Here is a 72,089-nt window from a genome sequence, read left to right as displayed (position 1 = left end):
ACCGCCTTATGGGTGGCCCATGAGATAGGGGGGTGCGCCCACCTGGAGTGGTGGCGTGGGCCACTCTCTTGGCCACCTCGAGCACCGTTTCATGTTGATTCTTCCTCCCAAAAATCACAAATATTCCAAAATAATTCGCCGTCCATTTTTATCCCGTTTGGACTTCGTTTGATATGGGTTTTCTGCGAAACATAAGACATGCAACAGACATGAACTCGCACTGGGCACTGGATCAATATGTTAGTCCCAAAAATAGTATAAAAAGTTGCCAAAATTATATGAAAGTTGAAGAATATTGGCATGGAACAATAAAAAATAATAGATACGACGAAGAGGTATCAAACATATGTTCTTGCTACTAACATGGATGCTTCTCTGGGACAACATTCAATACAGAGTAAAAGACAAATTTGTTTGTGAAGTCTACATTTCCTCTTGCAAACCTAAGTGGTTTCATGAAAGGATCGAGAAGAGGTGTCTAGAGGGGGGTGATTAGACACTCAACACACAAAGTTGGCTGTTTTTAAGTTTTTCAAGTTTGGGTGGAGTTTAAGCATAAGTTTAACCATTCACAATACAAATCAAGCAAGCATGCAAAGAGTATATGAGCAGCGGAAAGTAAAGCATGCAACTTGCAAGAAAGTAAAGGGATGGGATTGGAGTATGCAAACGCAATTGGAGACATGGATTTTTTTGTCATGGTTCCAATAGGTGGTGCTATCGTACATCCACGTTGATGGAGACTTCAACCCATGAAGGGTAACGGCTGCGCGAGTCTATGGAGGGCTTCACCCATGAAGGGTCCACGAAGAAGCAACCTTGTCTATCCGACCATGTCCATCGCCCATGAAGGACTTGCCTCACTAGTGTCGGGGATATACCCCGCGGTATGAACCGGCGGGAAATATGACCCTACCGGGCCTGGCGGTTTACTTGAGACCCGGTTGACATTTGGTGATTCACTGGCGACCCGCTCTAACCAGACGGTTTACAAGCAACATACCTGAACATTATGACTCACTGGTAACCCGGCGGGTGGGACAGACGGATGACAAGGCCCAAGTCCCAGAAGGCCGGTTTATATTAATGGCGGGCCGATTTATGAGGAAAGCACAAGGAATATTCTCCTACAAAGGAAGCAAGAATAGGACTCCACTTGTAATAGAGTAATCCTAATCCTACTAGGACTAGTCATGTAACCCGCCCCTTCAACATATATAAGGAGGGCAGGGCTCCCCAAAGAGGGACAATCAAGAAGAAACAATCTCTAGGGCTAGACATAACTAGGAGAGCGGGTTTACGGCGACTTCATGAGGATCATAATGAGACCTAGCCACAAACAACATGTAGGGTTATTACCAGATGATGTTTTTCGGGGCCCGAAGATGTCTAAACCCTTGTCTTGTGTTGCGTCTCTCGATTCCACCCAACCCCTCTCAAGCTACCACATAGATGCGTTGGCCTCGCGACTAAGTCCTCACACTAGGACATCTGCCGTGACAATTCCACGACAGTTGGCGCCCACTGTGGGGCTTGCGCACGGTGGTGTTGAGTTCTTGGAGGGCGCTACCCCAGGGATCGAGAAGCTCCGTCCAGCTTATTGAAGAAGTTTCGTCCGGCTCGTCGGAGAGTTCCAGCCGGCTCGTCGGAAAGTTCCGGCAGGCTCATTGAAAGGTTCTGGTTCAACGGAAAGTGTTGGTCGGATCACCAAAAGGTTCCAACCACCTCGACGAAAGGTTCCGTCTGAGTCGCCAAAAAGTTCCGACCGCCTCGACGAAAGGTTCCATCCGAATCGCCCAAGAGTTCCAGAAGAATCACCAAAAGGTTATGTCTGAGTCACCAAAGGGTTTCGACTTAGGTTTGAAAAAAAATCCGGTCAGGTTATCAAGAGTTTCCGGTTCAATAGTTCCGGATTATCAAAAGTTCCGTTTGGATTATCAAAAAGTTCCGGTTCTAGAAGTTCCGGCTCAAAAAGTTCCGACCGGGTTATCAACAGGTTCCGGTTCAAAAGTTCTGGATTATCAAAATGTTCCGGCCGGACTATCAAAAGGCTTCGGTTCAAAATCTCAGGGTCATCTATTGTTACTGGCAGTAGTGATATGCCCATCCACGCCATTATGGGGCCACCATATATAAGTTGATTTATGGACCACACAAAGATCATCTAGCATTCAGGTGATATCCATCCAAGTTTGTGTTATTAGCATTTATTGTTTTTTGTCAAAAAAAAAGTTTATCTTTGCCTTGGTCTGCAATATTGTTTATGCAGGACAATTGTTCATTGCATGTGCGATTATCGTGTCATGGATGTATAGCCCGTGCCACCATTATCATGCGCTAGCATCTGACTGTGCCATGATGCTTGAGGAATATATATTCAAACCTCTGTTTTTACGGCACGATTTAAATCAACATGATGTGGTTAACGCGCCCATCCGCACCGGCTTACAATGTCGCGGCCCACTCATCTGTCCGAGCCACCTCTGATGCTGTGATCATCTTTGTAATCCGTCTCTCGCGGCCTGGTCTACATCAACACACCAGCCGCACATGTCTCCATAATTTATTTATTGAGTATGAGCAAATCATAGTTTGGGTAGCCCGGTTTTCTTTCAATAAAATGGAGGCAAATTATCATATACTATCAACCGCCGTCTGCACTGGGTGGCTCAATGGGCAGGTGCACAAGTCACCACCCCTATAGTTTGGTTAATTTCAAATCGCCAGTTGGAAGGAACCATTGGCCGAGTTGCTAGAATGGCTCATACCAGATCATTTATAACCCATCGTAGTCACCTCAACCTTCTGTGGATTTACATTGTGCTATCAACACCAATGATATACAACTTGTACCGGTTATATCACGGTCAAATATGAAGAATATCGAGGCAACTCCTCGAGTCACCTTGAGACTCGGGGGCTACATGACATGACTCAGCAAATCTTGCCAGTTTCAGCAAAATTAAAAACCCCAGGACGATGTAGGGAAAGATTGTCAGGACCCCAACTCAATGCCACATCGATCTAGCATGTAACACCTCATATCACTTTGCGGCCTCACGCACGGTATCACCACGGGTGTCGCCTTACCTTTGCCTGGGACTGTTTGCGCCATTTGGTACACGTATATGATAGTGTCACTAGCATCCATATGATAAGGAGCCCGAGCTGACATGGCTAGTCGTAAACCCAAAGTGGCACAAACTTACAGGGACAAGCATCCATGACCCAGCATCGAATGTGTCGGTCATCAGCGAGTGAATCCAGGTTGTAGCACTGGGCTAGCAGGACTCCGGTAAACCGGGCTATAGCAGGCTAGCAAGACTCCGGTAGACACCGCGTGACATTTCCCCGAAGGGATAGACACAGGAACGAAGAAGGACACATGCCGGCCAGCCTAAGTGTTCCGGAGCAGTAGCAAGCTACCAAGGCTCGGTGGAAGCACTAGGAGACATTTCCTGGTAAGAGAGGCTACCAAGGATAAACAACTAGATAGTCAGATGCCACACATACCAAGCATTTCAATAACATTCACACAATATGCTCGATATGTGTAAATACAACATGGCATCACAACATGACTCTACAACTCAAGTATTTTATTCAATAGGCTCCGAGGAGCGAGATATTACAAACATGGGTCTCATGACCCAACATTCAGAGCACACAAGTCAAGCACAAGCGGAAGCTTAGCATGTCTGAGTAGAGACATCTAAAAATGAAAAAGGCTGAGAAGCCTGACTATCTACCAGATCCTGCCGAGGGCACAAGATCATAGCTGAGGTAAAAAGCTAAACGTCGAAGTCCACGCAGAACTACTAGTGAGACTGAAGTCTCTCTACAAAAACACAAATTAAGCAACGTGAGTACAAATGTACCCAACAAGACTTACATCAGATCTAACTACATATGCATCATTATCAACAAGGGGATGGTGGGGTTTAACTGCAGCAAGCCAGCTTTGACTCAGTGGCTAACCTGAACTACGACTGCAAGTAACTCTTTTGAGGTGGCGCACACGAGTCCACATATTCACCATATCAATACACCACTATGTATCCGCTCCAGTCTCCCTACGAGAACGCCATCCATAGCACTCACGCTTATCTTGCTCATTTTAGAGTATCCACTTTCACTTGTCTATGAACTGTACAGGCAACCCAGAAGTCCTTTACCGCGAACACGACTATTCGAATAGATAATGTTAACCCTGCAGGGGTGTACTTCATCACACACGCACTCACCACTTACCGACGTTTACACGACATGTACTCGGCAACCTTCAAGCGGAAGCCCAGTGTGGGTGTCAGCCACGACCTGACTAACCACACAAGTCTCTCGTCCAGGTTTATCGCCTATTTGAGTTCCATCCGTAAGGAGATCCGGCCAGGGTGTCACTCACGGCCCCAAATGATGTGTGCAGGGTTCCCAAGCCCACCATCCGGGTGCCACTTGGTACACCGGGCCACTGTGCCTAGTCTGTCCCAAGCCCACCTGTACCGGGTGCCACTTGGTAGACTACTAACACTACCTACAAACACCAGAAACTAGTTGCAACTCCTGGACAGAGATCATGTTGATTAATAAGTCGAGAGAGTCAATTAAGGATCCCAATGTGTGGTAGTAGCTGTTCATGGATCACAAACACAGAACTCAGTTCCTGAGGACAACTGCAATGAGACAACCCACCATGTACTCCTACATGGCCTCTCACCGCTACCTTTACCAAATCGTGTTCACACACTTAGCTCTCAACAGTAGGACATGTTCAACACATTGCAATTCATCCCCGATGAATCAGACCTGACTCAACTCTGAGCAATAGCAGGCATGACAAACAAACATGAATGAGCAGGCACATCAGGGCTCAAACAACTCCTACTCATGCTAGTGGGTTTCATCTATTTACTGTGGCAATGACAAGTCATGCAGAGGATAAAGGGGTTCAGCTACCGCAACAAGTAACAAATGAATCGTTGTTGTCCTAATGCAGTAAAAGAGAGCAGGAGCGAGAGAGTGGGATTGTATCGGAATGAACAAGGGGGTTTTGCTTGCCTGGCACTTCTGAAGATAGTATAGCTCTTCATCGGTGTCATCGATCTCATCGTCGGAACACGTCTACTCAGAGGGGACAATTACTGGCAACAGAGAAGGAAACACAATCAATGCAATGCACAATATGATGCATGATCATGACATGTCAATATGCTGTGTGTTGGGCTAATGCAACTAAAAACAGATTTAAATGAAGTTGGTTTGAACCAAGGGTTCAAATTCGAACTCCATATGTGCTTATTTAAATGCTAATATATGATTTGTGCTAAAACAGCAGCTGTAAGTTGTTCTAACATGCATGAAAATGGTACAGATGGATATATTGGATTTTTCAGATCATTTTTCATATATAAATTATTTCATTTGGAGTTACGGTTGAATTCCTATGATTTTTAGAAGTTTATACTATTTTGTGGAATTTCCTGAATTAAATGAATCCAGAAAATGAGTTATAGCGTCAGCACTACGTCACTGTGACGTCAGCAGGTCAACCGACCCGGTCCAGGTCAAACCTGACCAGTGGGGTCCACACGTCAGTGTCTCAGGCTGGTATGTGTCGCTGACATGCGGGCCCAGTCAACGGCCACGTCAGCTTGGTCAAAGCTGACGCGTGGGCCCATTGAGGTTAATTAAAACTAAACAGAAATTAAGCTATGTTTAGTTAGACAGTGGGGCCTAGCTGTCAGTGACTCTAGGGGTTAACTAATAGGTGGTTAGAGCTAATTAAGCCTGGGCCACGTCATCTAATCTAGCGACTAATCGCCGGCGGTAGGCAGACGCGGCGGCGCTCCTTGTCTGGCCATCTCTGGCGTCGGCTGGACGAGCAGCTGGGCACGCTAGAAAGCCCGCGATGCGGCGCATCCAGTGGTGGCCGCGGTGTGTGCTGGGGCAGCATGTAGCGGCGGTGGTGACAAGCCGGGCGGCTGCCGGAGCTACGCTGCACGGGCACGAGGGCTGCAGCGCATTAGCCAGAAAGCAGAGGGGCGCATCGGGATCCTGGGGACTGGGCGAGCACGCGGGAGCTACTGAAGTGAGCGGAAGAGCTCCGAGGTGCGAGGTTCGCCGGCAATGGCGATGGCCGGAGCTCGGTGCTTGCGGGGACGACGGCTACGGCACGGGAACAAGCAGGAGAGGAGGGGGAAAACGAAGGAGTCCTCACAGCGGAGTCATTGAGCAGCTCGGACGGCTCGGGGAGGCCCTCTTTGGCACGAATCGACGGCGGGGATCCACGGTTGCCGCCAAGGAAGACGATGATGCTGACGGTGATGCAGTGCACCCCGGGCTTCTGATCTTGAGTGCGCAGATGAGGACGAGCTTCTCTCAGCAGCTGGACATGGGGCGAGGCCTAGGGTGCACGGTGGCTAGTTCGGCGAGTAGCGGCGCTCTCAGGTGCGCTCGGTGGCGTGAGGAAAAAAGGGCAGAGGAGGGGGAAGGGTCCAGGGAGAGTGAGAGAGATCCAGGGGTCGGGGCGTTGTACGTGGCGTCGTCGGCCGTGTCGGGGAGGAGCCAGGTAGGCAGGGATGGAGGAGGTGGCCGCACGGCGGTGTGCACGCGTTGGGCACGCGCCCATCCTCCTGGCAAGGAGGAAGACGACAGGGTGCCAGGCGGTGATGGGCTGGGCCGAAACAGGAGTTGGGCCGGTGCGGCTGCAGGTAGGTGGCCCAGGTAGTTTCCTTTCTCTCTCGCACCCTTTTATCTCTTTCTGTTTTCTATTTTTCTGTAGTTGTTTGGGCTTTATTAAAAATACAAGAGCACTTCTAAAAATCCTGAAAATAATTGTGGGCACCTTCTGAAATATATGCAACAGCCAACATTTAGTTTCAGAATTATTTGAGCATTTAAATTATTTATAGCATTCAAATGCCCAAATTCAAATACTTTATGAGTTAATTCAAAAATCCATAAATGGCCAAGAAATATGCTCATCATTTTTGGTAGAGGTTTTCACCTTTATCAAAAATCATGAACATTTCCAAAGGCATTTTGGGTTCATTGAAGATTATTTTAGGTTGAACCTATTTGATTTGATCTGGTGCTAGGGTTTGAACAATCCCCATTTCAGGTTTAAATGAAATTTAAACATGATGCAGCAACCAAGCTAGTCCAAGTGCATCGCAAGGCTAGGGACGTGACAAAGATAACCCGGTCCCGGAAGCTACTGTTATATTGATGAAAAATTTAGAGGACGTCAGAAAATTTCCGGCTTAGAAAGTATATGACAGTTACATAATATTGGCTCAGTAAAGAAGTTCTGGGTCATCAGAAAGGATTCCGGTTTAAAATCCGGTTCAAGGGAAATCTGTCTCCCACAAAGCTCTAAAGCTCTCAAATCCGGTTTAAGAATTTTTGGTTCAAAAAGAATTAAAATCTCGCAAGTTCGAGTTTAAAGGCTGTCAGAAATATTCCGGCTCACAATGATACTTCCGGTTTATAGTCCGGTTTAAGGAAAATCATGTCTCCCACACAGCACTAAAGCCCTTAGTATCTGGTTCAAATCCGATTTAAGAGGAAACTATCTCTTGCAAAGCTTTGACGCTCTCAATATCTGGTTCAAAATCCTAGTTCAAGAAGAATTTATCTCTTGCAAAAAGTTAAAGGTTGCCGAAGAGGACCTGCTGCCATGATGCGCGGTTCAAACATGGGTATCCTGCCTTATTGGCTTATCATATTATTGATCATGTGGGGGCTTCTGTCATAAAGCGGAGTTCTTCTTACCCATTGATCCGGCTTATAAAGCCATATATATATATATATATATATATATATATATATATATATATATATATATATATATTATCACTTGGGGGCTTGGTCGTATTCAAACCATAGCTACAACTCTTGATCAGCGTAAGGCCACCATGGAAATCACTTGGGGGCTTGGTCGTATTTGAACCATAGCGACACCTCTTAATCGACGTAAGGCCAAAAGAAAATTACTTAGGGGCCAAAGAGAGTGTTGCAAAAGCACAACTCAAACATAGGCACCCCTTGAGCACAACTCAAAATGTTGCTTGGGGATTCTTCGCTATCACAATGAACAAAGAATCTACACTTGCAATAGGCTATCAAGCCACGGTTGGAATCCTGGTGTATACACCTAAAATCCTGGGTTAACCTGCCTTCATTAAGTAAGTCACTCTGTCTAGGTTAACCTGGTATGACCCGCCAACTTGACAAGTCAATCTGATAAGACCCTGAACTTGTCAATGATAAACCGGCGATTGGTTAAGGATTGAGGACCATCTTAAAAGGCTTTGTAAAATGGTTTAACTCAGTGGCCTGGCAGCCCATGAAAAGCCTCGAATTTGGGCCTCGTAGCCCTTGAAAAGCCTCGACTACAAGTTTTTTCGTTTTTCTTTATTCGTCAAAGTTTTTTCTCCCTTTATAAAGGTTTTGAGTTAAACTGGCGTCCAAATGACCCGGCCTGACCATGAGTCATTAATATAAACCGGTGTTAATCAAACCGGCCTGGTGTTAACTATATGTCGCCAGGGTGATCATTCGGTGTTTATCATAACCCGGCATGACTTACTATATACCAGTATAGCATGGTGTGAGATATTAACACTCAAGATTTGGGTTATCACCCTTACTACAAAAGTTGGTAAACCAACGATGTGATTCAATGCCACAGGTATGATATATTTCATATTTGATTATTCTTAAGTGCAGCCTTGGTTATAAACCCGGGTTATATGTTGGGCATTATGTGTAACGCCCACGATGCGGCTATATCTCTCACGTGTCAAGGCACGACTTAGAGGCATAACCGCATTGTAGGTTTTGTCGCAAGAAGGGTCATCTTCACACAATCCCAGGTAATGAACAATAATGGGATAAAGAGAGTAGGCTTACAATCGCCACTTCACACAAAACATAAATAAATTCATACATCATTCAAAATACACACATAGACTGGCTATGGTCAAATCCAAATGAAAAGAAGATAACCCCAAATGATAGATCCCCGATCATCCCAACTGGGCTCCACTACTGATCATCAGGAAAACATAGTAACGACCAAGGTCCTCATCGAACTCCCACTTGAGCTCGGTTGCGTCACTTGCACTGGTATCCTCGGCACCTGCAACTGTTTTGGTAGAATTTGTGAGTCACGAGGACTCATCAATCTCACACCCGTGAGATCAAGACTATTTAAGCTCGTGGGTAGGAAAGGGGTAAGGTGGTGGAGCTGCAGCAAGCACTAAGCATATATGGTGGCTAACATACGCAAGTCAGAGCGACAAGAGAAGCAACGCATCGGTCGAGAAGCTAGAAGTGATCAAGAAGTGATCCTGAAACTGCTTACGTTCATATCTAACCCAAAACCGTGTTCACTTCCCGGACTTCGCCGATAAGAGACCATCACGGTTACACACGCGGTTGATGCATTTTAATTAAGTCAAGTGTCAAGTTCTCTATAACCGGACATTAACAAATTCCCATCTTCCACATAACCGCGGGCACGGCTCTCGAAAGTTTAAACCCTGCAGGGGTGTCCCAACTTATCCCATCACAAGCTCTCACGGTCAACGAAGGATATTCCTTCTCCCGGGAAGACCCGATCAGTCTTGGAATCCCGCTTTACATGACAATTCGACAATGGTAAAACAAGACCAGAAAAGCCGCCCGATGTGCTGACAAATCCTGATAGGAGCTGCACATATCTCGTTCTCAGGGCACAAAGGATGAGACAAGCTACGAGTAAAACTAGCCCTCAAGTTTCCCCGAGGTGGCCCCGCAGGCTGCTCGGTTCAGACCAACACTCAAAGGAGCACTGGCCTGGGGGGTTAAATAAAGATGACCCTCGGGCTCCGAAAACCCAAGGGAAAAAGGATTAGGTAGGAAAATGGTAAAACCAAGGTTGGGCCTTGCTGGAGGAGTTTTATTCAAAGCGAACTATCAAGGGGGTCCCATAAATCACCTAACCGTGTAAGGAACGCAAAATCAAGGAACATAACACCAGTATGATGGAAACTAAGGTGGCAAGAGTGGACCAAAACACCAGGCATAAGGACGAGCCTTCAACCCTTTACAAAGTATATAGGTGCATTAATTAAATAAGGGATATTGTGATATCCCAACATAATCCTGTCCATCATGGAGCAATCTTCAACTTCACCTGCAACTAACAACGCTATAAGAGGGGCTGAGCAAAGCGGTGACATAGCCAAACAATGGTTTGCTGGGAAAGGATGGTTAGAGGGTTGATATGGCAATATGGGAGGCATGATAAACAAGTGGTAGGTAGCGCAAACATAGCAATAGAGCGAACAACTACCAAAGCAAAGATAGAAGTGATATCAAGGGTATGGTCATCTTGCCTGAGATCCCGCAAGGAAGAAGAACGAGTCCATGAAGAAGACAAACGAACGTAATCGAATGAATCCTCACAACTCCGGAATGAAACCGGAGCTAACGAGAGAAGCAAACCGGAAAGAAGAAAACAACATGGTAAACACACAAGCATAATCATGGCATGATGCACAATCAAGTATGATGCATGTCCGGTTTAATGAGGCATGGCAAGCTGAAGCAAACAACACTACAATTTAAGTGGAGCTCAATATGCAATGAGTTGCATATTGACGAAACACCACATTCGAGTTATTTAGTACGCTCTCGTTTAGGCTACCAAACAATATTAAATTGTTGTTAAAAATGGCAAGAGGTGAAGCATAAGAAAACTACCTATCTAGGCAAGTTTAAATGAGGCCAGAAACAACAAACAACAATTCCAGAAAATCCTCATGTCCATATTTCGAATTTGGTACTGTTCTGCACTAAACCATATTTTAATGTTGTTAACTAGTAAAACAAAGTGCACCAAGTTAATCTATACATTTTTTCCACCCCATTTACATATAAAGTTTATTAAAATTGGAGCTACGGTTATTTAGTTATGAAATAAAGCATTTTAGCATGTTATTTAAGCAAAATAAAGCAAACAACAATTTAAACATTTTAAACAGGGATGAAAGTTGCATATTATGAAACTAGATGAAATTCTAAGCATTTTACATATATGAAGTTTTAACATATGGTGCATGGTTATCTAGTTATTAAATGCATGAACAACAAGGGTTTTTCTACAAATCTACAAATCGTGGGATAATGACTAAAATCGCAGAGACTGGAAAAAAAAGTCCATGGACCGAAACAAAACTGAACTGGGCTGGGGAAGCTACTCACATCGGGCCTTGGCTGAAGCAGGCCAGCTGGGCTGGTTGGATCGTACGAGGGGAGGGGCGCGATCAACGCTCGAACGACTCGAGGCAGAGTCAGGGGCATCCTCCTCCTACTCGATGCAGAAGCAGAGGAAGAAGGCACGGCGGCTCCAGGGACTTGGCGGAGCTCCATGAAGAAGATGGTGGCGGAGGCCGATCTGGATGAGGGGAGGTGGATCCCGAGGAGGGATTGGCCAGCGGTTCGATACAGGGATGTGGTGAACGCGGTCGTTCCCTCCCTCGATGGAAGTAGAGGATGCAGCGCTAGGGGCTTGAACGCGAGGCAGTGGAACTTGGTGCGGCGCAAGGTTAGGCGGCGAGGTGCAGACGAGGAAGGCCAGGCGGCGCAGGGCAGCCTCGGATCTGGTCGGCGACGGGGTCAAGGAAGCTTCGGGCGGCGGCGGTTCCCTACTGTGGAAAGTCAGAGAGAGAGACACAAGAGAAAGAGCAGGGGAAGACGAACATCAGGAGATAGAAGGGAAGCAGGGCGCGAGGAGCTGGCCTGATCCGGCGGCGCTGCTCCGGCGAGGCCGTCGACGGGTGGTGGCGCTCGGGGCCGAGGTGAGGAGGCATTTGCCTCTGCGGGAGGATGCGGGGGGCAAGGCTGGGGCGCTGGGAGCCTCCTGGGCCGTTGGATCAGAGATCTGGTGGTCTAGATCGAGTGGAAGGTGGCCGTGGTGGTTGGTGGAGTGGATCCGAGCGAGGCAGGGGATCGGGCAGGCGCGGATTTCGAGGGGAGAGCAGTCGGGTGGCGGCGCAGCTCGGGATTGGGTGGCTGGATGGGACAGGATCCTAGTTTCTAGGGTTGTTGGCTATATATAGCAAACCAGCTAGGTTTGGGGTTATCGGTCCCTCCAATCATAATTGGAAGGCCCAAAATAAATAGGTTAGGGAGTCTAATTAATAAAACGAAGATATCTTAGGGATACTTGGAGATGATCCGGTCCCATCGGTCATGACCGTGCGGTTCGGGTTGGGGGAAGTTTTCGGACACAAGCGAGGGGTCGATGCACTGTGCAAAGAGACGCCGGTTTAGGCAAGAGGGAAAACGAAGAACAAGGTTGGTCTCGGAACGGTCAACAAAAGCAAGGGGGGGACGCGGCAACTACGAACGACTACGAGTTTTATGAAAATATGCAGATGCAATGCCCATGATGCTAAGAGATGAGATGCTACAAACAAATAAATACATACGATGATAACGAAAAACAAGGAAGGCGTCTGAAGCGTTAGTCTCGGGGTGTCACAACACTCCTCCACATAGAAGAGATCTCGTCCCGAGATCTAGGATGGCACCAGAGAGAAACGGAAGAGGAAGAGAAGAGGTAAAACTAAGTTGATTCTTCGACAAATTAGTGAAATCAAAGAACCTAGAGAGGTTGAAACGTTGAAAGAAAGAACACAACGGAGTTGAACACAATTGAGAGCACTGCGGTAGAAAATAGAAACAAGGAACACCATGTGAACCTTGTAGGTTGCAAAGCTATGAATGACGAGTACAAAGGACAAGAAGGAATTGTAACCACTCTGATTGAAACGAGATAAACAAGGAACAAGGAAGATCAAATTCGGATAGCACTCCGGTTGAAAAGAGATGCAAGACTTGATAATATGAAAAGAACACGATCCCCAATTCGAGATGATGAGTGAAGAGAGAAACATCACAATGCCTTCGGAAGAAATAATACAAGATAGATCATTGGAATAACAGAATGGAGAATAAAATGCCAACTTCTGCCACAAATGAGCTTGGAAAGCACCCTTCCAAGAAGGTTATGACGGAGTTGTTGGAAAACCAACAACGAAACGAATAAGCTTGTAGTGGGCTTATGGAAAACTTCTCAAAATTAAGGTGAAATTCTGCCACTACGGAAACAAAAAATATAATTCATAACACCAAGGAGATGAAAAACTTCTTCCACCAAGATCATAGAGAGATAACTTGGACCATTGATAATCACCACAATAGCAACATTCCTTATGGAAGGCTTTTGGTGAAATATGACAGAAGATAACTCCAACGAAGAGATTAATGGATTTAAAATACTTCATTCTTGACAACATGTGAAACGCGAAACATGAATGGAGATTGTCAAGAATGGTATAACACCACCTCAAAAGATAAGGTAGGAGAATTGCACTTTGGAATGCAAGATGAAGAATGCTAGAACGCCTCAAAACAAAACATGTGTTGAGCACCATGTTTAATTTTGAGTATAGCCTGGCGGATCATAACCTCGAGAGAAATCTTGAAGTACAGATGAAGAATGAAAGGAATCATTGACGAACCATCATGTAGAGCCTCCATGAAGAACTCCGGTAATAAAAGGATGATAAAAAGAAAGAGAAGTTGACAACACAGGGTGAAGCCTTGCTATGATTTAGATGGAGCTTCGCGACGAGATAATGCGAAAAACTTGGAACTCCGAAAAAGAAAAGATGAAGCATCTCGAACCGAGAAAAATGACATGATGAACAACTCTGGAAAGAAGAAACTAGATTACTTGGATGAAACAATAATAAGAATTATGTTATGCGTATCCTTCACCAATTTAAATTGATGACAAGCAACAGATTTGGCATACTACTTATTCCTATAGAAAGGATTAAGAGAGATATAGCGCAAACTTGAGAAGGTATTGATGGAACCACCGGTGGGATTAAAACAACGAATAATTTGATATGATAATGAAGGAAGTGAAATCTTGAACGAACCACCGTAAGAATTGAAAATGAATGTAGCAAAGGCACAATTCACCGGGAAGAATTGGAAAACAAATGAAGATACTTGCGGGGATTTAGATACCTGAGAATGAAGAGATCATGAACTGATTAGAGAATATTTGAACGATTCACCGATAAGATTTGGAGAACGATAGCTACACGCTGAGAATGGAGAATTATGGCATGAAGCTATAACCATGAATCTTGAAGAGAATGGAGCAAGATGTAAGAGAAATCCTTCTTCAGTCTTCTGTGTTGAGAATGACGATGAGAAACACCACCATGAATTGTTGAGATACTCCGGGAGAATGAAAAACAAAGAGATTGAGACAACAATGAAAAATAATTTGAAATCGATCTTGGAAAACATCTGACTGATGAAATTTATTCTTACATCAAACTTCAAAAAGAATTTGGGAATGGCTCCAGAAACAATTCGAGGAGTCAGATAAGATCCTGGAAAAAAGACCTGCGGGTTAGGAGCCACTCAAGAGAAACACCGTTGAAATGATTTCACACAGAGATTGCAAGGGTTGAATAAAATGACTTGAATGAGATAATAATCTCGAAATAGCTTGAACGGATGATAATGGAGATACAAATCTTCTGAGATATCCTCGGCACTTCGGATATGAAGAGAGAGAGGTGAACGATTATGAGATGCACCGGCATGGGATATCATTTGAACGAGGAAAATGATATGATCAACACCGAAAGCTTGAGTTAAATCCACCGGAAAAGAATACAAGAATGAAGAATGATGAACTTGAAGCTCCGTTAGTATCTTCCTGAGAATCACAGGATAAGAGCATTGACGGAAAAAGAATGGAGAGACTTCCCATCACTAAAAAGTATACTTGATTAAGAAATCTGAGTCCTTGAAGAAAAGGGTGGGAGGGCGGGAAAACAAAGGCGACTTGGGGCAGATGGAATGGATACCGTTGAGAGCACATAGAATTGATCTTGCGGATGTTGAAATGGTCGTATCCACTTGAAGAGAAGCACGCCGGTTGGAAAAGAATTAACATGAAAACCCAATGATCAAGAAGGATTAGCACTCCCATAGAAATATGATAACACCATTTAGGGAAGGTATGGATCAACACTTGACTTCGAAGCAACTCGAATACCACAAATAAAAAAGGATTTGGCTTCGAGAATAAGCCGGAAACAAACATATGATAGATCCCATATCATATCATGTGTTTGTTGGAAAGATATCCTACGATATACTTGAATTCCCACTAATAAACTCCCGAAACTTTCTGGTTATGCAATCTGGTGTTGGGGATATAGGGGAAGCAATAAATATATCACCCAATCTAACAATACCTACATCCAAGCTGCATCCATCCGTCAACACATAACGAAGAAAACTCTGGAAATCGTGTACCTCAACCTTCGAAAAGCATCCGTTATGTGAGCTATGGCAATACTCCCGAACTCCCCAGTACTGGGTGGCATCGAGGTTATTTCACCAACAACTGCATAAAAGAGATTTTCGATGTCGGCGAAACTCAGGTATTCCAGCTGCAACGATAAAATTGTGACGACAACACCTCGGAGCTCAATTCCCCGGGACACTACCACAACCCCTAAATGTCAGGAGGCACCAAGAACAATGTTCTCGTCACAAGAATATCGGAACGATCCCAAGATACCCGCGTGATCCTAAATTTTTTTAGTGAAATTTGAGGAGAAGAAAGTCAAAACATCTACATCAGGAGACCTCACCAGAGCGGCGAAGGAACTGAGGAGTAAAAAGAATCCTACTCTCCGATATATATAATCCTAAGACTCAAAACATTTTTGTTATAGACTCAACAACGCCAGCGATTCGATCAAGCAGGGGGCTCCTAAGTCGGGGATGGCTCTGATTACCAACTTGTAACACCCACGATGCGGCTATATCTCTCATGTGTCGAGGCACGACTTAGAGGCATAACCGCATTGTAGGTTTTGTCGCAAGAAGGGTCATCTTCACACAATCCCATGTAATGAACAAGAACAGGATAAAGAGAGTTGGCTTACAATCGCCACTTCACATAAAACATAAATAAATTCATACATCATTCAAAATAGACACATAGACCGACTATGGTTAAATCCAAATGAAAAGAAGATAACCCCAAATGCCAGATCCTCGATCGTCCCAACTGGGCTCCACTACTGATCATCAGGAAACGAAACATAGTAACAACCAAGGTCCTCGTCAAACTCCCACTTGAGCTTGGTTGCGTCACTTGCACTAGTATCCTCCGCACCTACAACTGTTTTGGTAGAATCTGTGAGTCACGAGGACTCAGCAATCTCACACCCGCGAGATCAAGACTATTTAAGCTCGTGGGTAGGAAAGGGGTAAGGTGGTGGAGCTGGAGCAAGCACTAAGCATATATGGTGGCTAACATACACAAGTAAGAGCGAGAAGAGAAGCAACGCATCGGTTGAGAAGCTAGAAGTGATCAAGAAGTGATCCTGAAACTGCTTACGTTCATACATAAACCAAAACCGTGTCCACTTCTCGGACTCCGCCGAAAAGAGACCATCACGGTTACACACGCGGTTGATGCATTTTAATTAAGTCAAGTGTCAAGTTCTCTACAATCGGATATTAACAAATTCCCATCTGCCACATAACCGCGGGCACGGCCCTCGAAAGTTTAAACCCTGCAGGGGTGTCCCAACTTAGCCCATCACAAGCTCTCACGGTCAACAAAGGATATTCCTTCTCCTGGGAAGACCCGATCAATCTCGGAATCCCGGTTTAGAAGACATTTTGACAATGGTAAAACAAGACCACCAAATCCGCCTGATGTGCCGACAAATCCTGATAGGAGCTGCACATATCTCGTTCTCAGGGCACAACGGATGAGACAAGCTATGAGTAAAACCAGCCCTCAAGTTTCCCCGAGGTGGCCCCATAGGTTGCTTGGTTCGGACCAACACTCGAAGGAGCACTGGCCCGGGGGGGTTAAATAAAGATGACCCTCGGGCTCCGGAAACCCAAGGGAAAAAGGCTTAGGTAGGCAAATGGTAAAACCAAGGTTGGGCCTTGCTGGAGGAGTTTTATTCAACGCGAACTGTCAAGGGTGTCTCATAAATCACCCAACCGTGTAAGGAATGCAAAATCAAGGAACATAACATCGGTATGACGGAAACTAAGGCGGCAAGAGTGGAACAAAACACCAGGCATAAGGCCGAGCCTTCCACCCTTTACCAAGTATATAGGTGCATTAATTAAATAAGAGATATTGTGATATCCCAACATAATCCTGTCCATCATGGAGCAATCTTCAACTTCACCTGCAACTAACAACGCTATAAGAGGGGCTGAGCAAAGCGGTGACATAGCCAAACAACGGTTTGCTGGGAAAGAATGGTTAGAGGCTTGACATGGCAATATGGGAGGCATGATAAACAAGTGGTCGGTAGCGCAAACATAGCAATAGAGCAAACAACTAGCAAAGCAAAGATAGAAGTGATATCGAGGGTATGGTCATCTTGCTTGAGATCTCGCAAGAAAGAAGAACGAGTCCATGAAGAAGACAAACGAACGTAGTCGAACGAATCCTCACAACTCCGGAACGAAACCGAAGCTAACGAGAGAAGCAAACCAGAAAGAAGCAAACAACATGGTAAAGACACAAGCATAATCATGGCATGATGCACAATCAATTATGATGCATGCCCAGTTTAATGAGGCATGGCAAGGTGAAGCAAACAACACTACTATTTAAGTGGAGCTCAATATGCAATGAGTTGCATATTGACGAAACACCACATTGAAGTTATTTAGTTCGCTCTCGTTTAGGCTACCCAATATTAAATGTTGTTAAACATGGCAAGAGGTGAAACATAAGAAAACTACCTATATAGGCGAGTTCAAATGAAGCCAGAAACAACAAACAACAATTCCAGAAAATCCTCATGTCCATATTTCGAATTTGGTACTATTCTGCCCTAAACCATATTTTAATGTTGTTAAGCAGTAAAAAAAAGTGCACCAAGTTAATCTATGCATTTTTCCACCCAATTTACATCTAAAGTTTATTAAAATTAGAGCTACAGTTATTTAGTTATGAAATAAAGCACTTTAGCATGTTATTTAAGCAAAATAAAGCAAACAAAAATTTAAACATTTTAAACAGGGATGAAAGTTGCATATTATGAAACTAGATGAAATTCTAAGCATTTTACATATATGAAGTTTTGACATATGGTGCATGGTTATCTAGTTATGAAATGCATGAACAACAAGGGTTTTTCTACAAATCTGCAAATCCTGGGATAATGACTAAATTCGCAGAGACTGGAAAAAAAAGTCCACGGGCCGAAACAAAACTGAACTGGGCTGGGGAAGCTACTCACATCGGGCCTTGGCTGAAGCAGGCCAGCTGGGCTGGTTGGATCAAACGAGGGGAGGGGCGCGATCAACGCTCGAACGACTCGAGGCAGAGGCAGGGGCGTCCTCCTCCTGCTCGATGCAGAAGCAGAGGAAGAAGGCACGGCGGCTCGAGGGACTTGACGGGGCTCCATGAAGAAGATGGTGGTGGAGGCCGATCTGGATGAGGTGAGGTGGATCCCGGCGAGGGATTGGCCAGCGGTTCGATACAGGAACGTGGCCGTTCGCTCCCTCGATGGAAGTAGAGGATGCAGCGCCAGGGGCTTGCAGGCGAGGCAGAGGAACTTGGCGTGGTGCAAGGTTAGGCGGAGAGGTGCAGGCGAGGAAGGCCAGGCGGCATAGGGCAGCCGCGGATCTGGTCGGCGATGGGGTCGAGGAAGCTTCGGGCGGCGGCGGTTCCCTGGTGTGGCAAGTCAGAGAGAGAGACATGAAAAAGTGCAGGGGAAGACGAACATCAGGAGATAGAAGGGAAGAAGGGCGTGAGGAGCTGGCCTAATCCGGCGGTGCTGCTTCGGCGAGGCCGTCGACGGGTGCAGGCGCTCGGGGCCGAGGTGAGGAGGCAGTTGCCTCTGCGGGAGGATGCGGGGGGTGAGGCTGGGGTGCTGGGAGCCTCCTGGGCCGCCGGATCAGAGATCTGGCGGTCTAGATCGAGTGGAAGGTGGCCGCGGTGGTTGGTGGAGTGGATCCGAGGGAGGCAGGGGATCGGGCAGGTGCGGATTTCGAGGGGAGAGCAGTGGGGTGGCGGCGCAACTCGGGATTGGGTGGCTGGATGGGACTAGATCCTAGTTTCTAGGGTTGTTGGCTATATATAGCAAGTCAACTAGGTTTGGGGTTGATCGGTCCCTCCGATCGTAATCGGACGGCCCAAAATAAATAGGTTAGGGAGTCTAATAAATAAAATGAAGATATCTTAGGGATACTTGGAGATGATCCGGGCCCATCGGTCATGACCGTGCGGTTCGGGTTGGGGGAAGTTTTCGGACACAAGCGAGGGGTCGATGCACTGTGCAAAGAGACACTGGTTTAGGCAAGAGGGAAAACGAAGAACAAGGTTGGTCTCGGAACGGTCAACAAAAGCAAGGGGGGGGGACGCGGCAACAACGATCGACTACGAATTTTATGAAAATATGCGGATGCAATGCGCATGATGCTATGAGATGAGATGCAGCAAACAAATAAATACACATGATGATAACGAAAAACAAGGAAGGCGTCTAAAGCGTTAGTCTCGGGGCGTCACATTATGACCTGTTCAGAGGTAAACTGCTAGGACACTTTAAACTTGTTGTATGCAGAAACAAGTTGAATAAATCATAATTATAAATCACCGGCGTTTAGTAACCCGGCCTGGCTTTAAGACGATAAGTCGCCAGTATATGATGAGAAATTATCCGGTATTTGTTGACCCGGCCTAGTTTTGGACTATAAGTCGCCAGTATATATTTGGGTTACTCCATTGGAATCATGCACTTATAAATCATTGGGTATATTATTCAAGTCTATAATAGCCATGGCTGGATTTTTATTATGGATATCAATAACCAGTATTATGATTAAGGTTTTCAAAGTCGCTTTAGCGCAATGGCTATAATATTATCAATGAATATGATTTATTCTACAATGGAGGGAATAGTCCTGAGTCGCTGCAGGCTTACGACCCGACACTTGGGGGCTACATTATTCAAAGTTGAGATTATATCAAATATGCAAGTCTCATGTCGCTGCAAGCATGCACCATGACACTTGGGGGTAATGTAAAGTCATTTTTTGATCATCTTATTGAAGACCCGACTCATCACATTATAATGAGCCGGCCCTTGGGGGCTACCAATTGCTCCTGTCAACAATTCAAGGTACACAAGTCTTAATCCATTATACTGAAGGGTCCACTCCTTAGTTGGTAAAACACAAAGCTCTTAACCTTGTGGATGTGGGTTCAAGCCCCATGATGGGGGTTACATCATATGATGTTCTTTTCAAAGAAGTATATATAAAGTCCCATCTCAATATTATCTTACTGAGCCGGCCCTTGGGGGCTACACTGGTTCAAGTTTTTATGAGTATAAAGCAATTACAAGTCCCAGGTCGCTGCAAGCATGACAACCCGACACTTGGGGGATACATATATGGAGTATTCAGTTTTTACTAGTGACTGAGATGAACAAAATGGATTTCTTCAAAGTGGCAGTTATTATATGGAAACAAGTCTCAAATCATCACTTTGTTCTGTTCAAGACTTGGGGCCTAGAGGTAATATGGATATAAGGGACAAATATCTTCCAATTTTCAGTTTTGAGCAAACCAGATTGACCCGGCATCACCAATCATTATGACCCGACGTCTGCAACAATCATGAACCAGCATTGGAGACAATCATGACCCGAAATATCAGTTTTTATAACCCGGCGATTTTGGAAATCATAAACCATCAGAGCATTGAAGGCTGAGTCAAATGGCTTCTTTATTTACAATATTTTTTTCTACAAGCAAATTGATTATGAAGCTGTTCTACTGACCCGTATTTTTTAGAAGGAGGAAATGACAAAGATTTAAGGATGATCAGGTGTCGGTTTAAAAGAATTTTTAACCCGGAGTACAACTTGTCAAAGTTGTTTTCTTGTGTTTGTTTACAAGATCAGTTTAACATGGAAAAAACAAAATTAAATTGGGGGCTAATGTCGGGGTTATACCCCGCGGTATGAACCGGCCGGAAATATGACCCGGCCGGGCCTGGCGGTTTACTTGAGACCCGGTTGACATTTGGTGATTCACTAGCGACCCGCTCTGACCAGACGGTTTACAAGAAACCTACCTGAACAGTATGACTCAGTGGTAATCCGGCGGGCGGGACAAAAGGATGACAAGGCCCAAGGCCTAGAAGGCCGGTTTATGTTAATGGCGGGCCGGTTTATGAGGAAAGCACAAGGAATATTCTCCTACAAAGGAAGCAAGACTAGGACTCCACTTGTAATAGAGTAATCCTAATCCTACTAGGACTAGTCATGTAACCCGCCCCTTCAACATATATAAGGAGGGGCAGGGCTGCCTAAAGAGGGACAAGCAAGAAGAAACAATCTCTAGGGCTAGACATAACTAGGAGAGCCGGTTTAGGAGACTCCATGAGGATCATAATGAGACCTAGCCACAAACAACATGTAGGGTTATTACTGGATGGTGTTTCCCGGGGCCCGAAGCTGTCTAAACCCTTATCCTGTGTTGCGTCTCTCGATTCCGCCCAACCCCTCTCAAGCTACCACATAGATGTGTTGGCCTCGCGAATAAGTCCTCACACTAGGACATCTACCGTGACAATTCCACGACAACTATGGTTGATCTTCACGAAGTAGGCGATCTCCTTGCCCTTACAAACTCCTTGGTTCAACTCCACAATCTTGTCGGAGGCTCCCAACTGATACCTAACCAATCTCGGAGACACCACTCTCCAAAAGGTAATAGATCGTGTGTTGATGATGAACTCCATTCTCTTGTGCTTCAAATGATGGTCTCCCCAACACTCAACTCACTCTCATAGGATTGGATTTGGTTGCAAGATGATTTGAGTGGAAAGAAACTTGGGGAAGGCTAGAGATCAAGATTCATATGGTTGGATTGGAATATCTTGGCCTCAACACATCAGTAGGTGGTTCTCTCTCAGAAAATGAGTAGTCTAAGTGTAGGCATGTCCTGATGGCTTCCCTCACGAATGAGGAGAGGGTGGAGGGGTATGTATAGCCTCCACACAAAATCTAACCGTTACACACATTATACCAAACTCGGTGGGACCAAATCAGAAAACTCAGTCGGACCGATTTAGTACATATGTGACCGTTAGGCAATTTCGATGGGGACCGATATGATAAACTCGGTGGGACCGATGTGCAAGGGTTAGGGTAAAACCTCATCTCGGTTGAACCGATTACACAACTCGGTGGGACCGATTTGGTAATAAGCAAAACAGAGAGTTGGTCAGGCAAACTTGGTGTGACCGATTACATCTTCTTGGTGGGACCGAAAATATTGCAATAGACAACAGAGAGTTTGCAAGCCCATCTCGGTGAGACTGATATCCCATCGGTATGACCGAACTGATTAGGGTTTTTGGCAGTGGCTATGTCAACTAAACTCGGCGGGGCCGAGTTTGACTTTTGGTTTGGGACATATGTGGATATGAGAAAGTGGTTGAGGGTTTTGGAGCATATCACTAAGCACTTTGAGCAAGCAAGCCATTAAGCAACACCTCATCCCCTTTTACTAGTGTTGGCTTTCCTATAGAATCAATGTGATATTGGATCACTAAAATAGAAAATGTAGAGTCTTGGACTTTGAGCTTGAGCCAATCCTTTGTCCTTAGCTTCTTGAAGGGGTTCCACATCCTTTTGTCCATGCCACTCCGCCATTGGGCTTATCTGAAATATACTAGATGAAAGTATTAGTCCAACAAGAGATATGTTGACATTAATCACCAAAATCACCTAGGGAGCACTTGTGCGTTCAATCTCCCCCTTTTTGGTAATTGATGACAACATACATCAAAGCTTTAGATAAATATATAGAGAAAAGAGAGTAAATATTTGGAAATACATGTAACATGCATAGGCTCCCCCTACATGTATGCAATCATGTAAATATAGAACATAGGATCATGTGAGTGCATAATCATGACAGAGGAAGCAATGAGTTACATAAATCTTGGCTATATGCATCAGAGCAAATGGTGTGAACATGGGAAATGTACCTTCAGGCTCATGAGTCCTTCTTGCAAACAATATGTACATCAGCAAGAGATCCTCATGTACACGAGGATGATGCATATACTTACCTTGTGGTCTTGAACTGGCTTTGGAAGAGATTAACCTGAGTAAACAAGGTTAGACAACATAGAAACATCTACTAAGCATAGCAAGAACAGCAAACCACAAGAGTACCAAGATTGGGATGACATGTGGAGAGTGAGTACTGGGTACTCTAATTAGTGTAGACATGTCCCCAAAGATAAAGATGTGCAATGAATTCAAGATTTCCTTCCCTTAGATGTCTTGCTCCCCCTGAATCTTATAATGGATATTGGGAGAAGATAGGGAATAGAAAATCAGAGCAAATCAAACACAAAAACAATATGAACATGTCTTTCCCCTCTAAAAACAGGTAACTTCTCTCCTCTTTGAATACCTAGCAACTGAGGTCTTTCTTTTGGAAAGAAAAGGAATGTCTCTCTCCCCCTGTAGGAGTGATTTAGCTTTGATGTGAACTCTCTCTCCCCCTTTGACATCAATTTCCAAGAAGGGTCTTCTGGAGTGTGAGTCAAATTAGGTTTGGTCCTTGAGTCACAAAGCAAAGCAGCACATAAAATATGATACTGATAGAGGATAAGAATCATCGAGTGAAGCTGGAACAAAAATGTGCACAATGCAAATGACAGAGTAATTTCTCAGTGTTGAAGTCGGCTAAACCGAGTTGGTTCCTTCGGTGGCACCGAAAAATTTCGGTTGACCGAAAGAGGAAAGCCGGTTTGTCCGAATTCATTTCAGAGAAACTGCACTAGTCAGCTCAGCTCACTAAGCAAATAAGATCTCACAAGGATTTTCAGGGAATTAACTAAAGGATTTGCATTTAATTAGATGCAGGGAAATGCAGAACAGAATTAAAAGAGAATAAGTCTAGATGAAGTTTTTTTTGAAAGAGGAACAGATATGCATGAGACAAAATGCAATAACAAGGAGAAACACTAGAGAACTTCATCTAGAATAGGTCGGCGACAAAGTCACCTATGTTAGAGTATATTGGCTTAGGAGTCAAGTGAAGACACTTTATCATAGGTCATACACATCGTTTAAGCTCAAAATGGGGTTGCCATTTTCCGTTTAAGCATCTTCATGTATTCACATCTTGTTGAGTTGCTTTGATCCATGACTTGGGGTAAAGCTTCTCTAAGATAGAATAACATACCTTGGGTGGTGGTGTTGAACTTAATCATGTAGTTGAACTTGATCATGTAGTTGAACTTTTGTGGGATGCTCGAGATGTGGTTCATTTGGAGCACCACTTGTAATTGGAGTTCATCTACCTACATGGAATAGATTTGCAAGGAAAAGCACTTGTGCATCCAAAATGACAATCATGAAATTTGATATAGGAATTTGTCAAAGGATATATTTTAAGGGTTTCATGCTTCCTTGTCTTCAAGCACCGCAATGTAGAGACTTAGTGATGTAGAGATTACTCAAGATGTGAATGATTTGCAATCTCATAGATTTAGATCCATCCAAGTACATACATGGGTTAGCTTACATGCAAGGGTGCAAATGTATCCAAGATATATAATCATCATCATGAGAGAAATATCAAGAATTAGTCATAGGCTCATGTCTTGCATGTATCCAAAATGATGTTCAATTCACCTCTCAACCTGCAAAACACTTTCTCATCAAGTGGTTTGGAGAATATATCCGCCAATTGCTTGTCGGTGCGAACATGCTTAAGGTTAATATCACCCTTAGCAACATGATCTCAAATGAAATGATGACGAACTTCAATGTGCTTAGTTAAAGAGTGTTGCATGGGATTATGAGCAATCTTAATAGAACTCTCATTGTCACATAGCAAAGGAACATGTTTCACATATATTCCATAATCTTAAAGAGTTTGGGTCATCCAAAGTAACTGAGCACAACATGAACCAGTGGCGATATATTCCTCTTCGGCGGTGGATAAGAATACCGAGTTTTGTTTCTTGGAGGACCAAGACACAAGAGATCTACCAAGAAATTGACAAGTACCCGGAGTGGACTTTCTATCAACCTTGTCTCCGGCATAGTCCGAATTGGAGTAGCCAACAAGATTAAAAGAGGCCCTCTTTGGATACCAAATGCCAAAGTTTGGTGTATGAATTTAGTATCTCATTATTCTTTTCACAGCCTTAAGATGACACTCTTTAGGGGCCGCTTGATATCATGCACACATGCACACACTTAGCATGATATTGGGACGAGAGGCACATAGATACAATAATGAACCAATCATAGAGCAATAAACCTTTTGATCAACGGGTTCACCATCTTTGGTCAAGTCAAGATGTCGACTAGTAGGCATGGGTGTACTCATACCTTTGCATTCTTGCATATTGAACTTCTTGAACAACTCTTTGGTGTACTTCGTTTGAGTGACGAAGGTGCCTTCCTTAGTTTGCTTGATTTGCAAACCAAGAAAGAACTTGAGTTCACTCATCATAGACATCTCAAACTTCTCCGACATAAGCTTCCCAAACTTCTCACTAAAATGAGGGTTATTTGATCCAAATATAATATCATCAACATAAATTTGGCACACAAATAATTATCCATTAACCCTTTTAGTGAAAAGAGTAGAATCAATTTTTCCAATCTCAAAACCTTTTTCAATAAGGAACTTGGTCAAGAATTCATACCATTCTCTAGGAGCTTGTTTAAGACCATAAAGAGCTTTGTGAAGCTTGTAAACATGATTGGGTTTCTTAGGATTAACAAAGCCGGGAGGTTGTTTAACATAAAATTCCTCCTCAATTTCACCATTTAGAAAAGCACTTTTAATGTACATTTGGTATAAAGTGATTACAACCCCTTTGCAGGCTGCATAGCAGGAAATTCATGGTGATTAGCATAGCCAAGTGAGATGCGAATGGACTCAAGTCAAGCAATGGGGGCATATGTCTCACTATAGTCCATAGCTTCGACTTGAGTGTAGCCTTGGGCGACGAGACGTGCTTTGTTGCGAACCACTTGTCCATCTTCATCTTGCTTGTTGCGAAACACCCATTTGGTACCAATGATGCTGTGGTTGTTGCCGGGCTTCTCGACCAATGTCCACACTTGGTTTCTGATGCGGAGCATCCCACGTTCATCCCTATGTACACTCCGACTACTTTCCAAACCCCAAGTGGATAGATGACGAGACCTCGAACATACGCCATTGGACACAAGGTGAACTCGCTCCTCTCCGAACCATCACTTTCTACATGTGAGATATGGCTACTACCTCTAACGTGTGTTCTATGCATGATCAGGTACTTGGAGGAAAGCCACGAAGCCACCACATCCAACGGAAGAGCTAGCGAGGACACCAAGTACAAGGACCCAGAGAAGAAGCTGCACGAAGCTACAGCCACCGGACGACCGGCCCAGCCCGGACGTCCGGACCCTGAGGACCCGAGCCGAATCCACGGACGACCGGAGCCACCGGACGTCCGACCTCTCTCCAGCGCCCGGACGACCAACGCCGACCGGACGTCCGACACCACCTGTCCAGAGCCAAAACGCCGGACGACCGACATGCACCGGACGACCGGACCCTCGCGAGCCTCCGGACGTCCGGAACCTGTCGGACGTCCGACGCCTGTGCGCTGCCATGTGTTGGGCCGCAGCCCATGTACCCCCTTCACTTACCCCTTCGTGGCCCTAGACTATATATACTCCTCCACCTCCTCCTAATTAGATTTGGCGTTGATTTAGCTCAATTAGAGGTAGAGCTTCGCTCATCCATCGGATCTCCTCCTCGTGAGAGACCGCGGCCTCCTCGGAGAAGATCCTATCGGATTCAAGACCCCCTCGTGGGAAGATCCCCTCGTGGATTTCAAGGCCTCCTCACGGAGAATAACGGTTCCTATGTATCCTTACCTTTGTTGACTTTGGATCTCGTGTATCTCTTTGTGTTCTTTGATCTAGCACTTGTGTGACCGATTCCTTGTTGGTTGAGTGTTTTCCCTCATTCCTCCCCGTGATTTCCTGGTGTTCTTCCGCGCGTTCTTCGTGTTTCCCCGTAGGATCCACTCCAAACGTGAAAGATTGTCCACATAGGGTTCCACCCTACATCATCTTGGTATCATGAGCCACGTTTATCACGTATTTGGAGTCCCTCCCACCGTTTTCTAGCCTTGTTTTGTTGTGTTCTTCCCCAAAATTCGAAAATCCCCACCAAAAATAGCCCCAAATTTTTTTGTGATTTGTTGGTTTGATGATGTTTTGTTGATTTTGATCCACGGATTTGCTTGGTTTCAAGTGGATCTAGCATTTCCCAAAGTTTCCCCATCTTCCATCCACGAAATCTCATCAGTTTTGACCCCAAAATCTCCATTTTCCGCCCAAAATCGCGCCCCCGAACTCGCATTTCGCGTTGACCCCGACCCACCGGACGACCGGACTTTTACGGACGTCCGGAGCCCCAGGAATGACCGGACATCCGACCTTTTCCGGACGACCGGAACCCCTAACCCAAACCGAAATTACGGATTTCCGACCTTTCCGGACGTCCGACGTCCCGGACATCCGACCTTTTCCGGACGTCCGTAACCTGTAGGTTTTGACTTCGGCTGATTCTTGTTTCAGCCATAACTAATTCATCCGAACTCCTATTTTGACGTTCTTTAACTCGTTTTGAAGCTCTTGACATCACCCTTCCCACAAAAATACCACCAACACAATTTGACTCCATCAAATTTTCGAAAATTTGGCAAGTTTGCCTAGGCCTTCCACCATATCATCCGCATATCCACCACCGACTTCCGCAACCTAACCCATTTTTCTTGCCATAGCATTAGTGGTTGCTTGAGTAGTGATTCGAGTCTCCTAAGGTGTTTCGGCTACTTAGGGACGATTGCTTCTTCATCAACCACCACCACCACTTCCGCATAGGCTTACCCACCATACACTTCCGCCACCCCCAACTTAACCCAATAGTTGTTTGAGCTTTTTGAGTTGTGGCTTGTGTCTCCTAAGGTGTTTTGGCTACTTAGGGACGACAACTTCAACATTGACTCGCATAACCCATCATCCCATTTCCACATTGCCGAGTGCAAACCACCACCTTTTTCCCGCTACCACCATTTGACATTTGTCATTTGAGTTTTTGAGTTCGCGGTTTTTCCGTTTCCTAAGGTGTTTTGGCTACTTAGGGACGAGTCTCCATCATCTTGGTATCTACATCAAGAACACCGCCACTCATCATCGCAAAGGACGGTAACCTCGACGACGCCATTGTATATTACCCTTGCAATTGCATTGTTAACCCCTAGCCCATTTTGCGTTACTTGCCTATCGAGACTAGCCATTTGAGTATTGCCGGCAACGTTACTTGTGCACATTAGTGATCATACCTTCCATTACATACCATACAATATCATCTTGGTATCATATCATCCATTCTGTCTCAAGTTTGTTCCCGCATATACACAATTGCTATCTTGGTTTGTGCATTGTGCAAAATTGGCCATACAAAAAAAAGAGAATAAGCTTTTAAGCAAAAGAGAAAGAGCAAAGAGCTTGTAAGCAAGTGCCATAGCATCATACCACATTGGATATAAGATTGTCATATCCGATCATCTTGGATCATCTTGAGAGAAACACCGGGAACCATACATACATAGCATACTTGGGATAGAAAATATATCCATTTTGCATCTTATAGGTTGTGCACAAGTGTCTTATCCGCCTATAGAGCAATCGTGCTAGCATCTCTCTTGAGTTGTGCAACACGAGCGTTTTCCGTGGATTCCACATTTTGTGCTCATTCCTTGGTTGCACGACCCCATTTATCTATCCGTGTGTGTGTTTCTGTGTACCTTTCATTGCTATTGGTCCATTTGTTTCACTTGCGAATTTGTGAATCTCTTTCAACATTATTGACTCTTGCTAACATTTTGCATTAAAATTTTGTGCCACTATCCTCACCCAGCTCCACTATAAGCTTTACTTGTGTAGGTGTGAGAACCGACAAGGATTGCTACCAATAGTGCTATTTCATTGTCCGCATTTGAGTGAACTTGATTCATTGTCAACTTCGGTCAAGGTACATTGGTATAAGTTCTTCTCTTTCTCCCACTCATATTTGCTCGAGTTTTGTGATGGATAGGCAAGGCATTTCCTCTCCGGTCTTCGACAACAACGACGGCGTGAAAAACTACATCACCAAAGCATCTATCTTCGATCTACAACGACATGTGCAAGGCACACAATCAAGATTGCGAGAGCGCATCGAGAACATCTCCATCAACATTCATCACTCCGAAGCAAAGAGAAGGGACTACATTGACAAGAAGCTTGCCACACATAAAGAGGAGCAAGATGCAAGGATGGAGGAGATTCGGACCTTGCTCAAGTCTACTTCCCCTTCATCATCTTCAAGGCAGCGACATTCAAGCCACAAGTCTTCAGAGTGCGAAAAAGATGCAAGTGCAAATCCTCCTCGTCCACATCCACATGGCGACCATCATCATGTTCGTGATCCACATCGTCATGAAGGGCAAGTCACCTCCAAACATCATGTGCACGACGACAACGAATGACATCTTCTACGAGCTCAAGCACGACAACGACATCATCATCATGAAGATGCTCCACAAGTGCAAGTGCACAAGTCCCAACAAGCCCTACTTCACGCCAAGTCCAAGCTTCATAAGCACAAGAAAAGACCGCGAGACGACCACTACCAAGACGGCGCTACGGCTACATCAACCACTTCGGCATCTTCGCCAAGTTTTCTCAAGGCATCTTCGCCTTTGGACGTACGGCATCTTCGCCTACTTCCCACAAGTACGCCTACAACGACTTCATCAAGTCCAAGGCGACCACCTACAAGCGAGGGTGACACTTCCATCTTCGGAAGCCCCCCAAGGAAGATGGCCGAGCATGGGAAATTCCCTTCGGTCATGGAGACGAGCTACAAGGTGCCACATCATATGGGCGTCCGACACCAATATGGTGACAAGACGGTCGAGCAAGGGCCATCCCCTTCGACCACGGCGACGAGAGCGAACCTCTTCAACAACATGAAGACGACGCCCACATTGGACTCCTCCTCCGAGTCAAGCTACGCGACCGCGCATGGAGACATTTGCACCAACATCTCTCCGACACCCACATATGTTGAGATGCCCCAAGTGCCATGTGAGGAGAGCCACAACCATATGAGTGACATGAGTGACTCCACCATATGTGACATTGAGAGCATTTCATATGAGAGGATGAGTGTGACCACCACTAGCCCCACATATGAGAGCATGCCACACATCCTATGTGAGGTTGAGCGCCATTTGAGTGACTCCACCAACCATGTGAGTGAGAGCATCCTTGAGGGAGTGAGTGAGCCACAACACTTAGAGAGTGAGGTAGTTGACACGGCATGTGAGGCCACTATGATTTCTAACAACTTACCCTCTACTCCTAGTGTTTTCTTCTTTGGTGCTAGGTCTCCTACATGACGACACACCTATCCTTGACGAGTCTATTCCTCCATTGGAGACGACGATGGCCATGGTGGACGATGATACACCCCCCACACGGTTCCATCAAGATGACGATGACCATGACTTGATCTTCAACACCTCACCTACAACACATGAGCGACGCTCCAAAGGTAACATAGGTGATGGTGCTTCTCTTGTCCCACTAGTGGACTCTCTTGACAAAGATTGCTTCCATGATGTTGACCCACCTATTGCCATGCTTCATGCTAGTGAGACTTCTTCATGCCTTGAATTACCTATTTATGATGAATATGATGATGAGCATATTGAGTTGCCTAGTTGTGATGCTATGCTTCATAGGATATCTTGTGAAAATTCTATTGGTCACTTCATGTTTGACAATCCATTGACCTTGTCATATGCTATGAGTGAGATCTCCCATATTTCCTCATTACAATCTCAACATAGTAACTATGCATACCCCATTAAAATCAATCATGTTTGCACTTATGGCATAGATGACGAGATGATGGTCGTTGGCTTTTGCTTCTCTTGTGATGATATTGCCATGCTTCCTTTACATGATTTGTGCAATTAATCTCCTATACCATGCCATGAGCACATTGGCCCGCATATGCATTGTTTTGGATGTTGTCAATATTCTCAATGTGATGTTTCCACTAATGCTCATGAGGAGACCCCCATAGCTTCCTCATACATATTAGGAGATTTTGATGCATTCCATACTTTGCATGATTCCCATAATTGCGTGCACCATATGCATTCCATGAATAACAATGCTCTAGATATTGTTCGTGATGCATTACACAATTTGAGTCTCCATTATGCTATACATAACAACAAACCTATCATGATGGATGACATGTTTCTATATCACGCATCTCATTTATTTGAGCATTGGATATTTTGTGCTAACCGACACATGCCCGTGCGCATCATGATGGATGATGTGTACATATACCATGCACACACAATTTTTCCTTTGTCTTTATTTTGTGTAGGTACTCATGTATACTCGTCAACCTCTCAATCCCAAGAGTTGACGAAATGAGCTCTTGAGAGCAACGATGACTTGGGATCCCGTGGACTATCCTTACCACCGTTCCCTTCGCGCAAGGACTATGCACATCTCTTCTACTTGGCTCTCACACGGCTATGGGCTATTTACCATTTGTCACCTTATGCTCATTTTACCGTGTTCACTTTGCATGCTATGCTTGCTTCTATGCCTTTGCCATGCAATTGTGACCCTTTCTTGCATCTACCCATGATTGACCCTATGTGTATTTGCATGCTTGGTGGAGATCCTTGTTGCTATTGCCATGTTTATCATGTGCCCCATGCTATCGATGTTTGTTGTGTTGGGAGAGTCATGATGACCCATTGCTATTTACATATGGATTCTCACCAATACATTCATGCTATGTTCCTCACATCTTGCTTTCATGCTTGTGCTATGACATGTGAATTATTCATGCCCACTATTTGCACACATGACATGCTTGCCATGATTCCTTCTAGTATGTTGCATCTTCGCACTACTAGCATGTTTGACTTGATCGCTATGATTGCTTGCTATGTTGCATCACCCATGTTCCAGTATTGCTTGCTTTCTTGGGTTGTTGACATAGATGTTGATGCCTCTCACTTGATTTTCATGATCATTGCCTCTTGTATCCATTAGTTGCATCTCTCATATCACCTTGTATTGAGTGACAACTTGCTATGCTTATTGATCTTGGAGACTTGGACACTTTACTTGTGATGCATGCTTGTTTGATTGAGCCTATTGCATTTGGTTGTTCTTGCATCATATGCCTCCATACTATGAAATGCTCCCTTGTACTTTCTTATGATGAGCATGATGCATACACTTGTTGGGTATCTTACCACATGAATGATAGGTTTTGCACTTCCGCTAACCTCATTTGTTTTTCTGAGTGTTTGTCATGTTCTTTCGTTTTTAAGGATTCACAAGGCATTAACGTCATGAGACATATTGGCTATTTGAAGGCATACATGATGCGCAACACCAATATTTTCGACATCCTCATAAAGGTGAACTCCTTCTCTTTGAGCCATCCTCAAATACACATATTGGATGGGTCACTCTTTCATTGTTGTTTCCTTCTTGTTGTCTACATGATACATCTCGTGAACGGAGGAGCAACATTGGAGATTGGCTACATGGACCTTCACATTGAGGAGCGCTCGCACTTATTGGATGCACCTTCGAAACTCTACTCATGCCTCGACATCGAGCTTTGGTACACCAACACCTCTATATTTGTTGATTGTGCTCATACATGTCATGCTCGATGGACTTATCATACTCACCACAAGTTTGCACCCTATGCATGGATTGACACACATTATGATTGTCTTGTTGCACCTATTCCCATGTCATCCATGATATATGAGCTTGTGCATTTTCTTAGCAAATTTGTTGTGATCTTCCTTGATGGCATATTCATACATAAGGATCACATTGCCTTCCATCAATTGCATGATAACATACACATATTGAGCATCCATTGCCATATTCATGCTATTGACAAACCGTCTCACTATGACATCATTTTGCACCGTGGTTGCGTTGATCATATTTACAACACATTTGTGTGCACGGTGATTGAATTTCCTCGCATGAATGCTTTGCATCTCATTCTAGATCATCTTGATAAGCTTCATGTGTTTTGTCACGACCATTCTTGCCGCACGGACTCACTCTTACATGATGTACACTTTGTGTTTGCTAACCATTGTATTTTCGAGTGTTGCTTGTGTTTGCTCTTTTTGCATGTCTCTCATTCCGGCGACACCTTGGACTACTCGGATGGCGCCATGTCTTCAACTTCGTCCAAATACAAGTCCGTCTACGACAACCGTTTCCATGGTGATGAGGATCACGATCCGAGGTCGGATCTTTCCCAAGGGGTGGGAGATGATGCGGAGCATCCCACGTTCATCCCCATGTACACTCCGACTACTCTCCAAACCCCAAGTGGACATATGACGAGACCTCGAACATACGCCATTGGACACAAGGTGAACTCGCTCCTCTCCGAACCATCACTTTCTACATGCGAGATATGGCTACTACCTCCAACGTGTGTTCTATGCATGATCAGGTACTTGGAGGAAAGCCACGAAGCCACCACATCCAACGGAAGAGCTAGCGAGGACGCCAAGTACAAGGACCCAGAGAAGAAGCTGCGCGAAGCTATAGCCACCGGACGACCGGCCCAGCCCGGACGTCCGGACCCTGAGGACCCGAGCCGAATCCACGGACGACCGGAGCCACCAGACGTCCGACCTCTCTCCAGCGCCCGGACGACAGACACCGATCGGACGTCCGACACCACCTGTCCAGAGCCAAAACACCGGACGTCCGACATGCACTGGACGACCGGACCCTCGCGAGCCTCCGGACGTCCGGAACCTGTCGGACGTCCGACGCCTGTGCGCTGCCATGTGTTGGGCCGCAGCCCATGTACCCCCTTCACTTACCCCTTCGTGGCCCTAGACTATATATACTCCACCACCTCCTCCTAATTAGATTTAGCGTTGATTTAGCTCAATTAGAGATAGAGCTTTGCTCATCCATCGGATCTCCTCCTCGTGAGAGACCGCGACCTCCTCGGAGAAGATCCTATCGGATTCAAGACCCCCTCGTGGGAAGATCCCCTCGTGGATTTCAAGGCCTCCTCACGGAGAAGAATGGTTCCTATGTATCCTTACCTTTGTTGACTTTGGATCTCGTGTATCTCTTTGTGTTCTTTGATCTAGCACTTGTGTGACTGATTCCTTGTTGGTTGAGTGTTTTCCCTCGTTCCTCCCCGTGATTTCCTCATGTTCTTCCGCGCGTTCTTCGTGTTTCCCCGTAGGATCCACTGCAAATGTGAAAGATATTCCACATAGGGTTCCACCCTACATCAGTTTCTCTCAAAGTTGTGTAGTTCTTCGTGCATGGCGTTTATCCAATCCAGATCTTCCAATGCTTCTTCAACCTTCATAGGATCAATACTAGAGATGAATGAATAATGTTCACAAAAGTTAGCCAAATGAGATTTAGAGCAGTGATTCTCCCGGTTTGGATAGCATTGTAGATTTGCTCGACGGGATGGTCTCTAGCAACTCTTGCTCGAACTCGTGAGATCTTTTTCTTTGATCGGGGTGGAACATCTTCTTCATCATCTCGTTCGTATTCTTGGCCTTCATTGTTGTTGAAATTGTCGTTCTCTCACCATGGTGGAGAAGGAGGTTGATGAGGTTCATCTTGGTGTACTTCCTCGTTTTCTTCATCTTGCTGTGTCCCACTTGTGGATGCTTCCATATCAACTCTTGGTTCACCTTGTCGTGAGGTAGAAGCTTCCACTTGGACAGACGAGGTACTCTCCTTCACCTCCGTTGGACGAACCTTGCCAATAGACAAATCTTGGATTGCTTCTGAAGGATCTTTATCTCCTACATCAATTGGCAATTGCTCTACTTGCAAGCCGTTAGATTCATCAACCTTCACATCTACCGTCTCCTCAACCTTTCGGGTGAAATTGTTGTAGACACGGTAAGTGTGAGAGTTTGAGCCATAACCAAGTAGGAAACCTTCATGAGATTTAGGAGAAAATTTAGAACGACGATGTTTATCAAGAATTTAGCACTTTGAGCCGAATACTCGGAAGTATCCAACTTGGGGTTTATTACCGGTGAGGAGCTCGTATGCCGTCTTTCCGAGTAGCTTGTGAAGATACAAGCGATTTGTCGCATAACAAGCTGTCTCAACTGCTTCCGCCCACAAGTGCTTTGGCGTCTTGTACTCATCAAGCATCTTTGCGCCATTTCAATGAGCGTCCAGTTCTTCCTCTGAACAACTGCATTTTGTTGAGGTGCGTACGTAGCCGAGAACTCATGTGAAATCCCTTCTTCATCAAGAAAGGTGTCCACATTGGCGTTCTTGAACTCCCTTCCGTTGTCGTTGCGAACCTTCTTGATCTTCACTTCAAACTGATTCTGGCCTTTCCTAGCGAAGTTTTTGAAGATCTTTTGGACCTGCGATTTATCATCAAGAAAGAACACCGACATAAATCTTGAAAAATCATCAACTATAACTATACCAAATGAGTTTCCACCGAGACTTTTGTAAGCGTTGGGACCAAAAGGATCCATGTGAAGTAGCTCGAGCGGCCTCCTTGTCGTCATGATGTTCTTCATGGGGTGGCTTCCTCCAACCTGTTTACCCGCTTCACAGGCGCTGCAAAGTCTATCCTTATCAAATATGACATCTTTAACACCAAGGATATGATCTCCTTTAATAAGCTTGTCAAGGTTTTGCATGGCCACATGACCTAACCGTCTATGTCACAACCAACCTTTAGAGGATTTAGCAATTAAGCAAGTTCTAGGTTGAGCCGTTTTAGTGAAACAAACAATGTATAGATCACCTTTGCGTATACCGGTAAAGACCATTTTATGATTATCTCTACGAAACACTTGGCAATCTACTTTGGTAAATAGAACATTGAAGCCAAAGTCACCTAGTCTAGAAACAGAAAGCAGATTATAGCCAAGAGATTCAACGAGCATGACATTTTGCATGGAGCTATCATGTAAGATGGCCACCTTACCGAATCCAACCACCTTACCCTTTGAGTTATCACCAAAGGTGACATACTTTCAAGGGCCGTCATTTTCAGCAAGCTCGCGAAACATATCTTTATCTCCAGTCATGTGATCGGTACATCCACTGTCAAGAACCCATTCCTTTCCTCCTGCCATGTATCCCCGAAGATTTGCCATAAGACCAAAGTGTCTCATTGCATTATCAAGATCAAAGTCACTATCATCATCCTCATCATAGTATCCATGTTCAACATCATCATGTGGTGGATCAATTCCTAGAGAGGGTGATTCATTAGATAAATGAGTTTGACAATGATCTTCTTTATGAAAACTAATAGCTTCGGAAATAATATTGCTCATAATTCCAACATTTCCTTTGGCACGCATAAGATTAGTAACAAATATACAATCACCAAACTTAGGATCATTGAAATTCCTCTTACTCAAGGCAATAGACTTATGGAGAATTTCATCTAGATTTTGCAAGGAATAATTTGGAAATCGTTCCTCAAGAAATTTCCATATAGTGTAGGCACACTTAAGAGTAGGCAAGCAACCTATCAAGTTTCTAGGCAAACCTATCGTGATAAGATTAACAGTTCTAAGACTGCGAATCATGTCAGTTGACTCATCAAGGGTAGGATGCATAGGATCAACATGAGGTACACAAGGGCTAGTAATGTACTTGTTCAAATTATATTCATTGAAAATGACAAGCATCTCATTTTTTCACTCATGAAAGTACTCTCCATCAAGAATATGCACTCTATGTCTAAGACACCCCAAAGTAGACTCATCCATCTTCCTCCAATGGTGTTTAAACCAAAGCAATGGAGACCAAAGCTCTGATACCAATTGAAAGGATCAAGAAGAGGTGTCTAGAGGTGGGGAGCACATTCTGATGGCTTCCCTCACGAATGAGGAGAGGGTGGAGGGGTATATATAGCCTCCACACAAAATCTAACCGTTACACACATTACACCAAACTCGGTGGGACCGAATTAGAAAACTCGATCGGACCGATTTAGTACATATGTGACCTTTAGGAAATTTCGGTGGGACCGATATATTAAACTCAGTGGGACTGATGTGCAAGGGTTAGGGTAAAACGTCATCTCGGTTGAACCGATTACACAACTCGGTGGGACCGATTTGGTAGTAAGCAAGACAGAGAGTTGGTCAGGAAAACTCGGTGTGGCCGATTACATCTTCTTGGTGGGACTGAAAATATTGCAATAGACAACAGAGAGTGTGCAAGCCCATCTCGGTGAGACCGATATCCCATCGGTATGACCGAACTGATTAGGGTTTTTGGCAGTGGCTATTTCAACTAAACTCGGTGGTGCCGGATGTATCAAATCGGTTGGGTAGAATTTGACGTTTGGTTTGGGACATATGTGGATATGAGAAAGTGGTTGAGGGTTTTGGAGCATATCACTAAGCACTTTGAGCAAGCAAGCCATTAAGCAACACCTCATCCCCTTTTAATAGTATTGGTTTTCCTATAGACTCAATGTGATCTTGGATCACTAAAATAGAAAATGTAGAGTCTTGTACTTTGAGATTGAGCCAATACTTTGTCCTTAGGTTCTTGAAGGGGTTCCACATCCTTTTGTCCATGCCACTCCGCTTTTGGGCTTATTTGAAATATACTAGATGAAAGTATTAGTACAACAAGAGATATGTTGACATTAATTACCAAAATCACCCAGGGAGCACTTGTGCTTTCATTTCACCAATAGCTGGAACCATGAGAATGAACCACACATGATGGAGGAACATCCACTACAATATGAATTGGTCTACTCTTGATCTCACGGCGAGACTATTTTCAGAGTACAAACTTTAACTTAGGCAAAATTATGCCCATTGTATAATCAGACCAAAGCAATGAAGCACCTAGTGTTGGCCAATAAATAGTACAATACTACTTTTGTGCGGTCCATGAAGTGACTATCCAATCTTTCTGTGTCTATTTTCAAATGGCACTGCATGCAGTGAGTATACTATTCTCTTTTGCAATTCCAGCAAAAACGAGGTCACTTTGTTTGTTTGCCAAATAACAACGGGCAGACATCTATTTGCACAAATATCAAGCAGCTAGTAAACATATACCCCACCTGGTATTTTCGGTTTAGACATGTCTATGCTAGTCGTTTCCGCTTAGCATCTGTCATGTTTTGCATTGGACAACTTGATACTGTCATATTTTGCCTTGGACAATTTCGTACTGAATTGATTTGCTTGTACAGAGCAAAAAAATATCACATATTCTTCATTAGACCAAGGATATCCATGTTCCCAGTGATGGAAGAGATGAAATTGATACTACCGAAATTGAGCATCCAATCATTTAATCATGTCCTGGACCTCCAATGTAGGTCCACCCTCCAATAAATTCACATGCAAACCACTAATATTACTATCTAATGACAGTACAAAAAGAGTAGCAACATAGTAGGTCTGGTGATCAGCACGAGGTTTTTTCACCCAGGTTCAGGCTACTGAGCATTGTAAAACCCTAGTCCTGCTTTTGGGTGTATATTTCGTGTTCTTGAGTTCTTAGACTAGATACTATGCATGCCCGGTCCAAAAAGTCTACATGACACCATGAAGGTGGCAGGACCTTCACGAAGATTTGCATGCCACCACGCAGGTGCTTGCTTAGTTGGCCTAGAATCTGCATGCCGCCACGCACGCGTCTGCCTAGTTGACAAGCTGGTCGCCGCGCTGGAATGGCCGTGGGGTGATGAAACCTTGTCGGGTGCGGGCCTGGCTTTGGCCCCACAATTGTCCCCAGCAAGGGTCTTGCCGGGGCCTCGTAGTCGTCCCCGACAAGGGCCTTGCTGGGCATCTTCATCTTCTAGTTTCCATGTAGACATGTAGGCCATTGGTCTTCACAAAGATCTGCATGCTACTATGCGTGCGCCCCCGAGTCTTGGCATTGACATTGTCGATGACGTCAGAGCTTTCAGCCTCAAGGGCGACGACCTTGCTAGTGCTTCACGAGCTGCCCCGGCAAGGAGCTTGCCGAGGCTATGCAAGCCGCCCCTGCAAGGATGTTGCTGGGGGAGGTATAGCTTGTCTTCCGCTCTCTGCATACTGGCTTGAATGCTATCTTGGTAGCCATGTATCTATCTTCTACTGCCCTGCCAAGCCTTGCCGCAGGTGTGGCTACAACTGCCCGTGCACAAGAAAGGGGTACAGAAGAGCCCAAACTTATGTACACCGATAGGAGCCCCCGGGCCTGGGCCACACATAAGCATGAAGCGTTGTTGGGCTAGGTCCAAAAACAGTGGGCGGGCACACGTGGCAGGGATCAACCGCTCTAATCTTATCGTTAGTTGCGCTTCCCCATGATCTGCAATGAGTGCGTGAAATGGGGGGTCGTGCGTGGAACGGTCGCAGCACGCCTGCGACGCCTCACAACAGTAAAGAGGCGGCCCGCGCTTTCCCCCCAAAAAGGGGAATCCGCAGGGGCACTGCTCATTTACCCTTCTTGCCTTTCCCAATCTAGGAACCACTATTCCCCTCTTCTTCCTTGATCCCAAACTAGAACTCTCGCCTCTGCTCGCTGCCGCCGTGCTTCCATTGCTCTTGATCCCTTTCCCCCTCTCAGCTGTGATGGTGCCCAAGGCAAGCTAGGGCAAGGGAGTGGCCAAGACCGCCGAGGGGAAGGAGGTGCCAGAGAATGAGCTGGTGAAGCTCGGAAGAAGCATGCCATCTTCACCTCGACGATAGACGCGCTCACGCTCAGGGACCGATTCAAGTGCCTGTGGGGGAGAGAGACGTCGGGGCATCCCTCCACACACATCATCCCCCCTCCCTTCGCCAAGCCTGGCCCAGATAAATATCCTTTCTTCGTTAATTACTTCTACTGCGGGCTCTGCCCCCTTTTCTTAGATTTCTTCAACGACATCATGCACACCTTCGGCTTCCACCTTCTGGATTTCATGCCGAACGCCGTGGCGTGCATTGCCCTCTTCGCCCACCTTTGCGAGGGCTTTGCCGGGGTAAATCCCAAAACGACATTCTTCTGCCATTACTTTGTCCCTCGCCTCCAGCCAGGGACGCTATCTCTGGCTGTATTACTTGGATCACAAGGGCTTTGAGCAAGGGCACGTACCCGGAGGAGGCCCAGAAGGATAAGTGGGATGAACGGCGGGGCCGGTGGTCCTGGATCATGGAGAAGGATCCGCAGCCTTTCTGCCAGGTCCATCGGAAACTGCCAGTCTGCGGCAAGGACTGGGGCAAGTTCGACACCAAGGATAAGAAGCTCACGATTGCCAGCACCAAAATCCATCGCCTCACATCAGCCGGGCTCACGCTTGAGATGGTTGGGGCCGACTTCATCCACCACCGCGTTGCTCCTCTACACAATAAGGGGAGGCCGTCTTGGGACTTCAAGAACACGGCGGACATCGTGAGGCTCCGCCTTGGCCTGAACTATAATTCTACAGTAATGCAGCATGCGTCCTTATCCCAAAAGCTTTTTCAGCTCAGGGTTGACAAGGCCGGCAAGGCCGAGAAGACCGGCAAGGCCACCAGGACTGCCAAGGCAGACAATCCGTTCAGGTTGCCGGCGGGGGTGGTCCCGTTGAGCAAAAATTCTTACCTGACCTCCATCATCGCCATGATGCCGGTGTTCAACACGCATGACCTTGATCCAACTTGGGACTAGCCAGAAACGGTGCTGATGTAGGGATTCTTCGACAACATGTCGGAGAAGTATGTTCACAACGAGCCGCTGCTCATTCACCCCACGACTGAGGAAGAGGTGGCGTACATTGCCAACAGGGCAGAGGAGGCAGCACTTGCCGAGGAGGCCGGCAGCCTTGGCACCGTGGAGGATGAGGCCGACAAGGCCGGTGAGGAGAAAGAGTTTGCTGGGTGGAAGGAGTCCGTCGGGGAGCACAGCGGCGCAGGAGCCTGGGTTCCCCTTGCTGAAGAGGCGGCCGAGGAGTCGGTAGATGAGGCATCCGATGTGGACGAGCCTTCAGCCCCAAAGGAGAAGCATGGCCTGCGGCGGGCCGGCTCCGGCGAGCCAGTCCGACCCAGCAAGGCCATGCAACGGCAAGAGGCCCAGGCGCAGCCTGTATGTCAGACGAGGTGCACGGCCGCGGTAGCAGCGAAGGAAGCCGCGACAGCGAAGAGGGCTACAGCCGCTGCCTCCTCTTTAGCCAAGCGGCCCAGGACTCCATCTCCTCCTCCTCCCTTCATTGACACCGTCCCGGCAGCCGATTTTGACCTCTATTCTTTTGGCCGGAAGAGGAAGAGGAGGACAGAAGGAGAAGATGAGTAAGCATCTTGCCTCCTTATTCATTTCTTGATCCTATGTTTTGGTTACTCTATTCTGACTCGATCTTGTATTCTCAGAGATACGGAGATGCTGGCTTAGACGGTGGCAAAGAGAGACAGGGTTTTGACGGGCAACGAGCCCCCAGCAAGCACTTCACGTGCGTCGGGAATGATCGTAATTAGCCTGGACACCAGCCTTCAACACAGCCCCCAGCGTGAGTCCGTCACCATTTCCCGCTAGCGTGCGTCGGAAGTTGCATCTTCAGTGCTGACCATGCTGGGTTCGCAGGAGGAGAGCCGCAACAGGAGGAGCGGCTGAGGGCCACCGCCGACATGCCGCCCCCGTCGACTACGCCACCCAGAACTGGGGTCCCCGGCAAGGGCATCCATCGATGAGCCCCCACGCATGGAGGAAGGAATGGCGAGCTGTCGGTGGAAACAACACCTATGGGATCACAGGAATCCCTACTACGGTCAGCGGGTGCAAGGTTGTGGAAAGAGCGGGTCTAGGAGCCAACACACAGATCGTTTACCCAAGTTCAGGCCGCGAGGACGCATAATACCCTAGTCCCGCTTTGGTGTATATTTGAGTGTTCTTGTGTTCTTGAACTAGCTACGGTGCGTGCATAGTCCAAAAAAGCCGAGTCCCTCTCCTGTATGCCTCGGGCCTCCTTTTATAGGGAAAAGGGGATGCCATAGTGGCACACAGGAGGTGGAAAGTGCATGCGGTGACTGAGTCCATCCTCTGGCACCATCGAACAAACGCATTTAATGCTCTACCGATGTGCCCTTCTTGTTGTTGCCGCTTCGCCTTGCTTTGACACGCGTCCAAGCCAGCGCGGCGTGTAGTGCCATGTAGGCTGGGAGGCTGCTGAGCTGGCGTGGTGGAAGGGTCTCCATGAAGATCTGCAGGCCACCATGCAGGTGCTTGCTGAGCTGGTCTAGGGGTCGCACGTTGCAATGCAGGTGCTCGCCTAGCTGGCTGGGCTGGCAGCTGCATGGGAATGGCGGTGGAGTCTTGGCCGGCGTGGGCCTGACCGTGGCCCCGCTGATGTCCTCGATAAGGGTCTTGTCGGGGCCCCGGCAAGGGTCTTGCCGTGGCATCACGGTCATCCCCAGCAAGGATCTTGCCGGAGGTCTCGTGGATTTCCTGGGCAAGATCCTTACCGAGGACCGTCGTCTTCTGGTCCTTATCTGGTCTTGTGTGTTCATGATCTTCACAAAGATCTGTATGCCACCGTGGAGGTGCCTCCCAAGCCTTGGTTCCAATGTGGTTGATGGCGTTGGAACCCTTGGGCTCAAGGGTGGCGCGCTCTGCTGGCATTGGGCAGGTTGCCCCGGCAAGGCTCTTGCCAGGGCTGCGGAGGCTGCCCCAGCAAGGGTCTTGCCGAGGGAGCCTACCTCACCCTCTCTGCTCCGTGTGTCTCTGGTCTTGTTGTTACCTGATTGTCTTATGGCTTCGGATTCCCTACTCTGCGCTATTAAGTGTGGCCGTGGGCGCGGCGCTAACTGCTCGTGCACAAGTAAAAGGGTAAAAAAGAGAACCCCTATTTTTGTACACCGACAGGAGCCCCCGGGCCTGGGCCACACATGAGCGCCACGCGTTATTGGGCTAGGCCCAGAACGGTGCGCGGGCAGGTGAGATGGATTTTTACCGCAGTAACTCCTTCGTCCGCTGCGCTTCCCCATGACCTGCGTTGAATGCGTGATGTGGGGATCGTGCGTGGAGTGACCGAAGCACGCCTGCGTCATCTTGTGGTGAATTGTAAAGAGGTGGCTTGCGTGTCTATTTAAGACTGCAGGGCTGCTGCTCATTTACTTTCTCCGCCTTGGAACCGTCGTTCCATGTTTCGCACTACACCCGCCCCTTGCGCCACGTACACTGCATGCACGGCATGGGGTAGGTGACAGACACATGGAATATGGGAAGGCGTGCGTGGGCCGACACTCACGTGCCCTCGATTTGGGGGGAGGGCGGTCAATGGCCTTGCCTGCTGCCACATTGATGAGCCAGATCCGAGCAGGCTCTTCAGGGGCGTAGGGCTAGTCTTTTGGCCTCCCCTTCCCAACTATAAAAAGCGGACTCAGGGGCAGGAGGAAGAGCATCTCCTCGTGTCTCCCCTTTGTATCCATTCTCCATCCACGGTCATGGCGAGGGGGCGTGGCCGAGGCCGTTCTTCTGTGGAGGTGACCAGGTCTTCCTCCCACCAGAGAGTTGCGACGGTCAAGGAAGAGGTCGATGCCCAGGGAGAAGGCCATGCTCGAGGCGGGGCCGCTGGACGCGGCCATGGTTGGAGAGGCGGTCGAGGAAGAGGTGGGCGTGGAAGGGGAACGCCCATGCCATCTCCATCTTCGTTGCCATCTCCTCCTGCTTCGCCGGGTGGTCATGTTGGTGACTCGGCGCTCGAGTTCATCTTGCAGCTGTGTGGGAAGCTGCGCCGCAGCCTTCGTCTTCCCCAGGCGTTGGCGAGTGTGCTGGAGGTTGACCAGCCACCACGGCTGAGGCTTCATATGAAGGGGTGTTTCCATGGCGACATTTGGGTGAACACAAGGTTCCCCGCCCCTCAAGTGATGCTCCTTCGCCGGGGCTGGAAAACTTCTGCACGCGCCCATTGCTTGATGGATGGGCACGTGCTCTGCTTCAAGCTAGCGGAGAGTCATTTTCTCTCCGTCAAAGTCTTCGGGCACACGGGACACATGCTAGGGTGCTGTGCGGAGAGCTCACCTGATGGTGAAAGCTCCTCTTTGGGTGAGAATGACGAGGAGGACATCGACAGCGATGATGAGGGTAGCGGGAGGGAGGATGACGGGTCCAACTAGGCGTCGGGCACACCGTTCCTGGGCGACGCCGGCAACACCATTATCTGCATCGCCAGCTCCTTGAACTTCTCAGGGTCGCCTCCTTGGGTGGCTGGGGTGGGAAGGACAGAGAAGATGAAGAAGGCGGGTGGTGGGCCATCAAGTCGGAGTACGATGGCACAGACACCTTCATAGCGTATTGGCAGGCTGCTGCCTCATCTTCCAGCTCTTCTCCCAGCGCCATCATCACCAGCCCTCTTCTAGATGGCCACCGGGATGGTCTCTTGGTGCCTTCTGCTGCTCGTACCTCGCCTAGGCGCTCCTTTTGCCCTCCTGCCACCTTGTTTCCATTCCTGGGGAGAGGGACGAAAAAGGGATTACGGGCACCTTATCTCTTCTTAGTTTGTAAGCCCACGGGTCTTAGCTAAATTTAAAACTTGTAATCCCCTTTCTCATGTTTATGTTTCGTACGAACTATACCTGTATGGGAAGTATTAATGAAAAAAGGGTGCTTGCCGGGTTCTTTGTGCGTGAGCGAAGCTCATACCAAGGAACCAATCCTTGTTATTTTTAAGATAAACATTATCGCCAGGCAACTGACCTTGTCGTCCCCTTACTCCATTCGACCACACTCATGCCCTGGGCGGAGGCAGGGGCGAAGTAGGGTTAGGCCCTACGCTTGCTTCCTTGTCACAAAGTCTACAACCAAACTCAGACCCAAGAGATAGTTCCCGGGTACTAGAAAAGGGGACCACGGTAGCCTAGGAATAAAACAAGGTTTCATACGTCCCAATTTTATACGGAACCGCAAAACAGGGGATAAAGGACTTATCTGAATCTGCAGCCCCTCGACAACCTTGGCTTGCCGGGGTTGGATCCTTGTGTCTTCAGCCCCCGGCAACTTTGGCTTGCCGGGGCCAGAGCGCCGGCTCGTTCACTTTCTTCCAACAGCTCAGCAGAAATGTCCATGTACCCTGCGAACCAAAGAGGACAGAAAGGAACAGAGAGACGCACACTCGACCTCTATGCTAGGGGTTAGTCACTACTAAGCACTATCAAACCTAATTGAGGGAGAGACTCAACCTATCATGCATGTTATAACTTAGGTCGCCAGCGCTTCATTTATTTATGCTTAGGGTCTGCGCTACATGCCTTGTCGGCAAGGCTTGTACAAAAGGTGGTTTGCCGGGGGGCCCGGCAGCCATGCCTTATGGGTAAAACTTGCAAAGATGCTCGATGTTCTAGGAGTTGCTCACTAGAATGGCATCTTCGGTCTCCGGGCAGACTGCACCGGGCCTGGTGACTCGTATTACCCCATAAGGGCCTTCGCACTTCGGCGTCAACTTGTTGGAATTCTTGGCCGATTGAACGCACCGAAGAACATGGTCGCCTTCCTCAAAGCTTCGGGCATGAACCTTGCGGCTATGATAGTGGCGCAAGGCTTGCTGGCAGCGCGCTACTCTCACAGCCGCCTGAAGACGATCTTCCTCAAGGAGCGTTGCATCATCTTGCCGCAAGCTCTCTTGCTCGAGCTCGTCATAAGCGAGCACTCGAGGAGACCCGTATGTGAGTTCCGTGGGGAGAATTGCCTCTGCCCCGTATACCAGGGCAAAGGGTGTCTGGCCGGTGGCTCGATTTGGTGTCATCCTCATCGACCAAAGAACCACACGCAACTCATCAAAAGTCTTTGTCCTTAGGCCTCGCAGCACTTCAGCATTTGCCCTCTCCGCCTGGCCGTTGCTCCGTGGGTGTGCCACGGAAGCGAAACAGACCTTGCTGCCGAGGTCTTCGATGTATTGCATGAAGGTGTGGCTTGTAAACTGCGTGCCGTTGTCGGTGATGACTCTACTTGTCACACCACAACGGCAGACTAGCCCCTTGAAGAATTTGATGGCTGACTGTGCTGTCACCTTCCTCACTGCTTCCACCTCCGACTACTTTGTGAACTTGTCGATTGCGACGTACAAGTACTCAAAACCCCCGATAGGGCAGGGGAAAGGGCCCAGTATGTCGAGCCCCCAGACCGAAAATGGCCAGGAGAGAGGGATTGTTTGAAGGGCTTGAGCTGGCTGATGAAGCTCCTTTGAATGGAACTGACACACTTCACACTTGGTTACTAGTGTCGTTGCATCCTGGAGGGTAGTGGGCCAGAAGAAACCTTGCCGGAAGGCCTTGCCGGCAAGGGCTCTCGACCCTATGTGGGAGCCACATATGCCTCCATGTATCTCTGCCATCACCTCCAGTCCTTCCTCCCGGGGAATGCACTTCAATTTCACGCCGTTTGGTCTTTTTCTGTATAGAACGTTGTCAACAAACTGGTACATGGCAGACTGACGGGCTACTTTCTCCGCTTCTTCCTGTTCCTCAGGGAGCTCCCCTGTTTGGAGGAATCCGACGGTATGTTGTTCCCATGCCGGAGCATCGGGCTCGACGGCAAGGACTAAAGGCATTTCCTCTTCCATGGGAGCGACGGTCTCTACGGCCAGGGCTTGACGCTCTGTCGGAGTCGGTTGACCCACGGCAGGCTCAATGTCCACGGCAGCATCTCCGCCAGCAGCTCCTGGGAGCTCGGTGGGGAAGTACTTGCCTGGGCCTGATTTCCTCCACTTGTTTTGCTCGGTCGATGGTTCAACGGATTGTTGAGTTAACCGAAGCAGAAAGGTACCTGGTTCCACAGGTAGTTTGAGGGCAGCGTGCTTCGACAGGTAGTCGGTGATGTCGTTCTCCACTCGGGGAACATGCTCCGCCTGTATACCGTCAAAACGCTCCTCCAGCTTCCTCACCTCATCCACGTAGGCCTCCATCAACGGGCTTTGATAATCCTTGTTGATTTTTCTGACGACAAGCTGTGAATCACCCCTGATGATGAGCTTCTTGACCCCGAGGTCTGCCGCGATCCTAAGACCGGCAAGCAATCCCTTGTATTCAGCAGTGTTGTTCGTCGACATCTCCCTGGGAAAGTGCATCTGGATCACATACTTGAGGTGCTCTCTGGTGGGTGCGACGAGCAGCACACCAACACCGGCGCCTTGCAGGGAGAAAGCCCCGTCAAAGTACTAAACCCAGTTGCGACTTGTTTCCTTGCCGGGAAGAGTGGTCTCCTGGATCTCTTCGTCGAGTGTCGAGGTCCACTCTGCAATGAACTCTGCCAAGACTCGGCTCTGGATCATTGGAGTACTTTCGAACTTCAAACCAAAGCTGGACAGCTCCAATGTCAGGACCCCGACTCAATGCCACACCGATCTAGCATGTAACACCTCATATCACTTTGTGGCCTCACGCACGGTATTCCCACGGGTGTCTCCTTACCAGGCCCGGGACCGTTTGGGCCTTTTGGCTCACGTATATGATAGTGTCGCTAGCATCCATATGACAAAGAACCTGTGCTGACATGGCTAGTCGTAAACCCAAAGTGGCACTAACTTACAGGGACAGGCATACATGACCCAACAACGAACGTGTCGGTCATCAGCGAGTGAATCCGGGCTGTAGCAACTAGGCTAGCAGGACTCCAGTAAACCGGGCTGTAGCAGGCTAACAGGACTCCAGTAGACACCATGTGACATTTCCCCGAAGGGACAGACACAGGAACAAAGAAGGACACATGCCGGCCAGCCTAAGTGTTCCGGAGCAGTAGCAAGCTACCAGGGCTCAGTGGAAGCACTAGGAGACATTTCCCGGTAAGAGTGGCTACCAAGGATAAACAACTAGATAGTTAGATCCCACACATACCAAGCATTTCAATAACATACACACAATATGCTCGATATGTGCAAATACAACATGGCATCACAACATGACTCTACAACTCAAGTATTTATTCAATAGGCTCCGAGGAGCGAGATATTACAAACATGGGTCTCATGAACCAACATTCAGAGCAAACAAGTCAAGAACAAGCGGAAGCTTAACATGTCTGAGTATAGACATCGATAAAAGAAAAAGGTTGAGAAGCCTGACTGTCTATCAGATCCTGCCGAGGGCACAAGATCGTAGCTGAGGTAACAAGCTAAACATCAAAGTCCACGTGGAATTACTAGTGAGACTGAAGTCTCTCTGCAAAAACATAAAATAGGCAAACGTGAGTACAAATGTACCCAGCAAGACTTACATCAGAACTATCTACATATGCATCATTATCAACAAAGGGGTGGTGGGGTTTAACTGCAGCAAGCCAGCTTTGACTCGGTGGCTATCCTGAACTACGACTGCAAGTAACTCTTTTGAGGTGGCACACACAAGTCCACATATTCACCATATCAATACACCACTATGGATCTGCTCCCGTCTCCCTACGAGAACGCCATCCATAGCACTCACGCTTATCTTGCGTATTTTAGAGTATCCACTTTCACTTGTCTATGAATTGTACAGGAAACCCAGAAGTCCTTTACCGCGGACACGGCTATTCGAATAGATCATATTAACCCTGCAAGGGTGTACTTCTTCACACACGCTCTCACCACTTACCGCCGTTTACACGACATGTACTAGGCAACCTTCAAGCGGAAGCCCAACGAGGGTGTCGGCCATGACCTGACTAACCACACAAGTCTCTCGCCCAGCGAGGGTTCCATCCGCAAGGAGATCCGGCCGGGGTGTCGCTCACGGCCCCAAACGATGTGTGCAGGGTTCCCAAGCCCACCATCCGGCTGCCACTTGGTACACCGGGCCACTGTGCCTAGTCTGTCCCAAGCGCACCTATACCGGGTGCCACTTGGTAGACTACTAACACTACCTACAAACACCAAAAACTAGTTGCAACTCCTGGACAGAGATCAAGTTGATTAATAAGTCGAGAGAGCTTGGAGTGCCTGGAGCCCAATGTGTGGTAGTAACTGTTCTTGGATCACAAACACAGAACTCAGTTCCTGAGGACGGCTGCAATGAGACAATCCACCATGTACTCCTACATGGCCTCTCACCGCTACCTTTACCAAATCATGTTCACACACTTAGCTCACACACAGTAGGACATGTTCACACACCTCCAATTCATCCCCGATGAATCAGACCTGACTCAACTCTAAGCAGTAGCAGGCATGACAAACAAGCATGAATGAGTAGGCACATCAGGGCTCAAACAACTCCTACTCATGCTAGTGGGTTTCATCTATTTACTGTGGCAATGGCAGGTCATGCAGAGGATAAGGGGTTCAGCTACCACAGCAAGTAACAAATATGTCATTGTTGTCGTAATGCAGTAAAAGAGAGCAGGAGCGAGAGAGTGGGATTGTATCGGAATGAACAAGGGGTTTTTGCTTGCCTGGCACTTCTGAAGATAATATAGCTCTTCATCGGTGTCATCGATCTCATCGTCGGAAACACGTCTATCGAGAGGGGACAAACACCGGCAAACAAGGAAGAACACAATCAATGCAATGCAGCAATATGATGCATGAATGTGACACGGTAATATGCTGTTGATTGAGCTAATGCAACTAACAACAAGTTAAATGGAGTTGGTTTGAACACTAGGTTCAAATTCAAACTCCATATCTGATTTCTTAAATGCCATTTATATGATTTGTGCTAAACAGAAGCTATAAGTTGTTCTAACATGCATGAAAACAGTACAGATGGATAGATTGGATTTTTCTGATCATTTTTCATATATAAATTATTTCATTCTGAGCTACGGTTGATTTTCTATGATTTTTAGAAGTTTAGGACATTTTCTGAATTTCTTGAACTAAATTAAATCTAGAAAATAATTAACTGCATCAGCATTGCGTCAGGGTGACGCCAGCGGTCAACAGGGCTGCCCCGGGTCAACCCTGACTAGTGGGACCCATATGTCAGTGTCTCAGGCTGGTTTGGGTGGATGACAGGTGGGACTGATCAACGTTGACTTGACCAAAGTCAAAGCTGACACATGGGGTCCACACAGATTAGCACTAATCTAAACAGGAAGTTAGACTAAACTAATTGGCCTCGGGGACCCACATGTCATCGACGCAGGCCCTAACTAAATGAGTTTAGCGCCTAAGCTAATGGCGCCACGTCAGCTACCGGCGTTTAACCGCCGACAACCTCAGATCGCGGCGGCGTCCGCGTCGGGATTGCGCTACGGGCCATGGTTTGGGCGTGGTTGGGTTCCATGGAGAGCCGGGGTTGAGCCGCGTCTTTGGGTGGTGGAGCTGGACCAGATGGTCGCCGGAATCAACGCCGGCGACGAGGTTTGCGGTGGCCGTGGTTCGGCCGTGCTCGAGTTCCTCGCCAGGGTGTTCAGTAGGAGGAGCTGGTGGTGGCTACGGGTGCGCGAAGACACGCTGAGCATGGTGGTGTGCTCGGTTGTGGCTCTAAGTGACGGTGGCCACGGCGGTGAGGAGCTCAGGCGGCGGCGCGATTTGGTCGGCAAGGGGGCGACGGCTAGAGGGCGTAACGAGCTCGGGGAAGAGGGGTTTTCGACGCGGGAGATTACAGCGGTTGCAGAGGTGGCCTCGGCGTGCTCGGGGGAGGCTCGGAGCAGACGGCACGGCGGAGGCGATCTCGGCATCTCGAGGTTGAAGAAGAGGTCGGGGATGATGCGTCGGGGCGTCCGGCGTCGCTTGAGTCGTCGAGAAGGCGTAGACAACGGAGGCGGAGCTCATGGGAATGTCAGAGGGGCGAGGGGGTGGTTGTTGCTACGGCAACGACGAGCGGTGTCGGCGGGCGCGCTCGGTGGTCACGTGGGAGAGAAACAGAGGAGGGGAGAGAGGACAGGAGTGAGCGGTTGGGTTCGGGAACGTGCGTGGCGTCTCCAGGGAAAGCCAGGGCGTCGAGGAAGCATGCAGGCAGGGAGGAAGTGGCCTGCGCGTGGCCAGCAGGCGGCGAGCATGCGCCCCTATCCTTCTGTACAAGGAGGAAGACGACAGGAGGGCAGAGGTGGTGGGCTGGGCCGCCAGCAACAGTACTGGGCCTGTTGGTGGGCGCCAGGTAAGCTTCTGCCAGGTAAGTCCTCTCTCTCTCTTTTATTTGTTTTAGTTTTCTATTTCTTCAGTAGCTTTAGGGCTTTATTTAAAATACCAGAACAAACCCAAAAATCAAGGAACTGCTCATGGATACTGTTTAGAATATTACCAATAGCAAACATTTTAGTTCATGATTATTTGGACATTTAAAATATTTTATAGCATTTAAATGCCCAAATACAAATACAGTATGATTTAATCCAGAGCCCAAATATGTCATGGAAAAATGTGCATCACCTCTGGTTACTGTTTCCAGCATTTTCCAAGAATGATTAACATTTTTGGAAGCTATTTGGATATTCTGGAAATATTTTGGTTGAACCTAGTGAATTCCTTTAATGCTAGGGTTTAGGAAATCCCCATTTCAAGTTTCTTTAAAAGTTTAAACATGATGCATATATGAAGTTAGCCTAGTGCATTGCCAGAAGCTAGAGATGTGACATCCAAGGCCCATTCCACAATCCTCCCGGTTGCGTTCGGGTTATGCAGCATCCGTTACAATGGGAGGCAGGTGACGACAGTGATCTCGTGAACTTGGAAGTAATGATGCAACATCCTCGAGGCCATAAGGCGGTCGAAGAGCAGTTTCTGCACACCGGAGCACCTTGACCTAGCCCCCTGTAAGAGGGAGCTGACAAATTAAACCGGGTGCTGCATCATCTTCTTATTCTGCAGCACTTCACTTGGTTGCACATGCCCTGTCCCGCCAGCGTCATACCCTGCTGGGGACCTCGCCTTGCCGGGACCAGGCCCTGCCGGGGGGAGCTCTGGGTCACCATCCGCCAGTCCTGCCATTGCCACTGCCTCCTCGCCAACCACCCTCTACGCCACTAGGACGGCGTTGACCACTTGATTCGTTGCCGCTAGATATAGCAGCATCGGCTCTTGTGGTTTAGGCGCAACCAGTATCGGCGTGGAGGAGAGGTATTTCTTCAAATCCTGCAGTGCTGCTTCGGCCTCTGGGGTCCATTCCATTGGGCCTGCCTTTTTCATGATCTTGAAAACGGGGAGGGCATGCTCAGCAGACTTGGAGCCCGTGAGCCGATGCACATCCTTGATCCGCCTAGGTGCCTCAATCTGCTCAATGGCCTTGATCTTGTCTGGATTTGCCATGATCCCACACTGTGACACAAAGAACCCGAGAAGTTTGACGGACGGAACACCAAATACACACCTCTCAGGGTTTAGCTTGAGGTTGATCTTGCACAAATTTGCAAATGTCTCTTCCAAATCTTGCACAAGTGTTGTCTTGTCCTTGGTTTTGACCACTATGTAATCCATGTAAGCTTCCATATTTCTATGTAGTTGTGCCTCAAAACCAATTTGGACTGCTCTCACAAACGTCAAGCCAACACTCTTCAACCCGAAAGGCATCCGTAAAGAGCAATACATACCACATGGGGTGATTAATGTTGTCTTCTCTTCAGCTTCTTTCGTCATGATAATCTGATGGTATCCTAAGTAGGTATCGAGGAATAATAACAGGTCACACCTGGCTGTGGAGTCAACAATCTGGTCAATGAGCGGCAACGGGAAAGGGTCTTTTGGACAGGCCTTATTGATATCTGCGTAATCAATACACAGCCTCCACTTCCCATTTGCCTTGTGCACCACCACCGGATTGGCCAACCACGTCGGAGGGAGTACTACTCTCACCAAGCCTGCCGCTTCTAGATTTCTGTTCTCTTGTGTGATGAACTACTGCCTTTCCAAAGCTTGCTTCCTGACCTTCTACTTGACGGGCTGCGCATGAGGACAGACAGCAAGATGGTGCTCAATCACCTCCCAGGGAACACCGGGGATGTCGGATGCTTGACATGCAAACACATCAACATTCACCCGCAGGAAAGTGATGAGCTTGCCTTCCTATTTTCCGTCGAGGGTGGAGCTTATGGTGAAAGCTCCTCCCGTGCCATCCTCCTCGGCGGACACCTTCTTGGTCTCTGGTGGTGCAGCTCTGGGTTTCTTGCTCTTGCCGGTGGAGCTCTCTGGCACGTCCTCGATGGGAGCACAGCACTCCGAAGAGGTGCGCTTGCTGGAGTGGGTGCAAGAGGTCTTGTCGATCTCCTTCCCTCCCGGGGCTTCGACAGCAGGAGCAAGTGCCTTGGCAGCAGTCGCTGCAACTGCTTCCCGGTAGAGTTGGTCGTGTAGATCAGCGCATCCTTCTTGTCTGAGGGGACGGTGATGATGGTCATCGGCCCAGGCATCTTCAGCGTGTTGTAGGCGTAGTGTGCCGCCGCCATGAACTTGGCTAGTGCCGGGCGGCTGAGGATCCCGTTGTAGGGCAAGGGGATCTCGGCTACATCGAAGACAATCCTCTGCGTCCTGTAGTTCAACTCGCCTCCAAATGTCACAAGCAGTGTGACCTTACCCTTCGGCTGACTCCTTATCGGGTTGACCCTTCGAAACGTGCCCGTCTCTTCGAGGTCTATATCAAGAATCTGCAGCCTTCTAATCCCAACAGGAGAGATCAAGTTTAGACCGGCCCCGCCGTCAACTAGCATCTTTGTCACCTTGAGGTTGCGTATCGTTGGTGAAACCAATAACGGTAGCCACCCGACCGCAGTTGTGCGATCAGGGTGGTCCTTAGTGTGAAAGATGATAGGCGTGCTGGAACACTTCAGTGGCTTCTGTGCGTCGAATGATGGCTCCGCCGCTGTGATCTCACGCGCCCACTGCATGAGCTCGCGGTGAGAGGTGTGCAGCGAGGCGCCACCATCGACGTGCATGGCCTCTGTCGCTTTCTCAAACTCGTGGTCGCCGGACTCGTCGTCCTCGTCGTGATCATCGTCCTCTTGCTTCTTGTCGCGGCCCCGGGCGGGCCTCTCTTGCTGATTATCCTTGCCGCAGCGGCCTACTTGGCCGCCACACTTCTTGTCGGATCCTTCGGCACCGTCCTGTCCTTTCTCCTTGTCCCGCCTCTCATACTCATCTTTTTGCTTCTCAACAAGTAGCTCAACTTGTCGGCAGTTCTGGAGGTCGTGGCCCTTGGTGCGGTGGATCTTGCAATACTGCTTGTCGGAGCTTCCTGGCTTTTCGGCAGCCACCAAGTCCCTGCAAGCGGCACACCCGGCAACTTCCTGCCGGGGTCGCTTGCCTTGGCCTTCTTGGCAGCACCGGTGTCGTCGGATCCCTCGACGGCAAGCACAACCTTGCCTTTGCGCTTTCTGTTATGGCGCCGACCCTTTTTCATCGGGGCGGCGGTGTCGTCGTCTGTGGAGGCGGTTTCCGCACCGGCATCCTCGTCGGGGTACTTCCTCCCCTCTTCAGCCCGAGCGCACCTATCGGCCAGAACATAAAGTTCGGCCACATCTTTGAGCTTGTTCATTGCCAACTCTTCACGCATCTTGCGGTTCTACGCATTCTAGATCACAGCGGTGAGGTGAACGTCTGGAATGTTGTACTGCACCCTGCTGAACCTCTGGATGCACTTGCATCGGGTTTCCCATTCCTTCTGGGGGATGATATGCAGATCGCTCGCCTGGCCATGAGCTTGATGGCCTCCTGTGAATGCGCCAACGAACTCATGACACATATCCGACCAAGAAGAAATGGAATCCGCCGGCAAGTGCATCAACCATGACATGACATTGGGCTTAAGTGCCAATGGGAAGTAATTGGCAAGCACCTTGGCGTCATAGGCTCAAGCAGCTTGCTTCGCAATGGTGTAGATGCTGAGGAACTCTGAGGGTGAGTATTGCTATTGTACTTCTCGCCAACATCGGGCTTGAACGTGCGGTGGGAGGGCCACTGGAACTGTCGCAACTCACGGGTAAAGGCTAGGAAACCCACCTCGTAAGGTAGGCCACCGTAGCCTCCCAGTGCCGGGTGGTCCATAGTAGGCCCTGCCCGCCTATCTTACTGGTGGCGTGCATCACGCCGATGTTTAATGGTGGTTCGAGCGTCTTCATGGGCTCGCTCCCGAACAGCTTGGCGCTGATCGTGGTGGGTCCATGGATCGGACGACGCTATGGAAATGCTATCCCAGGTGAGGGAGTTCCTGACTAGGGGGTGTCCGGATAGCCGAACTATCATCATCGACCGGACTCCAAGACTATGAAGATACAAGATTGAAGACTTCGTCCCGTGTCCGGATGGGACTTTCCTTGGCGTGGAAGGCAAGCTTGGCGATACGGATATGTAGATCTCCTACCTTTGTAACCGACTCTGTGTAACCCTAGCCCTCTCCGATGTCTATATAAACCGGATGTATGTAGTCCATAGGACGAACGACAATCATACCATAGGCTAGCTTCTAGGGTTTAGCCTCCTTGATCTCGTGGTAGATCTACTCTTGTAACCCACATCATCAATATTAATCAAGCAGGACGTAGGGTTTTACCTCCATCAAGAGGGCCCGAACCTGGGTAAAAACAACGTGTCCCTCGTCTCCTGTTACCATCCACCTAGACACACAGTTCGGGACCCCCTACCCGAGATCCGCCGGTTTTGACACCGACATTGGTGCTTTCATTGAGAGTTCCTCTGTGTCGTCACCGATAGGCTCGATGGCTTCTTCGGTCATCATCAATGACGTAGTCCAGGGTGAGACCTTCCTCCCCGGATAGATCTTCGTATTCGGCGGCTTTGCACTGCGGGCCAATTCGTTTGGCCAACTGATGTAGTCCCCGCTGACATCCGCGGGGACTTGATCTTCGACGGATTCGAGCCACAGCCGAGCGTGCAGCACTGTCACGTCGGGCATGATTTAGCTCTGCCGCCAGACAGTACCCTGGAGGCCGCACCCGAAACCGCTCCGATCTTCAATTCGGAGCCAGCTCCGCAGATTGAGGATGGATGCCTAGACACCGCCTCGGGGGCTGCAACCTCTACGGCGATAGAGCCGAACACTGACTTTGTCCCTCATAAAGCTCCTGACTCCAAGGTGCCGGACTCCTCGCCGGACTCCGAACCTCCCGCGCCCGCCCTGATCGAATCCGATTGGGCGCCGATCATGGAGTTCACCGCAGCGGACGTCTTCCAACACTCACCTTTCGGCGACATCTTGAGTTCGCTAAAATATCTCTCGTTATCAGGAGAGCCCTGGCCGGACTACGGTCAGGACGGTTGGGATGCGGACGATGAAGAAATTCAAAGCCCACCCACCACCCACTTGGTAGCCGCTGTCGATAATTTAACCGACATGCTAGACTATGACTCCGAGGACATCGACGGTATGGACGACGACGCCGGAGACGACCAAGAACCAGCGCCCACTGGGCACTGGATAGCCACCTCATCGTATGACATATACATGGTGGATATCCCAAAAGATGGGAATGGCGAAGGAAAAGAGGAGGATGACCCCTCCAAAAAGCATCCCAAGCGTCGGCGTCAGCGGCGCCGCTCTAAATCCCACCACAGCAAGAATGAAGACTCCGGCACCGGAGACAATAATACACCGGACAGTGCCGAAGACAACCCGCTCCTGCAAGATGCAGCGCAGGAGGACGGAGACGCCAGCCCTTATGAAGGAGCGGCAGGGGAGGAGGCAGAGGATTATACGCCTCCCTCCGGAGACGAAGCGAGCCTCGACGATGATGAATTCGTCGTGCCTGAGGATCCCGTCGAACAAGAACGTTTTAAACGCAGGCTTATGGCCATGGCGAACAGCCTCAAGAAAAAGCAGCAACAACTTAGAGCTGATCAGGATCTGCTAGCCGACAGATGGACTGAAGTCCTCGCGGCTGAATAGCATGAGCTCGAACGCCCCTCCAAAAGCTACCCTCAACGCAAGCTGCTCCCCCGATTAGAGGAGGAGGCTTACGAACCCGCATCACCAGGAGACAATACGGCTGACCGACCACCCCGTGGTCATGACAGAGTGGCCTCTAGGCCCTTCACCAGACCCGTACCCTGGCATCGCTCGAAAAGCAAACGGCCATAGGGGAACACTCCGGACTTGCGAGATATATTGGAGGATAAGGCAAGACAATCAAGATCGATCTACAGATCGCGTGGGCGTCCCACGATACGTGACGATAATCGTCACACCGAACACAATAAGTCCGGCCGGGCCGAACAAAGTAGACCAAGCTCCCTTGAGCTCCGTCGTGATATCGCCCAGTACAGAGGTGCCGCACACCCACTATGCTTCACAGATGAAGAAATGGATAATCAAATCCCTGAAGGGTTTAAACCCGTCAATATCGAATCCTACGATGGCGCAACAGACCCCGCGGTTTGGATCGAAGACTATCTTCTTCACATCCACATGGCCCGCGGTGACGATCTTCACGCCATCAAATACCTCTCCCTCAAGCTTAAAAGGACCAGCCCGGCATTGGCTCAACAGCTTGCCAGCAGAGTCAATTGGGAGTTGGGAGGACTTGGAAGCCGCATTCCTCGATAACTTCCAGGGCACTTATGTGCGACCACCAGACGCTGATGACCTAAGCCACATAATTCAGCAGCCAGACGAATCGGCCAGGCAATTCTGGACATGGTTCTTAACCAAGAAAAACCAAATCGTCGACTGTTCGGATGCGGAGGCCCTCGTGGCCTTCAAGCATAACATCCGCGACGAGTGGCTTGCCCGGCACCTGGGACAGGAAAAGCCGAAATCCATGGCAGCCCTCACATCACTCATGACCCGCTTCTGCGCGGGTGAGGACAGCTGGCTAGCATGCAGCAACAACCTCAGCAAAAATTCTGGCAGTCCGGACTTCAAGGACCGAAATGGCAGGCCGCGTCGCAACAAAAACAAACACCGCATTAACGGTGATCATACTGAGGATACGGCAGTCAATGCCGGATTCAGAGGCTCTAAACCCGGTCAGCAGAAAAAACCATTCAAAAGAACTACTCCGGGTCCGTCCAATTTGGACCGAATACTCGACCGCTTGTGCCAGATACACGACACCCTCGAAAAGCCTGCTAACCACACCAATAGGGACTGTTGGGTATTCAAGCAGGCAGGTAAGTTAATTGCCGAAAACAATGACAAGGAGCTGCATAGCGATGACGAGGACGAGACCCAACCGCCGAACAATAGAGGACAAAAGGGTTTCCTCCAACAGGTGCAGACGGTGAACATGATATACGCAACGCACATACCCAAAAGGGAGCGGAAGCATGCACTCAGGGATGTCAACGCGATGGAGCCAGTTGCCCCGAAGTTCAATCCATGGTCCTCCTGCCCGATCACTTTTGACCGAAGGGACCAGCCCACCAGCATCTGCCACAGCGGATTCGCCGCACTGGTCTTAGACCCAATCGTCGATGGATTTCACCTAACCAGAGTCCTGATGGACGGCGGCAGCAGCCTGAACCTGCTTTACCAGGATACAGTGCGCAAAATGGGCATAGACCCCTCAAGGATTAAACCTACCAAAACGACCTTTAAAGACGTCATACCAGGTGTAGAAGCCAATTGTACAGGCTCAATTACACTGGATGTGGTCTTCGGATCCCCGGATAACTTCTGAAGCGAGGAGTTAATCTTCGACATAGTCCCGTTCCGCAGCGGCTATCATGCCTTGCTCAGACGCACCATGTTTGCAAAGTTCAACGCGGTGCCGCACTACGCATACCTCAAGCTCAAGATGCCAGGCCCTCGAGGAATCATCACGGTCAAAGGAACATACAGCGGCTCTCGCGGAAGAAGTGCAATGCAGCCTCTTAAGGCAATTCTCGAGTCCGGCCTTTAAGCGGCCGGACACAGCTAAGCGCGCCCGGAGTAACTTACAACAAGACCACCTGGCATGTTCCGAGCACGCGTAGCAGTGCGGCCCCAACCCCAGCTCCTGCGAAACATTAAAGAAGATCCTTCGTGTACACCATTACGCTCTAAAGATACCATGAGCATGGGGAGAGGGGCACGACCACGATAAACCCAGACTGCGGCTCAACCGCACCAGGGGCTCTCCAGTGTGTCGTTCTTTTTTTCTTTTTACCTTTTATTTTTGCACACAGGACTCCGTTCGTCAGAGGCCCTGTCCGGCAGCAGATCTGCCAAACTCACGATGCAACAGCCAGGGAAGGATAAAGGCTACAACGAACATACAGGTGGTCTCCATTACGATCATTTTTATACACCAATCTGCAGCCTACCCCGGGAGGGGGACATGTTTAACAGTCCCATACCTTGCTTGTCGCACTATTTGTATCGTTCTGCATTTGTAGCAGCACTCATTTCATAAAACAATGCAGCACCTTTTTGCTTATAATTGCATTTCCTTTTCATACATATGTTCATTCACGGCATATTGCATCCGTACACTTTGGTACGGCTAATACACACCAGGGGCTTATGTTCCCCACGTCATGGTGTGATGAGTCCGAACACTTTCACAAGTGCGGCACCCCGAACTTATAGCACTATATGCATCGGCTCCGAATCATGTCTTGGGTCAATAGTTGGGTTTGCCCGGCTCCCATGTTTTGGTACCTTACGTTCTGTTATATCGGCTAAGGTAGCACTGGGAGAACCACTGCGATTGCGCCCCAGTTGAGCTGGGTTAACGCCTCAGTGGAGAAAGCTAAAACTGACCGTCATGATGACGCGAGAGCCGGTCGCTGTTCGAGAGGTTTTTTGTGAGTCCTTAAAGACTTATGTCGCTTAGAGCGAGGATCCGGATACTGTCCGGCCAAGGCGTGGATAGCGCCCCAAATTCGGCCTTCCGAAGACTAGGGGCTTTGCCGAAATTTAAAATTATAGAATTCTATGGCTAAGTGAGAGTGTTCAAGCATTATAAGTCCGGTTGCCTTGTTCGCCGTGTCGAGCGCCTCTCTAGATGGACCCAAAAATGGGAACAAGAGCGCTCGAGTTTATCCCGAACACCCCAGCACTCATGGCATGGGGGCTGAAGCCGACGACTTGCCATCTCTCAGATTTGATAAACAGCCGCACAGAAGGTAATATTTTAAATTAACAAGCGTTGCTTAGCGCATATGAACCAAGTTTTCAGCGCAGAGGATAACAAAATGCGAGTCTACTCAAATATTACATCGTTGGAGCACTCACCCGCAATAGTGTGGGCACCCTTCAACACACTCTTATAATACATCCCGGGCGTGCGATGCTCCTTGCCCTCTGGTGGGGGGTCTGTCACAAACTTCTGGGCATCCATCTTGCCCCAGTGCACCTTTGCGCGGGCAAGGGCCCGACGGGCACCCTCAATACAGGCGGAGTGCTTGATAACTTCAACCCACGGGCACGCATCCACCAGCCGCCGCACCAGGCCGAAGTAGCTCCCAGGCATAGCCTCCTTAGGCCACAGCCGAACTATGAGGCCCTTCATGGCCTGTTCGGCCGCCTTGTGGAGCTCGACCAGCTGCTTCAGCTGGTCGCTAAGGGGCACCGGATGTCCGGCCTCAGCATACTGAGACCAGAAGACCTTCTTCGTCGAGCTCCCCTCCTCGGCCCGGTAGAATGCGGCAGCATCGGACACGCTGTGAGGAAGATCTGCGAACGCTCCTGGAGAGCTCCGAATTCGGGTAAGCAACAGGTAATTAACACTCACATGCTTGCTTTGCATGAAAAATGCCTTACCCGCTGCTATTTTCTTCACCGCCTCAATCTCCTGGAGGGCCTTGTAGGCTTCGGCCTTAGCGGCTTTGGCACTCTCAAGAGCCGTTGCAAGCTCAGACTCTCGAGTCTTCGAGTCACGCTCCAAGCTCTCATATTTTTTCACGAGATCCTGGAGCTCTTACTGTACCTCCGCCACCCGCGCCTCCTGCCTCTCTCGCTCGGTGCACTCCACGGCCGCATTGCATTCGGCCGCGGCCACCGCCGCCTTCAGGGTCGCCACCTCGTTAGTGGCCCCTGCAATACCCAAGTTATCCTTGTCATTTTTCTTGCAAGCAAATCCTTTTCTGCAAGGTACAATTTTCATAAGGTATTACTCACCTTCTTTTTCCTCGAGCTGCTTCTTGGCACGGCCGAGCTCGTTCTCGGACCGCTCGAGGTTTTCCTTCAACGTATTGACCTCCGCAGTCAGTGCGGCGGAGGTCAGCAACACAACCTGGAATCCCATATTGACATATTTTCATGACTCCTTCGTTTATCTTTCTAAAGATCCTCAGTCTGGCTTTTCTTTCCGAACACCGAACCGAGCATCAGGGGCTACTGTCTATGCGGTACCATTTTACATATATTGAAATTCTTACCTCAAAGCCTGTTAGAAGGCTGCCGCAGGCTTCGGTCAGCCTGCTCTTGGCGAGCTGAACCTTCTGAATCACCGCACTCATAATAGTGTGGTGTTCCTCTTCGACGGAGGCGCCGTTGAGCGCCTCTAGCAAATTGTCCGGCACCTCCGGTTGGACGGAGGCAGCCGGCGTCGCGGTCTTGCCCTTCTTACGAAGGGGTCGTCCGCCGGACTCCGGAGCGACTGTGGCCTCCGGGGCTGAGTCCGGTGCAAAGTCCGAGAGGTTGTCCTGCGACACCTCCGGGGCCTCCTCCTCCTGGTAGGTCCCTTCCTGGGACCCCACCTCGGTGTCGTCCGTGGCACTGGGGGTGGAGGCAGTCGGAAGGGAATCCATATCCGACGCACCCAAGGACCCGCTCGACGAAACGGGAAGATCATCCTTGGGCGGACTGCAGGGTTGTATGCGGCATTAGAAAGACATTATGTGGCGAAAATAAATAATCTTGAAGTTATTCGGGAGTTCGGATACTTACGATCTCGCCTTCCCTCCCCTTGCTGGGGGAGAGTCTTTCTTCTCCTCCTCGCCTTGGTGGGAGGAGTCGGCCTCGGATTCATCATCCGATAGCACCTGAAAACGGGAACTCTTCCGAGTCCCCGTGGCCTTCTTCTTGGCCTTCTTCTCCAGCACCACGTGGGGTGCCGGAGCCAGCAGCCCCGTTAAGCGGGCGTCCGCTGGGTCCTCTGGCAATGGGGCCGGACAGATAGTCTGTTCGGCCTTCTTCAGCCAGTCCTGTCAAAGGAAAGGGAGTATAGATCCCGCATAGAGTCAAACTATGGAAAACACACGTCCCTTAAAGGACGAAATCACTTACCTCGTCAGCTGGACACTGCGAGCGAAATCCGCGATCTTCGGTAGCGGATGCGGGAGCTTCGGCGCCCTTGAACAACACCTTCCAGACATCCTCGTACGTAGTGTCGAAGAGCCCGCTCAAGGTCTGGTGCTGCGCCGGATCGAACTCCCACATGTTGAAGCCCCGTCGTTGGCACGGGAGAATCCGGCGGATGAGCATGACCTGGACTACGTTGACAAGCTTGAGCTTCTTGTCCACCAGCTTCTGGATACATGCTTGGAGTCCGGTTAGCTCCTCCGAATTCCCCCAGATCAGGCCACTCTCTTTCCAGGAGGTGAGCCGTGTAGGTATGCCGGATCTGAATTCGGGGGCCGCTGCCCAATCGGCGTCATGCGGCTCGGTGATGTAGAACCACCCCGATTGCCACCCCTTGATGGTTTCCACGAAATTGCCTTCCAGCCACGTAACGTGGGACATCCTACCCACCATGGCGCCTCCGCACTCCGCTTGGCTGCCCTTCACAACCTTCGGCTTGACACTAAAGGTCTTGAGCCACAAGCCGAAGTGGGGCTGGATGCAGAGGAAGGCCTCGCACACGATGATAAACACCGAGATGTTAAGGATGAAATTCGGGGCCAGATCATGGAAATCCAGGCTGTAGTAGAACATGAGCCCCCGGACGAAGGGATGAAGTGGGAAGCCCAGTCCGTGGAGGAAATGGGGAAGAAACACTACCCTCTCATGGGGCCTGGGGGTGGGGATGAGCTGTCCCTCGTCGGGGAGCCAATGCGCGATGTCGCTAGACAAGTATCCGGTGTCGCGCAGCTTCTGGATCTGCCCCTCTGTGACGGAGGTGGCCATCCACTTGCCTCCCGCTCCGGACATAGGTGGAGAAGGTTGAGGTGAGAAGTGCGGACTTGGGCGCTGGAGCTCGAGTTCGCAGAGATGAATAAGCCAAGGAGGAAGAAGGCACAGGTAAAAAGGTTGGATCTTTATCCCCTTATATGGGCGGACGGAAACACGCGTCCCCACCGGCCTGGTAAAACTTGCTTATCTCCCAAGCGTCACAATTAATGACGCGGTTGGGTTACCCACGTCCGTATTGATGGGAATCCCGGAATAAGGGGAACACGATCTCTGCTTCGACAAGACGTGCCAAGGAAACCGCCTCGCTAAAACGCGCTGAGGTGGAACAATAAAAACAATTTGAGTAAAGGCTTGGAAGTGGTGTGACGTCACGCCACAGAATACGTCGGCAGATTGATCTTGTTTAATACTATTCTCTCTACGGTGGTATGTGGAATTTATTTTTGCAGAGCTGGACACTATCCTGGTGTTCACAATCTTTTATAAAATTATTCGGAGGAGGAACCCGCCTTGCAACGCCGAAGACAATATGCGTGCCGGACTCGTCGTCATTGAAGCCTGGTTCAGGGGCTACTGAGGGAGTTCCGGACTAGGGGGTGTCCGGATAGCCGAACTATCATCATCGACCGGACTCTAAGACTATGAAGATACAAGATTGAAGACTTCGTCCCGTGTCCGAATGGGACTTTCCTTGGCGTGGAAGGCAAGCTTGGCGATACGGATATGTAGATCTCCTACCTTTGTAACCGACTCCGTGTAACCCTAGCCCTCTCCGGTGTCTATATAAACCGGATGGCTGTAGTCCATAAGACGAACAACAATCATACCATAGGCTAGCCTCTAGGGTTTAGCCTCCTTGATCTCGTGGTAGATCTACTCTTGTAACCCACATCATCAATATTAATCAAGCAGGACGTAGGGTTTTACCTCCATCAAGAGGGCCCGAACCTGGGTAAAAACATCGTGTCCCTCATCTCCTATTACCATCCGCCTAGACGCACAGTTCGGGACCCCCTACCCGAGATCCGCCGGTTTTGACACCGACACCAGGTGTCATCACGATGGATCGACACCCGTGGTAACCGACATGGGGAAGGAGAGTGCACCGTTCCTGCATCACCTTCGGCCCTGCCACCACCGGCATGCGGTGGCTCGATGAAGCGTCGGCCTAGGGGCCCCGCTGGTCATGGCTCATCTTTGTTGGCGATGCCAATGAGGCTCCGGACGGTGGCTCTCCACTCGTCGAGCTTCTCCGCAGCAGGAGGAAAGTCGAGGAGCAGCTGCGCGTGCACCAAAGCTTCTACTGGCGTGGGCGGCGGCGAAAGCTGCGTGGACCGTGACGCGCTCCGACTTCTAACCATGTTAGAAGGAGCTCTATCACGGCCCTGTAGTTGTCCGCCGTTTTCGCCAGCACGTCGGCGTGCATGCTGGCCTCCTTCATCCTGCGAAAGATGTGCAGGACTCTTCCCACGGCGGCGTCTAGGGTCACTAGTGTGGCGACGCTGCTCTCGCGCACAACTTGGGAAGAGCGCGTCATTGGCGCCGGTGTAGGTGTCTTGGAGGTTGCCGCGCCACCAATAGGTGGCACGGCGATGCCTTTGGAGGGCCCCACGCCGCCTGCGGGGGTCCCAGCTCCGTCTTTGGATTTGGCGACATGCGACCCGTCGTCTTGCGCATGAACGACGCCGCTCGCCAAGCTTTGACTGCCAGAGCGATGTGGGTATTCGTGGGCCGCGCCCCGGGTTTTGTCCGCGACCGCCCCCCTACTTGCCCGCACCGGTATGGGCTGGCCAGCTCCGGATGAACTGATCGCCGTTGTCGTCTGCCTCTTGGGAGCCATGGTGACGAAGAACTGCTAGACTAGCTGCTAGACCGGATTCTCAAAACTGCACCCCCTACCTAGTGCGCCAAATATGTCGGTGGAAACGACACCTATGGGATTACTGGAATCCCTACTGCGGTCAGTGGGCGCGAGGTTGTAGAAAGAGCAGGTCTAGGAGCCAGCACACAAATCGTATACCCAGGTTCGGGCCGCGAGGACGTGTAATACCCTAGTCCTGCTTTGGTGTATATTTGGGTGTTCTTGTGTTCTTGAACTAGCTACGGTGCGTGCGTAGTCCAAAAAAGCCGAATCCCTCTCCCGTATGCCTCGGCCTCCTTTTATAGGAAAAACGGAATGCCACAGTGGCACACAGGAGGTGGAAAGTGCATGCGGTGGCTAAGTCTATCCTCGGGCATCGTCGAACAAACGCATTTAATGCGCTGCCGACGTGCCCTTCTTGCTATCGCCACTTCGCCTTCAACACGCGTCTAGGCCAGCGCGGCGTGTAGAGCCATGTAGGCTGGCAGGCTGCTGAGCTGGCACGGTGGCAGGGTCTTCATGAAGATCTGCATGCCACCACGCAGGTGCTTGCTGAGCTGGTCTAGGGGTTGCACGTCACCACGTAGGTGCTCGCCTGGCTGGCTGGGCTATCAGCTACATGGGAACGGCAGTGGAGTCTTGGCGGGCGCGGGCCTGAACGCAGCCCCGCCGATGTCCTCGGCAAGGGTCTTGTCGGGGCCCCGGCAAGGGTCTTGCCGCGGCATCACGATCGTCCCCAGCAAGGATCTTGTCGGAGGTCCCATGGATTTCCTCGACGAGGATCTTGTCGAGGACCATCGTCTTCTGGTCCTTATCTGGTCTTGTGTGTTCATGATCTTCACGAAGATCTGTATGCCACTGTGGAGGTGCATCCCGAGCCTTGGTTCCAATGTGGTTGATGGCGTTGGAACCCTTGGGCTCAAGGATGGCGCGCTCTGCTGGCGTTGGGCAAGTTTCCCCGGCAAGGGTCTTGCCGGGGGAGCCTACCTCGCCCTCTCTGCTCCTTGTGTCTCTGGTCTTGGTGTTGCCTGATTGTGTTATGGCTTCGGCTTCCCTCCTCTACCCTGTTAAGTGTGTTCGTGGTCGTGGCTCTGACTGCTCGTGCACAATTAAAGGGGTAAAAAACAGAGCTCCTATTTTTGTACACCGACACAAGCATAGGTGCCAGCGGCTCTACCCCGGCAACAGATGTTGCCGGGGAGGGAACCACTCCTCCTCACCCTGTCACAGGTAAGACGCCTGCCTCCTGTCTCCTGCCGTCTTCACCATGTGACTTTCTTTCTTTTTCTTTCTATTTCTCTGTTCTGAGCTTTGACTTTGGTTCTGCCTCATTCTCCTTTTGGGTCTTCAAACCCTCTCTCGACGGACCAAATGGACATCGATGCTATCATTGAGGAGACCGCCAAGGATGCCTAAGCTGAGGCCACTAAACTCACTGTCGAGGAAGCCGCCAAGGCTGCTGCCGAGGCAACCGTCAGGGCTGCTACCAAGGAGGCTGCCAAGGGGTTTGCCGGGGAAGCCGGCAAGGAAACCAGTGACCATACTGACGTCAACTTTGCCGCAGGAGCGCCTAGTGCTGCACCGGTCCCGGAGCCCTCGATACGTCTCCAATGTATCTATAATTTTGATTGTTCCATGCTATTATATTACCCCTTTTGGATGTTTATGGGCTTTATTTTACACATATATATCATTTTTGGGACTAACCTACTAACCGGAGGCCCAACCCATATTGCTGTTTTTTTTTGCCTATTTCAGTATTTCGAAGAAAAGGAATATCAAACGGAGTCCAAACGGAATGAAACCTTCGGGAGCATGATTTTTGGAACGAACGTGATCCGGAGAGCTTGGAGTGCAAGTCAAGAAGCTTCCGAGGACCCCACGAGATAGGGGGCCGTGTCCCCCCCCTGTAGTGCACGCCACCCTGTCTCGTGGGCTCCTCGGGCGGCCACCGATGTACTTCTTCCTCCTATATATACCTACGTACCCCAAAAACATCCAGGAGCACCACGAAACACAATTTCCACCACCGTAACCTTCTGTATCCGCGAGATCCCATCTTGGAGCCTTCGCCGGCACTCTGCCGGAGGGGGAATCGACCACGGAGGGCCTCTACATCAACATCCTTACCCCTCCGATGAGTTGGGAGTAGTTTACCACAGACCTACGGGTCCATAGTTATTAGCTAGATGGCTTCTTCTCTCTTTTTGGATGTCAATACAATGTTCTCCCCCTCTCTTGTGGAGATCTATTCGATGTAAACTCTTTTTGCGGTGTGTTTGTCGAGATCCGATGAATTGTGGGTTTATGATCAAGTTTATCTATGAATAATATTTGAATCTTCTTTGAATTCTTTTATGTATGATTGAGTTATCTTTTGAAGTCTCTTCGAATTATCATTTTGGTTTGGCCTACTAGATTGGTCTTTCTTGCCAGGGGAGAAGTGCTTAGATTTGGGTTCAATCTTGAAGTGTCCTTACCCAGTGACAGAAAGGGTTGCAAGGCACGTATTGTATTGTTGCCATCGAGGATAACAAGATGGGGTTTATATCATATTGCTTGAGTTTATCCCTCTACATCATGTCATCTTGCTTAATGCGTTACTCTGTTCTTACGAACTTAATACTCTAGATGCAGGCAGGAGTCGGTCAATGTGTGGAGTAATAGTAGTAGATGCAGGCAGGAGTCGGTCTACTTGTTATGGACGTGATGCCTATATGCATGATCATGCCTAGATAATCTCATAACTATGCGCTTTTCTATCAATTGCTCGACAATAATTTGTTCACCCACCGTAATACTTATGCTATCTTGAGAGAAGCCACTAGTGAAACCTATGGCCCCCGGGTCTATCTCTTATCATATTTGCTTTCAATCCCCTTTTATTTGCATCTTTACTTTTTGCATCTATATTACAAAATACCAAAAATATATTTATCTTATCTTACTATCTTTATTAGATCTCACTTTCGCAAATGGCCGTGAAGGCATGGACAACCCCTTTATTGCGTTGGTTGCAATTTCTCAGAGTGTTTGTGTAGGTGCGTGGGACTTTTGAGGAGCCTCCTACTGGATTGATACCTTGGTTCTCAAAACCGAGGGAAATACTTATGCTACACTTGCTGCATCACCCTCTCCTCTTCGAGGAAAACCAACGCAAGCTCAAGACGTAGCAGCCCTCAGCTGCCGGGGAGAAAGTGGTCGATGACTAACCCTCATCCTCTACAGCCCCCACTCCAAGCAAATAATTTAAGGTGGGCAATGATCTGTTCGTCAGCATCCAAGGGATGGCAAGCATTGGGGTGCCAACCAAAGGGGAGGTGTCTGACGACGAGATCCTCGCCGCTGGCGGGCTCCAAGTAGTCGACGAGCCGAGCGCCAGCAGCAGCGGTTCCAAACAAGACCAGCTCCTCCAGGACATGAGCACCAATTTCCAGAAGCTTCAGGCGCTCTACCACGCCCATAAGGATAAAGAGGACTCCGGGATGCCGGTCATGGACAAGGCAGAAGCAGATTTCCAAGAGCATGTCGCTCAAATGCAAACCTAGTTCACCGAGGCCTAGCAAGATCTGAAGGTCGCCCAGGATCAGTTGAGCAAGCGTTGGCAAGAGCTCCTCCTAAAGTAGGCTGACATCGAGAAGGCCCAAGAGGTGGCTACTACGCAGGCCCCCAAGGAGGAAGCTGACTAGAGGTAGCGCCAAGTTCTGCTTGACACTCAAGAAGAAGACCTGGTTGCCCATATAGGGGCACTTGACTCCAAGCTTCATGGCAAGGACGAAGAGGTCGAAAAGCTTGTCACGTAGCGGACCCAGGAGCTGAAGCAGGACCACAAAAACAGACCTGATGCTCTGGCCTGGGACCGTGCCGGCAAGTTAAAGGAGGCCGTCGACGGTGCTGAGGCCGCAGAGGCTGCCAAGAATGAGCTGGCCGGCAAGGTGGAGAAACTGGAGCTGGAGCTAGAGGAGCTGAAGAAGGAGGTCTTGACGCTGAAGAACAAGAGTGACATGACGGTCTGCACCTTGCCGGATTTGCAGGTCACCATCTCCGACATGACTAAGCTGCTCACCGAGGCCAATGACTCCATTGCCAATCTGAAGCTGAAGCTGAACACCTTGGAGGAGACGCTCATGGAGACCAAGGCCCGTGAAAAGGCCCTGGTCAAGGACCTCGCGGGTGAGAAACAGCTACTCCAGAGTGCCACCGCCACCCACAATGACTTTGTTGATGGCACGAAGCTCTGGACCAACCGCCTCATTGACGTTGCGGATAGGCTCACCATGCAGCTGTCTGTCATGGGCATGTCGAACTTCAGGTTCTCCCAGGAAGTGTATGTGAGCCAAAGCGCCAGGATGATTCTTCAAGGGCGTCCTCGACGCCCTGGTGCTACTCCACTCCAGTCGAACTACTCATCTGGCCAACGAGGCCCGGAAGCTTTATCGGGGTGCCCTTCTCAAGGTGCTCACCAAGGTGGTGTACTGGAACCCCATCGTCGACTTCGCCAACGTGCTTGAGAGCTTGCCAGAGGATGCAGACCTCAAGGCGCTTGAAGAGCGTATCGAGCCCATAATCAGCTGCGTTGACGGAGTCAAGAGGTTGGAAGGCCAGCGCCGGGATTAGCCACTTCATTTCTCATTGCCGCTGTGAATTCATACCCAAGACAATTTCATCTTAAGTTAGGACCACGGCAATCACTTGTGTAGTATAACTTGTTATGCTTTGAACTGAACGCATGTTATTTTCCTGTTTGATCTCTCTTTGTATGTACTACATCCTACACTTAGTTGGATAGCCTTGCCAGCGCACGCACCCTTGGTGCGAGCGCTTTGAGGAACGGATCCTTAGCAGCCTGCTGGGGGTGTCGCTGCCGGCAAGACACATTGCCATTCTTAGTGCAGCCACCTGAGCTGTTGAGTGGATATGAAACAGAACGAGGGCACTACCAATAGTGGCAGGGTTCCTTCGCATGCAGGTTTTCCATACAAGAACTGAAACCATTCAAGGAAAATATCCTTACAAAAAGAAAACCACTCAAGGTTTGGCGTGACTTAGCTTTTCGTTGTTGCGCGGATCGTCATTGCGACTGTAGATGACACTGCTCGCCTGGCTACTCATGCCAGAATGATGGGGATGGTCTTGATCTCCTCCGCCACCAGCGTCTGCCACATCGCTCGTTCGTGCTGGGACGGGCGGACCAGCTCCAGATGAACCGATCGCCATGATCGTCTTCTTCTTCGGAGCCATGGTGATGAAGAAACTAACACACTAACTACTAGACTAGATTTTCACAACTTCACCCCCTACCTGGCGCGTCAAGATGTCGGGGAAACGACACCTATGGGATCACGAGGATCCCTTCTACGGTTGGTGGGGGGAGAGTTGCACAAAGAGCAGGTCTAGTGATCAGCACGAGGGGTTTTTACCCAGGTTCGGGCCATTGAGCAGCGTAAAACCCTAGTCCTGCTTTTGGGTGTATATTTTGTGTTCTTGAGTTCTTAGACTAGCTGCTATGCATGCCCAGTCTAAAAAGTCTGAATCTTTCTCCTGTACGCATCGGGCCTCCTTTTATATGCCAAACGGGTCGCCACAATGGCACACAGGAGGTGTAAAGTAGCTACAGTGCCCAAGCTTATCGCTGACATTGTAGGAAAAACGCATTTAATGCGCTGCTTACGTGCCCTCCACTTTATTAGGGATGGTAATAGAACTTGTCCCGTTCATCTCTGTGTCACCCCATTTCGACATGCGTCCATGCTGACGAGGCATGAAGCGCCAGGCTGGCTGGCTAGCCACTATGCCGGTGCGACGGCAGGACCTTCACAAAGATCTGCGTGCCACTTCGCAGGTGCTTGCTTTGTTGGCCTATAATCTGCATGCCGCCATGCAGGCGTCTGTCTAGTTGGCAAGCTAGCTAGTTGTCGTGCTGGAACGGCCGTGCGGTGGTGAAACCTTGTTGGGTGCGGGCCTGGCTGTGGCCCTGCAATTGTCCCCGACAAGGGTCTTGCCGGGGCCTCGCAGTCGTCCCCGGCAAGGGCTTTCCGGGGGTCTTCGTCCATGTAGACCTGTAGGCCATTAGTCTTCACAAAGATCTGCATGCTACTATGTGCGCGCCCCCGAGTCTTGGCCTTGACGTTGCCAATGATGTCAGAGCTCTCAGCCTCAAGGGTGACGACCTTGCTGGTGGTTCATGAGCTGCCCCGGCAAGGAGCTTGCTGGGGCTATGCAAGCCACCCTGGCAAGGATGTTGCCGGGGAAAGTCTAGCTTGTCTTCTGCTCTCTGTTTAATGGCTTGAATGCTATCTTGGTAGCCTTGTATCTGTCTTCTACTGCCCTGCCAAGCCTTGCCGCAGGTGTGGCTACTACTGCCCGTGCATAAGTAAGGGGTACAGAAGAGCCCAAACTTATGTACACCAACACATGTACCTTCGTAATGAATAGCTCATAGTGCCACCAATTGGATATAACGGTTTGGAAGAAAACATGCTCATAATGTTTAACCATTTGGACTTTTTGTGCAATTCCACTAAAATCGAGCATCCATGTTTGCACAGATATTGGAAGTGTGATAGACTCACAAATATAAGAATTCCAATTTCTGAATGGGAAAAGGTAGCAAGACTGTTTCTAACCACCCGTTTGAAGGAATAAATAAGGCAACAACGACCGATGTCAGGAAGGCATACATAGTATTTTCTGAAAGATTGAACCATTCCTGACCTTTCCTTGTTTCAAGCATATTTTGTGCAGTTCAACTAAAATAAAATGCTATCACCGCTTTGACAATTCAGTAACACTGTACAAAAAGAAATGACTTACCATTACATCATGATGCAGGTATGAAATCGACAGGAATTAGAGACAAACATGCAGACCTCCTCCGATAACACGATGAACATTAATTTTAACAAAGGTGTGACTAGCTTTACCGGCATAATTTGAGTGAACTCTACACCCTCTGTTCCTTAATATAAGACATTTTCGCAGTTCAATTTAAAGTACCCAAACGTCTAGTATTTAGAAAAACAGGTAGTAGTTCTCTTGAGCACATATCTAGGAAAGCTTGCCACACCTTATATATGTCCATATGCAAATGCTACACCACTCGAATAGTACAAA

Source organism: Triticum dicoccoides, chromosome 4B (assembly GCF_002162155.2).
Source record: "Triticum dicoccoides isolate Atlit2015 ecotype Zavitan chromosome 4B, WEW_v2.0, whole genome shotgun sequence".
Taxonomy (NCBI): Eukaryota; Viridiplantae; Streptophyta; class Magnoliopsida; order Poales; family Poaceae; genus Triticum; species Triticum dicoccoides.
Note: the sequence above shows the minus strand (reverse complement) of the source record.